General features: G+C 31.6%; 9 protein-coding genes and 1 non-coding gene across 13 annotated transcripts in view; 6 read left to right on the top strand and 4 right to left on the bottom strand.

Annotated features, from left to right (window-relative positions):
* The first annotated feature begins 3267 nt into the window (after positions 1 to 3267).
* On the top strand, positions 3268 to 4971 carry FRU (FER-like regulator of iron uptake). The gene is made up of 4 exons (XM_016314052.3): positions 3268 to 3835; positions 4184 to 4387; positions 4481 to 4654; positions 4762 to 4971. Exons 1-4 carry the CDS (start codon positions 3302 to 3304, stop codon positions 4864 to 4866), a joined length of 1017 nt encoding a protein of 338 aa, XP_016169538.1. The 5' UTR covers positions 3268 to 3301; the 3' UTR covers positions 4867 to 4971.
* Positions 4972 to 5515: 544 nt separating this feature from the next.
* Positions 5516 to 11658, bottom strand: LOC107613183 (uncharacterized). 4 transcript variants are annotated; one of them, XM_016315051.3, is made up of 7 exons: positions 11016 to 11650; positions 7829 to 10726; positions 7578 to 7631; positions 6785 to 7116; positions 6431 to 6528; positions 6232 to 6326; positions 5516 to 5964 (listed from the first exon to the last, which is right to left on the bottom strand). In XM_016315051.3, exons 1-4 carry the CDS (start codon positions 11466 to 11468, stop codon positions 6859 to 6861), a joined length of 3663 nt encoding a protein of 1220 aa, XP_016170537.1. In that variant the 5' UTR covers positions 11469 to 11650; the 3' UTR covers positions 5516 to 5964; positions 6232 to 6326; positions 6431 to 6528; positions 6785 to 6858. The 4 variants fall into 4 exon arrangements, with proteins under 4 accessions (XP_016170537.1, XP_016170539.1, XP_020964315.1 ...); XM_016315053.3 differs by having other exon boundaries at positions 6232 to 6528; positions 7829 to 10422; positions 10507 to 10726; positions 11016 to 11603; XM_021108656.2 differs by having other exon boundaries at positions 5516 to 5953; positions 11016 to 11603.
* Positions 11659 to 12554: 896 nt separating this feature from the next.
* On the top strand, positions 12555 to 14923 carry LOC107614081 (superoxide dismutase [Cu-Zn], chloroplastic). The gene is made up of 8 exons (XM_016316311.3): positions 12555 to 12847; positions 12926 to 12987; positions 13074 to 13113; positions 13477 to 13572; positions 13657 to 13688; positions 13767 to 13842; positions 14134 to 14187; positions 14689 to 14923. Exons 1-8 carry the CDS (start codon positions 12658 to 12660, stop codon positions 14712 to 14714), a joined length of 576 nt encoding a protein of 191 aa, XP_016171797.1. The 5' UTR covers positions 12555 to 12657; the 3' UTR covers positions 14715 to 14923.
* Positions 14924 to 16578: 1655 nt separating this feature from the next.
* Positions 16579 to 18971, bottom strand: LOC107610417 (uncharacterized). Its single transcript, XM_088495268.1, has 4 exons — positions 18953 to 18971; positions 18473 to 18608; positions 18327 to 18378; positions 16579 to 18231 (listed from the first exon to the last, which is right to left on the bottom strand). The coding sequence occupies exons 1-4, from the start codon at positions 18969 to 18971 to the stop codon at positions 16579 to 16581; spliced, it is 1860 nt and encodes a 619-aa protein (XP_088351394.1).
* A 14760-nt stretch (positions 18972 to 33731) lies between these two features.
* Positions 33732 to 36077, bottom strand: LOC148547056 (uncharacterized). The gene has a single exon (XM_088495269.1). The coding sequence runs from the start codon at positions 36075 to 36077 to the stop codon at positions 33732 to 33734; it is 2346 nt and encodes a 781-aa protein (XP_088351395.1).
* Positions 36078 to 40660: 4583 nt separating this feature from the next.
* LOC107614334 (C2H2-type zinc finger family protein) lies at positions 40661 to 41960 on the top strand. The gene has a single exon (XM_016316546.3). It carries the CDS (start codon positions 40883 to 40885, stop codon positions 41783 to 41785), a length of 903 nt encoding a protein of 300 aa, XP_016172032.1. The 5' UTR covers positions 40661 to 40882; the 3' UTR covers positions 41786 to 41960.
* A 4167-nt stretch (positions 41961 to 46127) lies between these two features.
* TRNAV-UAC (transfer RNA valine (anticodon UAC)) lies at positions 46128 to 46200 on the top strand. Its single transcript has one exon. It is a non-coding gene; the product is annotated as a tRNA-Val (tRNA).
* A 12245-nt stretch (positions 46201 to 58445) lies between these two features.
* LOC107614537 (protein SENSITIVE TO PROTON RHIZOTOXICITY 2-like) lies at positions 58446 to 61145 on the top strand. Its single transcript, XM_016316729.3, has 2 exons — positions 58446 to 59795; positions 60776 to 61145. Exons 1-2 carry the CDS (start codon positions 58622 to 58624, stop codon positions 60784 to 60786), a joined length of 1185 nt encoding a protein of 394 aa, XP_016172215.1. The 5' UTR covers positions 58446 to 58621; the 3' UTR covers positions 60787 to 61145.
* Positions 61146 to 67297: 6152 nt separating this feature from the next.
* LOC107614127 (histone H2B) lies at positions 67298 to 67854 on the top strand. The gene has a single exon (XM_016316352.3). The coding sequence runs from the start codon at positions 67358 to 67360 to the stop codon at positions 67772 to 67774; it is 417 nt and encodes a 138-aa protein (XP_016171838.1). The 5' UTR covers positions 67298 to 67357; the 3' UTR covers positions 67775 to 67854.
* Positions 67855 to 69671: 1817 nt separating this feature from the next.
* The window catches only part of LOC107613145 (uncharacterized), a 6991-nt gene continuing 4763 nt past the window's right edge, over positions 69672 to 71899 (bottom strand). The window contains exons 10-18 of the mRNA XM_016315003.3: positions 71753 to 71899; positions 71473 to 71527; positions 71316 to 71372; positions 70963 to 71211; positions 70738 to 70802; positions 70590 to 70646; positions 70400 to 70493; positions 70116 to 70256; positions 69672 to 70035 (exon numbers count right to left, since the gene is read on the bottom strand). The exon at positions 71753 to 71899 is cut by the window's right edge and continues 13 nt beyond it. Of these exons, the coding sequence (XP_016170489.1) occupies positions 69946 to 70035; positions 70116 to 70256; positions 70400 to 70493; positions 70590 to 70646; positions 70738 to 70802; positions 70963 to 71211; positions 71316 to 71372; positions 71473 to 71527; positions 71753 to 71899 (955 nt within the window). The 3' untranslated portion in view covers positions 69672 to 69945. The remainder of the gene's footprint in view (positions 70036 to 70115; positions 70257 to 70399; positions 70494 to 70589; positions 70647 to 70737; positions 70803 to 70962; positions 71212 to 71315; positions 71373 to 71472; positions 71528 to 71752) is intronic.

Consider the following 71899-nt stretch of genomic DNA (forward strand, 5'->3'; position numbering starts at 1 on the left):
TCATGTAACCACCACTAAGTTGAAAGATTGCGGCTGTTTGATCGGCGATTTTATTAACCGCAGCAACATTTGATAAATTAGCTTAATACCTGCTAAAGCCTAAAAGACCATTTTAATTTGGGACTTTTCCAAAACCTGAACATTTGAACTTCTTTCAAACACCCTAATCCACAAATCCTCTTTCTCCCACAAACCCTTACCAATCCGTTGTCTTTCACTGCGGCCTAATTAATTAGCCTAATGAATATGAAGAAGGAGCTTATTTATTGATTTGTAGAAGTAATTAATACATCAATACAAGATTATTTTATTGTTAGTTTAAAAGTGAATATTACTATAACCTCAAATGGATTCATTTTGTACTCAAACATTGTAATTAGATTTTATGATCAATTATTGATGATTATGTTTATCTTCTTATATTAGTTAAGTTCATCGCATGTATATTAATAATATTAAGTGTATTTTCTAATATAAATATCTTAAATTTGATCAATCATTATGTAAAAGGAAATAGGAGTATGACAAGAAAAAGGGTCAAGAGCGTGTAATGTTACCAATTTTTTAATTTCACGGTAGATTGCGGCGGTTTAAACCGCTTATTTTTTTTAACCCGTGTGCTAAATTGCAGCGGTTTTAGAATTGCCGCAAGAATCGCGTCCACTCGAAAACAACTAAAACATAGCGGCGGTTTGGAAACTGCCGGTAAATATGAAGCAAAGTGTGTCAGTCTCATTTAGCGGCGGTTTTCTATTGGTGTGCCGCGGCGTCTATATCCATGGCGGTCCGGTTAATCACTGGCATTTGATTTTGCGACGGTTTAAAATCGCCGCTAATCAAAAAAAAAACCGCTGCCAATTTGTGTCTCCCTTGTAGTGTATCTTTAACATGATGCTTAACTTACTAAAAAAAGGTAAATAGATAATTTAATAAATTTTAAATATCTTATATTTTATTTTTAAAGTAAGTTAGACAATTTAAACATCATAATAAAGACATCATAAAATTCAATATATATATATATATATATATAGAGGTTTCTGATGACTAAGGTTATAATGGTTAAAAATGACTAAGAATGGATTAACTTATAAACACATAAAATATGGAGAGTACATCATAATAAAGACATCATAAAATTCAAAATATATATATATATATATATATATAGAGGTTTCTGATGACTAAGGTTATAATGGTTAAAAATGACTAAGAATGGATTAACTTATAAACACATAAAATATGGAGAGTAGCATGCAGGTTGTTAGTTAGTGAGTTTGATCACGTTATATGTTAGGGATTACCGATTACGTAAAGTAAGAAATGAGTTGACCAAAATTATGTGCATATTGTGTGGGTAACATTAAAAAGTTAAAAATTCATTACAATATTGGATCAATAAAAACTCCTTAATTATTAATCTATTATCTATTATTTATTATATATTTATAATTTTATAATTAAAATATACCACATGTTACTTTCATTGTAATTGAAATTTAATCTTTTCTTTAAAATTAGAGTGTTATCTCCTCCTTTCTTTTTTTTCTTTATTTCTTTCATTTCTTTACTCACTCTATTTCTCTTATATATTATTATCAATGACTAATTACAAATTTGATAATCAAAATGTACAATATCGCATTCTCTAATTATAATTATAATTAAAATTAAAATTGAAATATTGAAATTAAAACATAACTATATTATATTACTAAATTAACAACCAATATATTACATGACATTTTTTCATTAAAATTGAGATAAAATATTTTTTTCAAAAATAATAAACTTCCTTCTTCCATCCTCTTATTTACTTCTCTCTCCTTCTCTATTTCTCTCTATCCTTCCATTCTATATATAACTTATAATATATATTAATAATTTGACAAACTAAAATATGTCACAAGATATTTTTTTATTACAATTAAAATAAAATATTTTTTTCAAAAATTAACAAACTCTCTCTCTCTCTCCTTCTTTTTTATCTTTTTCTCTTTTCTCTCATTCTCTATTTCTATTTTCTCTACATTTGTGTTTTATAAAAAATTAAATTAATAAAATAATATAATTCAAATAAACTCATAAAATTATAAAAAATACATTAAATTTATAATTAAATATAATTAAAAAATAATCCTATAATATTATTTACATAAAAAATATGTTATTATTATTATTATTATTATTATTATTATTATTATTATTATTATTATTATTAGTTTTAAATTTTTACTATTTATCTTTTTAATATATATTTTCGTATTTCTTTCTTTAAATATTTATTATATATAATTTGGAGAGAATACTAATATTGTGATTAATAATTAATTAATTAGAATAAAAATTTAATTATTTAAAAAATTAATTTTGAATTAATTTTATAACTATCAATATAACTATTAATTAATTTTATATCTCTTACTTTAAAAATTATTTTTTTTAAATAATTGAATCTTTGGAGAGGAGATGACGCTTTAATTTTAGAGGGAAATATTGAATTTCAATTGTAATGAGTGACATGTGACATATTTTAGTTGTAAAATTAGTAATATATAATAGATATAATAGATAATAAATAATAAATTAATAATTAAGAAGTTGTAAGAAGTTTTATTTTTTATTGAAAGATACCAATCCGATGGTATCTTTCAATAAGTTGCTATATGGATAAGACAGCATTTAATAGTTTTCAGTATTTAGTGTTACCTACTAAATAATTTTTTTTTTCTTCACATAAAAGCCCCACTACTTTATTCTACAATAATTTCTAACAAATAATGTGATCAAACTTACTAACAACCTGTATACTACTCTCCATATATTATGTATTTATAAGTCGGTCAAATTTTAACCATTCCTAACCATTAACTGCTTCTCTGGATAAGGAGTATCAAAACTGACTTCTACATCTCTAATTGAACATATATTTTATTCTTACAGGTATAGTGCTGATTTGGTACTCTTTGTTTATTACCATTATAACTTATATCTCATTGAATTTCATGCTTAAAATAAAAGTTGTGGTATTAGAAAAATAAAATACAATTAAACCTCCATACATCTCTATAGTTAATTAACATTCCATAATTTAAAAAGTTAGTATCCTTCATTGGCACTCAAATTAAAGAAACCCTGAATCTTATTCCATTCACACACCACAAATTAACATTATAATAATTATATGGTTATGCCAACTTCTATATATATATGTAACAACCTTTAAACCTGGTCATGTACGTACCTCAGCTCAAAGAAATAAACAGATATCATTAGACCCTCTAACTCTCACTTAATTACAATGGATGCTCACCAAGAAACACTGATATTCAACAATGATTATGAGGTGCATGATTTCACTGAGGACCCCAACTTTGATCAGCTCATCAATTTAATTAGAGGGGATAATAATAATGAAGATGATGCTGCTGTGTTCTTTAACTATGGTTCAGACATTATCATCAATGATTGCTTCCTTGATGATAATCAGAATCAGAATGATTTACTTCTTCCATGCCCTACTACTGCCCATAACCCATATGATCAGATTCATCAGAGCCATAACAACAATAGTAGCAATGAAGTGATGATGAATAATGTGTGTGATACTAATCTTATTAGCTCCTTCTCTTGCTTTGATGAAGGGGTGGTTAATAGAGAAAATGAAGGAGAGTATTCTTCTGCAACCACAACTGCAACTGATGAGGCTAATCTTAGTGGTAAACCAAGGGTGAAAGCTGATAGGTCCAAGACTCTCATCTCTGAGAGGAGGAGGAGAAGCAGAATGAAGGAGAAGCTTTATGCACTCCGCTCTTTGGTCCCTAACATAACAAAGGTGTGTCATCATGTCTCAATCTTTTCTTAAGTTATGTTTGGTTATTGTTTTTGTTAGAATATAATTAGAATCAATTAGGATCAAATAGAATTATTTAGTATATCTGAATATTTATTATAAGAGATTACGTCTTTATTATTATGATTCTCTTAGTACCTATAAATACTCTTTTATAGTGTATCATTCTAGACAACTTGAATAGACAACTTGATTACATTCAATAATATACAAATCCTTACTACAGTTTACTCTCTTGTTTCTAACAGTTTTATATGCTTGTTCCTCAACTCAAATGTATTACATTGATTTGGAAATTAATTAAATGCAAACTATACATACATGTGTCAGATGGATAAGGCATCGATCATTGGAGATGCATTATCGTACGTGCATGAGCTTCAAGCACAAGCTAAGAAGCTCAAGGCTGAGGTTGCAGGACTTGAAGCATCTCTGTTTGTGTCAGAGAATTATAAAGCATCCTTTGATGACAATTACATAAAAACTGTTCAAGTCACACACAATAGCCACCCGATCAACAAGAAGATAGTGCAGGTTTATATGATTTGATAATGTTCTTGATCATTTTCCATAAGTTTCTAGTTGGATTTTGCATGTGACTAACATATTATGATGTGTGCTTTGTAGATAGAGATGGTTCAAGTGGAAGAAAGAGGGTATTATGTGAAGATAGTGTGCAACAAAGGAGGAGGAGTTGCTGCATCACTCTACAGGGCTCTCGAGTCTCTTGTGGGTTTCAGTGTTCGGAATTCGAACTTTGAAACTGTTTGTGACACTATACTACTTACATTTACATTGAATGTGGGTTACTCTACTTCAGTCTAATGAATCTTTGTTTTGTTTTAGTGAGTCAAGAATTTGCTTAAGAATAATTAATTTAATCACTACTATGTGTTGTTGGAAAACAGGTTAAAGGCTTTGAACCAGAAGTTAACCTGCCAAACTTGAAGCTATGGGTGACAGGCGCTCTTCTCAACCAAGGCTTTGAATTCATGGGAAATTTTCATTATTGACATTTCACTATAGACGTTTGTTCAAACCATGTTTTTGACTTCTATGATTCCAAATCAAAACAACTTTTCAAATGTAACCCTTTATAGTCATCACTCATTAGTGTAACTGCAAGATTAAGTGGTAGTTTGGATTGGTTTTTTTTTATTAAAAAAGTATTTTTTAAAAAAATAAAATATTTTTATTTAATTTAAAATCTATTTGAATATGTTTTTTTAAAAAATTATTTTTATTAAAAAAAATTATTTACTTTTTCTAAAAATTAACAATATTTTACTTTAAATAAAACAAAAATAAAAGACGTTTTTAATATTTAATTTTTTTTTAAAAAAATCTATCCAAATATAAAATATTCTTTTTCAGTAAAAAAAAATATTTTATTTTTTTAAAAAATACTTTTTCAAAAACCAATCTAAATTGACCCTGATATGATGACTCTTATTACCACTCTACCGTTAGTTGCTTCATAACTTCGTTCTATGTAGTTTTGCAATTTCTACATTAAAAAACAGCAATGCTGTTACTTAGGACAATTAAGTTTTTGGACAGGCTTCAGTTGTCTAAGTAATTATAATGTACCATTTCATTTTCTTTTTTGGCTGTTACAACCTATTATTTCAGAAAAGGTATTATAGAAGGCAGAAGAAGCTATTTAAATTTCAACCCATCGAGTTAGAAATACTGAAATAATTCACGTACAACGGTGTTTCAACATTATCTAAATTGCAATACATTATGTGTAAACTGTAAAGCTTTCACGAAGGGCACCACATGTTCCAGTCAAACTATATTTGTGGCATCCTGATTTTCACAACCTTAAACTAAACCTAAACCAATAAGGAGACACATGAATATAATTATGGCAGTAAATGGCCAACTTCAACGCCTTAATCACCATGAAAATCAACAAACAGCAATGCGCTCTGTATTTTATTGTTGATCTCCATTCTCCAGCTTCATTAATGAAATGAACAAGGATCGAGGTCTCTGATCATTAGTTGCAATGCTTCATGTTGAAGACTTGAAGTACAAGATCTTTGTTGATGATGCCATCAATCGTCGCATCAAGTACAAATTTGAGGGTATCTCCTGCAATCAACCTTCAGCTCTATAATCAGTTTGTAGCAGATGAAGTTCATTACAAGGAATGTTTAGTGGCATTCACATGAACGTAAACACATAGCACGGTTAAAATTGGCATTAATGAGGTCTCTGATAGGCTGAAGCCTCCTATTTACTATTGAAATTTGGGACAATAGTTAGTAAGGAGGTTCAAGAATCAAGAGAATGAAGAGTAAATTACTATTATAACAAATAAATTGAGATATTAAATATATATAAAAGATAAGATTGCATAAAACAAGTACCATTCGATGGACTGTTCTGATTCCCTGCTTATTGATGCTTATACAGACACCCCCAATGATTGAGTACTCATTTTGCGGAGACACCAATATTTGCGCTGTTCATTTGCATTAATCCACGTGAGATTATATAAGAATGGATGAACAAGCTATAAAGCCACCCACAGGGATATAAGCATTCAGTAGGTCCAATTCACAGCACCTAGATGAGAGAGCCTGAATAATGATGTACATACTATGTGAGCAGCTAAGAACTTTCATCCACCTGGACCACACTCATCATCCACAAAGTCTCTTGTCCTGCAAGGACATTTCCATCATAACTTGGTATGCATATCATGTAGCAAGTATATTGTAAAGTATACATGAAATATTAATTCAAGGCGCACCAGAATATAAACAATATCCTGGCAAAGTCACAGACAATAATTTCATTTGAAACAGCAATTAATTTTATCAATGCAAAAACTGCATTAATGGCTTAATATTTGATGCCAAACTCAGTATACTTTGCCCATAAATTTTTCTGTCAGATAAAATGGGAGTTGAACTTCACCTGAGTTTTGGAGAAGCTATGGACATCGTTCCCTTTTCACTCTAGCAATGCCACCCAAAGATTTTAACAAGCTTTTACTGTGTTTGATAGCCCTCATCATTTATCCCCTTGGACAAGATCTGCAGTACTGTACCCTTGGTAATCCAGGCAGTCATTTCTGGTTGTATTTCAAAGGGGTTAAGAGGATGCTTGTTTCCATTATCAAGCTGCACACCATACACAAATGGTAATTTAAGGGTAAGGAAACTCTCTGGTGGTAAGATCACTTGACATCCAAGGCTGAACTGCAATTTCCGTTCACGATCTGGAACTGACATAGGTAGGCATGATGTCTACAAGGAGAATAATATCGAATTTAGCAGAATGTACAACGATCACAACATAATAATAGAAGTCCTATAAAAAATGCTGGGCAAAGAGGTAATGACAATGCACAACTGGATTTAATCAAACACCATCACCTTATTAATCTAACTCCACCAATGCAGCATTTCAGGGATAGTATACTAAAAAGAAACAAGTAACTCTAAAGGTTTTCTGGTCCTCTGCTGACTGAATAATGTTTTGGTGGTTCCTACCAATTGCAAAAATGAGACCATGGAAAATACTACATATATCAAGGCCACTGGAATCTATAACTACACAACAGAAGGTTGTTACCGCCAGTCACTAAACTCATTTCTCGACATATTTCACTCTTATCTACCAAAAGCCTACCATCTAAAATATGCAAAATATTATACAGTTACATTAACGATTTCAAGACATGCATACTGAAACGATAAAGACATACCTCGAATTGTATGTTAGGGCATGTTGCTAGGATCACAGGAAATGGAGGTGTAACCTACAGCAATAACATAGATCAGGATCCTGATTTGTAAAATAAGAATTACACCCAAAAAGAGGCTCAGCATGGAGAGAAATTTATCGGAACCAGCATTGATGTTTAAGTATTAATATGCATTAAATTAAAAGGGGGGAAACAAAAATCAATGATGCTAAGTGAAACTCAAAAATGCTTAAATGAGCAGCAAACCATACCATGAATATTCTCTTAAGCTGTGAGATACCACTGGCAAACTTAACCTTTGGTGTATCTTTCTTATTCCTAGAATTCCTGCAGTGCGGACAGATCATGTAGATAGGCAAGTTGCGGTTCAACATCGAGAATGCAAGATCATCACCATCCATATTAATAGCTTGAAGATCCCTCCCAAATTCTTTTGCATGATTTGGGGCCTTTGCCAACTCAGCCACGGATGCCAAATTGTGTTCATTTGGTGGAATGGAAGTATATATTAGTCCATCTGAAGTCAAATCACCGTTAGCAATCATTTCACTTGATTTGGCCACATCTCTTTCCTTATTTATGAAAGCACCATGAATTTCATTTGAGCGTCGATGCACTTTGCCCCAGGAAGCATTCTTGCTGACTTTAGCATGATAAACCTGATTTCTGCCAGTAGGGTCCATAGAAGAAGATCTGCGAGATTCTTCGGAGAAAGAATATAAAGATCCAAGTTCGGTTAGATGGTCTGCATTTAACAGGAAACGATGCCCATGGGGGCACTCATGCTCAAAGCCAACATACACCATCACATTCTTTGCATAAGAATGTGATTGGCTCCTCTCACCACCGTTCATGTGTACAGGCACCACGTTGCTACCTATCTTTAAGAATGGATCACTACCTCTGTTGCTATTATTGCCATTACTATCAACGGGTCCCTGAGTAAATGATATATCTTGAGATTTTTGAGATAACTGATGATCAGTAGCTGTATTAACTCGTTCTGCGATCTGATTACTGGGATTACTTTGCTTTGTACCCTTCTCTGAACCTGATATAGGCAATTTCTTTTGCTGGAGAGGAGGGAATCCTGAATCAGCAGCCACTGATCCAGCAACAACCTCAGAAAAAGGTTTTCTCATTTTGGGCATAGGAATTCCTCTACCAAAACTTATCTTTTTATCATCAGGCTTTATATTTTCTAACGATGTTTTATGATCTTCTGCTCCATTCAGGACAGCTGGATAGGGTTGTCTGACTCCAGTTTTCTTTGCATCTGCAATATGTTCAACCTTGGGTGGCAGAATTACAGAATCTTGCTTTCCTGTGCTCTCTGTCAAACCATTTGGTCTTTTCTGTTTCTCTAGGTATACTGTCCACTTCAAAAGAAACTTTTGAGTGGCACAAAACCCACTCTGAATTAAGCCTTTAGAAGGTTCATAGTATCTTGCACCCCCAATACGAAGCAAACTCCAAGAAGAAGATTGAATAGGTCCCACAGATTTTACTTCTGGTAGTTTGACTGCAGGAAGTAGCTCATCACAGTCAGAAAAGCAAATAGCATCAGCTGATTCAAAATCAAAGGGATCAGGACGTAACTGTCGAGAACGTCCACAAGCACACGCATGAAGGAAAAAATAGCCACTGGAATGTGGCTTGTGTGAATCTCCTGAATCTAAATTACCAATCTCAACATCATGTCTTTGGTGCATGCATGGTTTGCCTGTCAAACTAACAGCATCACACAATTGCCTTCCGGATTTCCAAATGGAGGTGCACTCCTCTTCCAAATTTTTTGCAAAGTGTTGCACTGCAGGTCCTTTGACCATTGCGTGAAACGCATGTAAAGCCTTCTCTAAATGGGCTTCATGTTGTGAAGTAGGATAACAAGGAGGTAAGTCCTTCAAATAAATCTCCTTTGCAGTTGGAATGGCTTTTTGGCACCATGAAGTCGAAAATTTAGTGTTCAGCCCTCTACCACTTTGCAACCAAGATACTGCAACATCAAAAGTATTTGTGCCCTTCAAAAATCCTTCTGCCGCTGGTAAGGCAGTGTTCCTTGGACGGGGTTTTCTTTTAATCATTTCCAATTCATCCAAGCAACCCCCTTTTGCACAGAGAACTCTGCTCAAAATATGATTACTAGAAGTTAACCAAACTTCAAAATTTGGAAGATCCGGAGTAGTGTATGTTTTCCCTGATGCAGCTGAGGCAGCAGCTGCAGCAGCAGCGACTGCAACCATACCAACACCTGCAGCTGAGCCACTGTTGGTATTGACTGGTCCCCCTCTCCCTCTCAAAATATCAGCTTGCCTGTAAATGAACTCTTTAAGAGATATTAAATCTTCTTTGCTTGAACTTTGCCCATGGGTTTCCAACAGGAGGGAATCGGATGTTGCTTTCCCATTTAACACATCTTCAACAAGTCCACTGGCAAAGTCAAGAGATTCACCTTTTTTATTAGAAAACTGATCTAACAATATAACTGCTCTCGATGCATCAAGTGAGAACAAAGGTGCAGAGACTGGGGTAGCCCCTCTCACACCAGAGTGATTTATTTCAGAACCTGATAAGGTACGGCATTTCTTAATCAGAAAACGAATTTGTGCTTCAAGTGAAGACTGTAGTTTCTTCCTAAATCCACCTTCAGATCGACTTGCGGGGCGTGCCAGCACAACTACTGAACCAGAACCTTTTGCAGGCAAGTTTGTTTTGGCCACTGTATTCAAACTTGAAGACTGACTAAGAGAAGAGGCATCAGAAGTGTCCTCCCCATTTGTGCTTGAATTGGATAAACTAGAGAAATCATCCACAAATACAAACAGTATGACAGGTATGCACTGTCCTGGAAACAAAGAAGGATAAGAACCTAATCCTGACATGAGAGATATGGCCGAAGCATTGCGACTCAAGTTACCACCACCTCTACCTGGAGAAGAAGAACTGTTTCCCGACGTGGAAGGTTGCAAAGGGGATGACATCGAATGTGAGCGGGACGGTAATGGCGGCGTAGTAGCCTGCGATAGTGTAGCTTGGGATCTTACGAACGGAACCATAGCATGCTTGGCTGCTTGTAGTACACGAAAATTCCTCAAAATCTTAGTATTAAAATGTGACCCCTCCTGAATATATACGATAACATGGCAAACCTGCATTTCTAGATTGTTAATTAAAACAACTCTACACAACTTCAAATATTATCATCTAAATCTCATCCGTACAAATTTCTTAAGCTCACAACTCCAATCGATAACAGTATAACTATAATTGAAAAACCCTACTCTAATTCTTCAAGTTTGGAACGCTCAACACCATGGCAAATTCACTTCTTTAAAGTTTTGAAACAACAATAGGATTAGATTAGGAAAACAAAACTCATTAATATTAGTGTTGTAGCATTTGCAAATAAGATACTTGGAGAGAATCAAAATGTCTTACAGAGAACATGAAAAGCGTTCCCTGGAGGTCGCCGAACTCGTGCTCCTCCGCAACAGAATCAAATCCCGGCGCGGGGTCTTCGAATCCATGAATCACGGGGCAGCGCGTGGAGCAGAACTGCAGGAACAGAATCCCGTTATCGCGGTCGCGGAAATAACTGATTCTCCTGCTTTTAAACCACTCCCTGGCGTCGTCATCGTGGAGGAGCAGCGGCTCGTCGAGGCTGCCGGAGCCGAAGACGTTAGAGTCGACGAGGCGGTTGAGGAGTTGGGCGGAGTCATCGTGGCGGCGGGCGATGACGCCGACGACGACGACTCCGTCGGAGCGAGGGGGAGCTGGAGGTTGGTGGTCGGAGGAGGAAGGCGGAGGCAGCGGCGGCGGTGAAGGGGAATGAGGAGGGCGGATGAGAACACGAACTGGAGAGGGAGAAGGGTTCCGTTTTCGCGCGTCCATAGCGTGGTTCTTCAAGATTGGGAGCTTCGGCAATGCTCTTCTTCCTTTAACATCTTCATCTTCATCCCCCTAATTATTTTGTTTTGATTTATAATTTCTTCCTTTTAATGTTGCAGTTCGCTAATCACTATTCACTACTTTTCTTTCTACCCCTTTTGTAACGTGGACTTCTTAGTTCGTGTACGGTCTCAACTCTCAACGATTCAACTCAAAACAAGTTTTATTACTAAAATTGTACTACACTTTAAATTTATTGAAAATTTATAACGTGTATGTTTAAACTTTTGTTGTTCATCAAAATTAAAGTAAACAAAAACTTTTTTCAGAACATCTTAAACCTTTGTTTTTCGTTTTGTAAGATGCAAGCTAAAGTGCTAAATATTAAAAATGCGTTAAAACTTCGAAAGTAATTTGAAATTGATTTTAAAATTAAATACTATATTATTAATATAAAAAAATGTATACTTATCTTATATTATCACATAAATAAAAATTACAAATCTTTTAAATGATTTAAACGAATCTTATTAAAAATATTAAAATTAATCTATTTAGAGTTTTTATTTTGGCGTCATTATTTTGATAAAAAAAGATTAATCAAAAAAGATTTTTTTTTATTTTTTAGTGTATTTGATAAATTTCTAATAATAAAAGTAAAAGCACTAGAAAAATAAAAAAACATCTCTTTTGAGAAGCTGTAATTTACATCTTTTTTTAAAATATCTTTTTTCCTTAAAAAAAGATGTTTTTTATGTAATAAATAAACAAAAAAAATATTTTTATATTATTATACCCAAACATAATTGATAAATAAAAACATCTTTTTACATGAGATACTAAACATAAAATTACTTCTACTTTTCTATAAGATTTTTAAAAAAAGATAACTCAAAAAAATATATTTTTCTAGAAGTTTACCAAACAAGCCCTTAAAATAGTTGTTCAAAAATTATATTATAGTATAGACTAAAAATAAATTATTTTTTATCCATTTAATTTTACATAAATTTTGTAAAAATAAATAAAATAACTTTTAATACAAAGAGAGAAAATGTTTTCAAAATATTTAATTTGATTTTGAAGGAAAAACTGAAAGGAAATGAAGAGCACGTGGAATGTGTGGCATGTGGATTGAAGAAGATAAAGAAACTTCTCCGCCATTGACTCACTCTTCTCCTCCAATCACACAATGCAAGAGGCTGCATTGGCCGCCATGGCCGCCCACACTGTTCTCTCAGCTGCTTCCTCCCCACTCCAGCTTCCTCTCTTTCCTACCAACTCCATCACCGCCATCGCCGCCAACACCAAGAAAGCCGTTGCCGTCCTCAGGGGCACTTCCCCCGTCGAAGGCATTGTCACCCTCACTCAACAATTCAATGGTATTCCTTCCTTTTCTTCTACGCAATCATAATTGATAACAATAAATTCGATGAATCCTGCAACTTCCTTTCTTGTAGGTTCAACAACTGTTAATGTTCGTGTTACTGGCCTTACTCCTGGGCCTCATGGTTTTCACCTAGTGAGCGTTCTCCTTTAGTCTTTAGGGTTTTTGCTTGCAAGTCCTTTAATTGAAGTCATTTTCTTTTGTGCTATTCTTTGTTGCAGCATGAGTATGGTGATACCACCAAAGGTTGTGTATCAACTGGTATTGCCTATAATTATAGCCTTTGTTTTCAAATAAATGACCATTTGTACCCATAAAAAATGAAAACATATGTACCCATACTAAATCGAAACTAAACTTGTACCCACGCAAGATGCCCTCCGTGTGACAAAAGTACCCTATCTTTAGAGAGTTTGAGGGCCAGGTAGGGTACTTCTGTCGCACGGAGGGCATCTTGCGTGGATACAAGTTTAGTTTCGATCTAGTGTGGGTGCATATGTCAGCGTTTTCATCTTTTATAGGTACAAATGGTCATTTATTCCTTTGTTTTCCCCTTCTATCTTTTGCTATGTGGTTCTTATTTGATGAATTTTTAAGTGTTTGCTTCTTCAATGGCATATTTAGGACCACATTTTAATCCTAATAAGATGAAACATGGTGCTCCGGGAGATCAAATTCGCCATGCGGGTGACCTGGGAAACATAGTTGCTAATGCAGATGGTAATCCATCTTTCTCTTATCTTTCATCTTTGGTTGCTTTGGACTGCTTTTTGAACTAATCTGTACATCATGTTTGAAATGCAGGAGTTGCAGAAGCAACAATTGTCGACAATCAGGTGCCTTCTTTCGTTCAGTTTCATTTCCGTGTGTTAATTTGAATTCCCAATCATTTTGTGTTTCTTTTCTCTCTGTAGATACCACTGATTGGCCCCAATTCAGTAGTTGGAAGAGCCTTGGTGGTTCATGAGCTTGAGGATGACCTTGGAAAAGGTTGGCATTTCCTTGTTATACATTTTTATATACATCTCTGCCTTACAACTCTTGCTGCTGCACAAGAAATTTCTTAAAAGCTTCTTCATTGTTGTCTGATCCAAGTAAACAGTAGATGAATGTTCAGAGGAGGGAAATCATGAAAATGGAATTGGCTTATTCTCTTCATGCTAATGTTTTTTATGTTGCCATGTAACTGTGGACTTACATCATGAGTTCCTTGCTTACTCATAACTAGAGCATTATTTACTTTAGTCTAATTTGCATTTTACTTTACTTCTGCTTTTGCAGGTGGGAAGGAACTCAGCTTGAGCACTGGAAATGCTGGTGGAAGATTGGCATGTGGTATGAAGAATTTTATGAACAATAGTAGTTCTATCCTTTTCAAATACATCAATCAATCCATTCCATCTGATTATATATTGTTTGATGCTCTTTTAGCTTTGTTGTTGAAAGATGAAGGATTCTCAATATCTGTGATTAATTGCGTTTCTTTGATAAAATCCCCATTGGTCCATATACATAATCAACTAATCATGTTAAACTAAGTTTCACTTGTAACATAAGATTTTTGAATTCAGGTTTTGCTGACCAGTGTCTCCATTGTTCTAAGAGTACTAGTTAAAGATACTAAAAAGAGTATATTTTCAGAAGTTTTTTCTTTTTTTGCCTTTTTCCAATGCATTGAAAACTTATCTATTTCACATCTCCAACATAAAGCTTCCTTTTTTTTTTTTTGAATCCTTAATCAGTGCTCCTTTAATTTCACAATGTTCACAGTACTTATACTTCAATATATCTGTATCATAAACCTGATGTTTGTGTCTTTTGCTTCCTTGTTTTCAGGGGTTGTTGGTCTGACTCCAGAGTGAATGCAACTCTATGTTAGCATATCAGTTATTAGCGTTGTTGAATTACCCATGTAAACTATGAAACATGAATGCATGATGTCCTTCCAAAACAAGAATACAAGAGACTCCGCATACTATATCCTTCCAAAACAAGAATCCAAGAGACTCCGCATACTATATTATGTAGCTCTTTTTATTAGCCTGCTTGAAATGGATTCTATGCTTAGATAGTCCGTTACTCCCGTATTTATTATAATAGAATTGAATAATATTAGGGAAAATTAATATAAAGGACCATTAATAAAACTTAATTAATAAAAAGGATTATTAATTTTAAAATTATTAAAAAGGACTAATTTATATATTATTAAAAATAAAAATAAAAAATAAAAAATGAAAAGACAATAATATCCAATAATTTTTCTTCTCCTTCCCCTTGTTTTCTTTCCCCATCTTCTTCACCCGTTCTCAAACCCACTCCATACCCAACCTAAGGGAAACGTCGGTGGCGCGCGCTTGAGAAGATTCGCCAAAGGTAGAATCGTCGTATCAGAGGTGGAATCGATGCCGTCTTCGTCGCGTCAAAAGAGATTCGTCTTCATCACCATCCAACAAAGTTGTCAGAGGCAAAATCGTCATCTTCGGACAGAATCGTCTTCTGAAGCTCGTCGCCGGCGGTGAAACTCATTCGTCCCACGTCGACCATCGCTCCTTTGACTCCTCCAATCGCTCTCAGCAGCAAGCCCCACCTGAAGCTCTCCAAAGCCACACGCTTATTTTAGGTTCAAGTCCCTGCCTTAAGCTTTTGAGCTATATTAGTATCCCTGAAATTAAAAATTGTATAGCTTTTAAGGTGAAAACTGCAATACATGATGAAGTTTGAACATTTTCAATTCATGAATAAGATTTTAGTGTGATCTGGAAATGCCTTAATTCAAACCTGATGATGCTATTAGTCACTGTTTTGTTTTACTGATTATGTGATTTTCAATTTTGTTTCTTTCAAGTTATAAGGGCATATGCATTAAACAAAATCTAAGTTACAGTTTTTTTAATGAATATAGTAGTGCATTATTGATGTTAAGAGCGTTATCTTTGGCCCCAGTAAGAACTCTAATAACACTTGTTGTCTATATTGAAAAATACATTAATGAATGAATGAATCTGAATTTGAAGGATTTATATTCAAGGTGTGTTTGGTATGAGGCTGAAAATAAAGATGGATCAGTTTTTGTTTCTAAACTTGTGTTCTAAAACTGTTCATGGACTTTAAACACAATGCTTTGGCGTTGCTTATGATTGTAGCATTTCTTTCTATTTGTCTAATTAGAAGAACCTGATTATATGTCATGACTCTTAATTATGTTTACACAACTCTTAAAGATTGTTTTGTTTAATTATGAGCAGAGTTACACAATTTTAGTGTAAAATTGCAGAGTTTGTGCAGAAAATTACAGAACATTAGTGCAAAATCATAGAAAAAATTAAATTGCAAATTTTTATTTACTAAGTGCAGCAACTTTAATGCAGAATTGCACAATAGAACTACAGCCAAACCTGTTGCATAATTCAAGTGCATATTTGCAGAAACGTTATTAAATCAACGTAAAACTACAAAATTCAAGTGTAAGATTACACAAATTTACTTAAAAATCAAAGTAAAACTATAAAGTTTAAGTGCAGATACAATTAAGAAACTCAGCAGAATCACCTAATATGCATAACTTAAGAAAAACCAATATTGCAATTCTAAATGTGACAATCTATAAAGTTAGAACTACCTGAAAAAAATTCATATTTTTTCTGGATTAGGATTTCTACATTTAGAACGATTATGACCACTCTGATCACATCGGCTACATTTGTAAACATGCACATCTTGAAATTATGACTCTCGGCGCTTCTTGCATGGTCTTCCCGGAGGACGAGTTGTTGTAGGTGGCATAAGAAAAATATTATTCTCCCAGTCTGTTAGGGTCAGGTTGTTGACATCAGGCATGTCATGAGTTTCAATTGGGATCATACTGCTCGCATAAATCTTTTCTTGTGAACTTTTCAGATAGCACTCCTCTACATAGGTGTAGATGTTGCCATGTAATAATTTAATTGCAGCACAAGCATGTGGACATAGAATTCCAGTCATTTGCCATTCAAGACATGTACATTCTTTGCATAGTAGATTCACACATACATCAACATTTGACCCTCTAACCATAACATTATGATCTCCATATCTCACTGCTTTAAGAAACTCACTTCTAACTACATGCTCCATCAATATTTTATCAATCTTTGGCCCAACTTCATTCTTCCATTTAATCATCTCTAACTTTGCAGTATATAACAGATTTGCAAGTTTGTCTCTATGCTCTGTTATTAAAGCACAAATACTATGAGTCCTCTCTTTTCTTATCCATGAATTAAATGATTCAACTACATTGGTAGTTATGAGATCCCATCGTCGATGAGGGAATTGAGACTTTGTCCATTTGTTAATATCTCCTTTAGTCTCTAACCAATTTGCAAGTTCTGGTGAAAATGCACGAAGTTGTTCCACAGCTTCTATAAATTCTGTGCTAAAATGGGTATAACAAACTGCGTCTAGTAATTTTTTTGCATCTTCTTTTACTTCACTGCGTATTCCCCTCTGTAACTTTTTAGTTTCTGCACAAAAATTTTCTTTCACATGTCGATAACAATAAGCATGTCTATCCCTATCATATACTTGCTCCACAACTGCAATAATTGATGGATGCCTATTAGATATTAACGTAACTGGAATTGACCCAGTTAGTTCTTTCAAATTAGATAGGAACCAAAGCCAATTCTCATTATTTTCAGCACTAACAATTGCATACGCAATCGGAAATAAATCATTATTTGCATCGCATGTAAAGGCAGCTAGAAGAGTTCCCTTGTATGGACCACTTAAGTGGCAACCATCAATAAATAATATAGGCCTTGCTCCACGAAGAAAACCTGTCACACAACACCCATATGCAACAAAAAGCTTTTCAAATTGATAACTAGGAGAGCATATCCATTTTGCAACTGTTTGTGGATCAGTTTTCACTAAACGATTACATATCCAAGGAATTAGCATATATGAATCTTTAGGTACGCCATTAATTTCAGCTAATACTTTCTCCTTTGCAGCCCAAGCTTGGTAATATGTTAGTGAAAATCCGTATTCCTTGAAAATATCATTTCGTATGTCATTAGGCAACTTGTCAGGAGTTAATCTCAACTTGTCGACAATAATTGAAGACACCAAATTAGATCTGAAAGAGTGAGTACTCTCCAATACATCTTGAGCTGAGTGCTTATGATTCTTGATAAAATGTGTCACCATGAGGAACGAAGTATTTTTTTCCATAGCATAAGCCGACAATTTCCACGGACAACCTTCAACCTTGCAAACACAAATTATTTTATCCGGACTGTTCTTTAAGAACTTGTATGTAAACTTATGAGCAATACCATATTCAAACAATGCTTTCCTCAGCTTACTTGCATTTTGAAAAATCTGTCCTTCTTCCTTTATAAGATCATTTCACTTAGCAGAGCCATTGATAATCTGAGGTGTAGGGACAAGTTGGGTTGTACATAGAATTGGTGTTAATGGATTTTGACCATCAATATTAGTAACGACGTCGACTCTTGAGTTGAATTACTTGATAGTGTACTAATCATAAAAAAAATTAAATTAATTTCATAACAATTCACTAATCACTAATATAAGAAAATTTATAAAAAGATAACCCAGTTGGAATACATACCTGTCATGAACGTTATCGTCATTGTCCTCATGAGGTGCAATATCATGGTTAGTCTTTTCTACCTCCATGATATATACATGAGCTGTATCATCATTGAATGTGATCAATTGGTTAACACTATCAGTATCAATGAGATCTATGAGTTGAGATTGGTTAAACTTGACTAGGTAATGCGTTTATTCTGCATATTTTCCTTGGTTCGAAGCCATATCTTATGCATTAAATTTGAATGCGTGCATCCTTCTTCAATTAGCTCTCCTATGATTTTTCCTCCATGATAAATAATTTTCTGGTTAGGTACAACTTCAATATTACCTCCAATGTGAAAATAACAAAAAATTTGTCATGTCTATGCAAAAATATAAAACAATAAATAACCAATAATGAGGGGAGAGACATTAAAATCTAAAAACGAGTTTGAAAGAAATATATTACTCAATAGTAATGTTTCTGCAAGGATATACCAGAAAATCAACTTACCTGCCAGGAGTATACTCATAGGTACTCCCAAGTCTTAAGTTTTATGATTGGCAGCAACAAATGTCTCTATGAGTTATAGATGAAGAATAAGGATTTGAGTGTCATAGATAATTAGAAAAAAAATTATGTTAAGAAAAAGAAATAAATGAAAAAAATAATGTAAGGATATATTTGTCTCTTCACAAAAAAGATTTGGTCCTTTTTTTTAAATATTAAAAAATAAGTCTTTCTAAATAATTTTAAAATTAAAGGTCCTTTTTAATAATTAAATCTTCCTAATGGTCCTTTATAATAATTTTTCCATAATATTACTCCATCCTTAGATAGTTAGATTAAAGACTTAGTTTGGTAAAGTTTTTATTTTTTAAAAGTAGTTTATAAAAATTAATTTTAAAAGATGACTTTTTAAAAATTGTAGCATTTATGTTTGGTAAATCAAATTAAAAATAGCTTTCAATAAATACAAATAACAACAATTACGTTTAATAAAATAATTTTTAAAATATAAAAATACTATAATAGACATAAATGTAAGTATTAAATTTGAAAATTAGTTAACATATGAGGTTATATTAGACTTTTAAATTTTGCTTAGGTGCTTTCAAAAGTATTTTGATTTTTTAAAAGCTGCAAGCACATGAACATGATTCTTTTGATTTACCAAATACAAAATGAGGAACTTGAGTTTTTAAAAAGTATAAGCTGTTGTAAAATAAATAAATAAAGAAGATAAATATAAAATAAAGAAGTATAAGAAGAAGACTCTAATATTAATATTCACTAATATTAATATCCTACCATAATAACAATAATTTATATATATTAATATTGTATTTGTAGTGTATGAAGAGAGAAAGAAAATAAGAGATTTATATTGTACCTAGAGAGAGGAAATATTTTTATTGATTGTTGTGTGTTGTATCTCAGGCTATGAAACCTTATTTATATGTGTACAAATTCAACCTTTATTAAAGATTCGTCTTCGTAATAATCTCAAATCTCTCTCCTGAAAACTTCAGCCGCCCATATCATAAATGGGCATCCACCTCATATTCTTATCACAACACTCCCCCTTGGATGACCATTTAGGATTATGCCTTGTTAAAACCTTACTAAAGAAAAACCCAATGGGAAAAAAAAACTTTAGTGAAGGAAAAAGAGTACAAAATCCTTTGTGATGGGGACTGCCTCATTAAAAACCTTGTCAAGAAAAACCTAATGGGAAAAAACCTTATTAAGGAAAAAAGAGTAAGTCTCTCCCTCTTGCCGACATCATTTAATGTCTCGAAATCGGCGCATCCCAATCTCATGTACTAATCTTTTAAAGGAGGATTTTAGGAGTGACTTTGTAAATAAATCTGCCAGATTGTCACTTGAGCGAATCTGTTGGATATCGATTGTCCCTTGATTTTGAAGGTCATAAGTGAAGAAGAATTTGGGAGAAATATGCTTTGTTCTATCACTTTTGATGTATCCGCCTTTAAGTTGAGCAATGCATGCTGTATTATCTTCAAACAGGACAGGTGGGGCTATCTTATGATCAATCAGTCCACATGATGACAGAATATATTGGATCAAACTCTTGAGCCAAAAACACTCGCGACTCGATTCATGTATCACTAGTATTTCAGCATGATTAGAGAATGTTACTGCAATCGTCTGTTTCGTGGACCTCCATGATACAGTTGTACCACCATATGTAAACAGATATCCTTTTTGAGATATTCCTTTGTGTGGATCAGACAAGTATCTAGTATCAGCATAGCCAACTAATTGTGACTTGGATCCATATGGATAAAACAATCCCATATCAACCGCTCCATGAAGATATCGAAAGATTTGTTTGATTTCATCCCAATGTCTTTTGGTTGGAGAGGAACTATACCTTGCAAGTAAATTCACAGTAAATGATATATCAGGTTGTGTATTGTTAGCAAGATACATTAGCACTCAAATGGCACTAAGATATGGTACTTCAGGACCAAGGATATCTTCATTTACCTCTTTAGGACGAAATTGATCTTTTTTCACATCCAAATACCTTACAACTATTGGGGTACTTAATAGATGTGACTTATCCATATAAAATCTCTTCAAGATCTTTTCTGTATATGTTGTTTGATGAATAAATATCCCATTTTTTGTATGCTCGATCTGTAGGCTGAGATAAAATTTAGTCTTTCCAAGATCTTTCATCTCAAAATCTTCCTTTAGAGTTTTTATAATTATTGGAATCTTTTCAGGAGTCCCAATAATATTTAAATTATCAACATATATAGCAATTATAATGAACCCAAGTGCATATTTTTTTATGAAAACACATGAGCATATATCATCATTCTTGAATCCGTTTTTGGTGAGATACTCAGTAAAACGATTATACCACATTCGTCCAAATTGCTTCAGACCATATAAAGATCTTTGCAATTTAATTGAGTATAATCCCTGGGAATATTCATTTGATGGTTTAGATTCTTTAGTCCTTCAGGGACTTTCATATAGATATCACGATCAAATGATCCGTATAAATAAGCTGTTACCACATCCATTAAATGCATATGTAGTTTATGATATGCGGATAAACTGACCAAATAACGCAATGTTATTGCATCCACTACAGGGAAATATGTTTCTTCATAATCTATATCGGGCCTTTGTGAAAAACCTTGTGCTACAAGTCGAGCTTTGTAGTGTATAACTTCATTTTTCTCATTTCGTTTTCTCACAAATACTCATTAGTATCCAACATGTTTTACATCTTCTAGTGTACGGACTACAGGTCCAAAGACTTCACGTTTTGCAAGTGAGTCTAACTCAGCCTTCATGACTTCTTCCCATTTTGGCCAATCATTCCTTTATCGACATTCTTCTACTGATCTTGTCTCAAGATCCTTACTTTCATGTATGATATTCAATGCCACATTATATACAAATATTTCATTGACAATTGTTTTATTTCGGTCCCATTTTTCTTCTGTAAAGACATAATTTATCGAGATCTCATCATTTTCATAATTTTCAGATACCTGAACGTCTTCTGACGTTAAAATCATATCAGAATTTTGGATAACTGCATGTGTCTTTACTATGTTTTTTTCAACAGAAATAGTATTTACCTCTTTTCTTTTTCGAGAATTTTTGTCTTTGGAATCGACAGGCCTGCCATGCTTCTGGCGTGAATTTGTTTCAGTGGCAATTTGTCCAACTGGGACATCAATTCGAATTGGGGCATTTTCCACTGGTATATAAGATTTAGTTATCCTCTTTGTATTGGAAAATATATCAGGCAATTTATTTGCTATTTTTTGCACATATAATCTTTTGAACTTCTAGTTCACATTGCTCTGATCGAGGATCCAAATGCATTAAGGATGGTGCATTCCAATTAAGTTCCTTTTTAAGAAGCTTATTCTCTCCCCCTAATGTTAAAAATTTTGATTCATCAAAATGACAATCCGCAAATCGGACTTTAAATACATTCCCAGTTTGTATCTCAAGATACCTTATTATAGAGGGAGAATCATATCCAACATATATCCCCAATTTTCTTTGGGTCCCATTTTGATGTGAGAAGGTGGTGCAATGAAAACATATATCGCACAACCGAATATTCTTAATTGGGAGACATTTGGCTGCTGGCCAAAAACTAATTGCATAGGAGAGAACTGATGATAAATTGTTGACCTCAAACGAATTAGTGTTGCGGCATGTAAAATAGCATGCCCCAAACTGAGGTTGGAAGATTTGTTCTCATAAGTAAGGGTCTAGCAATTAATTGGAGGCATTTAACAAGTGATTCAGCTAACTCATTTTGTGTGTGAACATGAACTACTGGATATTCAACACTTATTCCATTAGCCATACAATAAGCATCAAAAGCTTGGGAAGTAAATTCACCAGCATTATCACGACGAATTGCTTTGATTAGATTTTCTGAAAATTGTGTTTTTAATCGAATAATTTGAGCAAGTAATCTCGCAAATGCCAGGTTGCGAGAAGACAATAAGCACACATGTGACCATCTCGAAGATGCATCTATTAGGACCATAAAATATCTAAAAGATCCACATGATGGATGAATAGGTCCACATATATTACCTTGAATCCTTTCTAGGAATTCAGGGAACTCAAATCCAATATTTACTGGTGATGGCCTTAAAATTAACTTCCCCTGAGAACATGCAGCACAACAAATTTTACTAGATTTAAGAATCTTCTGATTCTTTAGTGAATGTCCATGGGAGTTTTCAATAATTCTTCGCATCATGGTTGTTCCCCGGATGACCCAATCGGTCGTGCCAAGTTTGAATTCATTTGGGTTAGTAAACTTCTGGTTTACAATGACATGTGATTCAATTGCACTAATTTTGGTATAGTATAACCCAGATGAAAGTGAGGGTAAATTTTTTAATATATCCTTTTTATTTAAACCATGAGTTGTGTAAGGTCCCATATCGGTTGGGGAGGGGAACGAAGCATGCTTTATAAGGGTGTGGATACCTCTCCCTAGCATGACGCATTTTGACGAGTGAGTGTGGTGGGTTTCGGCTATCATCCCTATCGTTAAAGGTAAAACCGTGAGACCTTGTGTGCCAAAGCGGACAATATCGTGCTAGCGGGTGGTCTGGACTGTTACAGATGTTATCAGAGCCGGAGCCCAGATCGATGTGCCAGCGAGGGCGCTGGGCTCCCTTAGGGGAGTGGATTGTAAGGTCCCACATCGGTTGGGGAGGGGAACGAAGCATGCCTTATAAGGGTGTGGATACATCTCCCTAGCATGACGCGTTTTGACGAGTGAGTGTGGGGGGTTTCGGCTATCATCCCTACCGTCAAAGGCAAAATCGTGAGGCCTTGTGTGCCAAAACGGACAATATCGTGCTAGCGGGTGGTCTAGGCTGTTACAAGTTGTGATACATAAGTACTCATGATTTTCCTCATTCATTGTCTCAATATGATATCCATTTCGACGAATATCTTTGAAACTCAACAAATTTCTTAGAGACTTCGTAGATAATAGTGCATTATTTATTATGAATTTTGTTCCTCTGGGAAACAAAATTATAGCTCTTCCGGAGCCTTCTATCACATTGTTTGAGCCAATATAGTATTAACATATTCTTATTTTGGCACAAGATTGGTAAAATATATATCGCTTTTAAGAATAGTGTGCGAACTTGCACTATTCGCAAGGCATACATCTTCATTATATATCCTTATCATTTTCTTTAAAGATAAATAATAATAAAATGAGTAGTAATACATGCGCAGTCAAATTGAATTCTTGATTGGAATGTTTTTTATTAAGAAACACGGTACATAATGCCATATACTATAATTTTATTATTATCACTATTATTATTATTATTTTTAAAATTTGACACATTTAATGATTTTAAAATTCTTAAACATAAACATTAATATTTCATTATTTATATACATCATATTTGAAACTTAAATATATAGAAAATAAATTTTAACAATAAGTTTCTTACATTATTTATTTACATGAATACTTAACAATCTCACATATTAAACTATTCCATCATTGATCAAATAACCAATATTTTCTTCAAGATCTTCAAAGAAATCAGATACATCATAATGAGTGGTGGAATTTTCAGCATCATTTGAAATAAAATTCGACTCTTTTCCTTTGTCGTCCTTTTTCAAAGATACTTGATAAAGATCGACTAGGTGTCTTGAGGTACGACAGGTACGTGACCAATGGCCCTTTCCACCACAACGGAAACACTTATCCTCTGTTGATTTATTTTGCCCAAAGTTTTTTTCTTTATCCCACTTCTGGTGAGATCCTTTCTTGTGAACATAATTCCTTTTCCTTTCATAATTTTTCTTGTTACTAAAATCTTGCCATTTACCTCTTCCTGGGTAATGATTTGCTGCATTTACTTCAGGAAATGGGGCGGCGCGCTTCGTGATTCTTTAAGAGCAACTCATTGTTGCGTTCAGCAACAAGAAGATAAGAAATTAACTCAGAATACTTTTTAAATCATTTTTCTCGATACTGCTGCTGAAAAAGCACATTCGAGGCATGAAAAGTTAAGAAAGTTTTCTCTAACATATCATTATCAGATATCTTTTCCCCACATAATTTCATTCGTGAGGTGATTTAAAACATTGCAGAATTTTATTCATTTATGGATTTAAAATCCTGTAGGCGCAAGTGCGTCCATTCATATCGAGCTTGAGGAAGTATCACCGTCTTTTGATGATTGTCCCTTTCTTCAAGACCTTTCCACAGATCTGCAGGATCTTTTAATATGAGATATTCATTTTTCAATCCTTCGCCAAGATGACGACGAAGGAAAATCATGGCTTTGACTTTATCCTTTTGGGATGCATTATTTTCAGCTTTAATGGTATCTCCAAGATCCATTGAATCAAGATGGATTTCAGCATCTAGTATCCATGATAAATAATTATTTCCAAATATATTAAGAGCATTAAATTTAAGATGAGAGAGATTCGACATAATAAAAATTTGTTACCTGAGTCTTCCTAAAAATTTGATTAGAGTCTCGTGCTAATAACGTGTTGTAAAATAAATAAATAAAGAAGATAAATATAAAATAAAAAAGTATAAGAAGAAGACTCTAATATTAATATTCACTAATATTAATATCTAACCATAATAACAATAATTTATATATATTAATATTGTATTTGTAGTGTATGAAGAGAGAAAGAAAAGAAGAGCTTTATATTGTATGTAGAGAGAGAAAATATTTTTATTAATTGTTGTATGTTGTATCTCAGGCTATGAAGTCTTATTTATATGTGTACAAATTCAACCTTTATTAAAGGTTGGTCTTCGTAATAATCCCAAATCTCTCTTAAAAACTTTAGTCGCCCATATCATAAATAGGTATCCACCTCATATTCTAATCACAGCATAAGCATTTTTTTTAAAAGTTTTACCAAACTAAGCTTAATTGTATTGACTATTAAGGTATAAGCTGGATAGAATTTCGTATCAAGATACATTGATGAATTATGTTATACCAAATATTATTGAAGTAGGATATGAAAGGCCCAACAATGGTAATCAAGAGTGGGTAGAGGAACAACCAGGCCCCAACCAAACTAATAGTTCGCCTAAGCCCTTAAGAAAACAACTTGTTTCTATGTTAGTATCTTATGTGGATTTCTCTTTCAAAAAAAAAAGTATCTTATGTGGATTTGAAAGGTTCAGGTAACTCCTGAAAAAAATAAAAAGTTTTTTTTTTTTTTCCTTTTTTTTGAATTTCATTATTCATATGTATAAGTATACAACTATAAATACAATTGTACAGTAAGTTCAGCATGACAGCAATGCACTATAGAATGATTCATATGAATTTATGGATGAAAATGATTGGAGTAGGGACGAATTTTGGCACTATTCAACTTCATCTTGTCCTATCTTATTTTACTCAACATTCATGGTACTTATCTGCGGTATTGACAACCCGCTCTCGTGCGAGGTAGAACGGATACCCGCGAATTTGGATAGTGTTGCCGATGTATGTAGACACTATATTGTGTAAGACAGGTATCTAACTTTTAAGAAACTCAACTTAGCTAACCCCCTTATCCGTTATCAATAATACATCAAAGCTACTTTCTCAATATGCAACCTGTCTCTAGTTAGAGGTTGGGCTTAGAATGGAAGCAACAACCAACAATTAGGTATTCAACAGAGTGACTACACTCTACCATACTAACCAATTAAAAAAAGGTATAACCATGTCATCACGAATAATTTAAATATTAATTTGTTAAAAGCAACGATAAATATACTTGCATTGAGGTAATTAGATCCTCCAAGTACGAAAGAAACAAACAAGTTCATGTGATAAGGGCCACCCAAAGATGCTAATACACGTGTATGATTCTTAACTAGCTACAGCAACAAAATAAAGTGCACACGTTGCAAATTAATATTAAGCATTTGCATGACGGCATATCTAAGTAGATGGTTAGCATTTGCAGTTAGAGGATGTGGTGGAATTTTGATGCCAAATTCAAACTAGTTTTTTTTTTTTTTTTTTTTGTCACGAGGTTGGCGTGAGAATTGAGATTAAAGGGGTTACTACATTGAAGAAATGTATAGTAGGGAGCATATGTAGTGAAACATGAAATATATATGCATATAGATATAGTTTTGCGGAAGCAGTAAACTTAAGAAAAGGTAGATGAGGCACCAAGTCATTTTAGTTATTTTATTTTGTTTTTTGCTGAGCCGTGACCATACCAACTTTAATTTGTCTCCACTCTCTCCAAACTTCTCCATCCACTCAACTAAGTTAACCATTTAAGTGCCACTCCAACGTATACATCACTAAAGCTAGCTACCATCATCTTATATTATTGTTACTATACTCTTATTATAACCTCCACATTTAATCCAACACTGAATTTACTGAATTTACCAGAGACAACCAGAGTTTCTTCACTAATTTATTTGTTCATGTTATATATATATTTGCTTTAATTGTTAACTGTTGAGCGCCAAACTACCTTAACTGGTTGTGTATGTGACAAAATAAATGAAAAGATCGTATCATATAATTAATGAGTGAATTTTACAATTATGTATTTATTATGAATTTAATTTTGATACACTGTGAGTGCATCTAATTACGTAATATTACACTAGCAAAAATAACTATATTTTATACTGACCGTGTGAATGATTATTTAAAATGTTTTACACTATTAGTCTATCAAAATTAAACTCATTTATTATATATATATATATATAAATCATTATATAAATGTAAAAGGTACTCATGTCAGTTGTGTGTGTGGTGTGTGAATAAACATTTTTTTTTATCATGATGAGTTTTTAAATATATTATTTTTACATTGTAATACACATGAATAAAGGGAAAGGAAATGCAAAGTGCGAAAGCCATAGAAAATCAAGAAACCAAATTAAATATATAAAATAGAAGGATTCTATAATTTATATTATCAACTATATTATAAATACACAAAAATCAGTCATTAATACTGCAGTTGTTTCTGAGAACATAATAAAATAAGGCATTGAAAACAAGACATAAAGGAGAGAGGTACAAAATTTTATGTTCTTATATTCTGTTTGGTGATAAACTAGAATAAATTATGAAAATTCAATTTATTCTTTTTTTTTTTCTTTCAAAAAATTTGAGACGAAAAATATAAATAAAAAATATAATTATAAAAAATTAACAAGAATAATGAAAGAAAAAAATAAAAAATAAGTTGTATCTCTTGTTAGTATTTCTGTGTCATTTCTGTCAGGATTAAAACAAAATACGCTAAATCAGTGTCTTTGGACATATTGTTTCTGTCTATATCTCCTCTGTCAAACACGATTTTGTATTTCTGTGTCCCTATTTCAATGTCATATCTCTGTAAATAAATACAATTTAGGTCATCAATCAATATAAAATATATGTTAAATATAAAATATATATTAAAAATAAATTAATTAATATATATATTTATATATAAATACATCATTAATTTAATAATTGATTTTTTTATGTGGATGTAGATAATATTTTTTATAATTATAAAGTTAACTTCGTTACTTTCATTTAGAAAATCTTTTACTTGTAAATTCACAGGCAACTAAAAGAGGTTATGAAATTTCACAAACCATTTTATTATCAATATATAGAGATTACATGTGTACCTTTTTTTTGGTTCTTTTTATTTGCTTCTAGCTTTATAATATTGTTTTAGGCAGATTATGAGATAATATTCCATGGACATGCGTATGTACATATATAGAATCTTTTTTTTTTTTTAGATAAAGGAAATACAAGTTGTATGTGTTATTAAAGCCACCATATAATATAATGAATTGAATAAAAAAAGACAGAGAAGATATGGTCCTTGATAAACTTATAATGTGAATGGTTCATATGCTTAGTTGCAACAAACAACCTTGTCTTTAGTGTCAGGAGAATTGAGGTGGAGTGAGTATTAGGTTTACCAGTTTTAATTTATTTGCGCCATTCCACATATACATGACTTTGTACATAAGCAATGGTTACACTTGAGAAAGTTTCAACTAGTGCTAGCTTACATAAAATTTTTATTATACTATAGTTTGCACACCTTATTAGTTAACTTATTAACTCCATACACTAGCTTAATTATTAGTATTATTCTTTAATTTCAAAGTTGACTTTCTTTTGTGTGAGAGAGAGAGAGAGAAGTTGACCTTCAATTCTCAAGTATTTCATCCTCATAATGATAATAAAGAGAGACATTAATTTTGGTAGCTTATATTTTCGTATACTACAACAATTTTTTAAGATAGCAATGGTTTTTTTGCGGCGGTTTTGTAAATGCGCCGCAAAAAGACAAACTGCGGCACATATAGCAGCGGTTAGAGGTTAGGGCTGCAATTTTTGTTATATACGTAAGGTCTTTTTTCTCTTGTGTAACATATGTATATGTGCTTATATTTTTTTGGTCATTAGATTGTCTTTGTTTATAACTACGAGATACTAAAATAGAAATACAAAGACATAAAATTATATTTAATGGATAAAATATGAATAAATATTATGTCTAAAAATATTGAATTAGTATATTTTGTATTTTTTTTAATAAAAAAAAACGAAAATATTAACAAGAGATACAATTTATTTTTTATTTTTTATTATTTTTATCAAATTTTTATAATTATATTTTTTATCGTTATATTTTTTTTCAATTCCTAATTCTTTTTTATGAAAAAAATAAAAATAAATTAAATTTTTATAATTTATTTTAATTTATTATCAAACAAATACAAAACCACTAATATTTGTATCTTTATTTTTTGTTCTTGCTCTCAATAATGTTCTATTTTTTTCCTGTTTTGAGAGCTAAATGCAGTCCTAAAAAAGGCAAGAAGGTGGCTTGACTATTATTTTCCCAATTGATAGGAATTTTTTTTCATGAATAATGTTATGAAACAACAATAACTAAAATGAGGAAGAAAAAAAAAAATTACAGATATAAAATTGAAGCATATCATGCGTGAGGGAACAGAATGCTCTCTGAATTACTTCAATAATACCATTCTGCAACTAGCAACAAGCATCTTTCTCGTTATCCCACGGAAAAAAAAAAAAAAAAAAAAAAGAAGAAAAGAAAAAAAGAGAAAACTATATATGCTAGCTAGTGAAGTGGGAATTTCGCTTAACAACAAAAGAAGAATTAAAATTAAATAAAATAAGGTGTCTTGTTTTGGTCCTGTCACTATCTATATCCTTCAATGGCATGCGTTTGCGATGTTAATTAATGCTGTATGGATAATCTGAAATTTACAAATCTTTTTATCATGTACTTTAATTAAAAATAATCGTATAAAATATATGGCCGAATATGAAATATTTTTTAAATATCGAAAATGTTTGTTAACAAAAAAAAAATAGAGAAAAACAGTCATAACTTGTCTTATTTAATATTTATTAATTATTGCGACAATTAATGAATGCTAAATAAGACAAATTCTGGCTGTATTTTTTGTCTTTCTAATATTATCCTTTAAATATATATGTTAATTAATTTTTTGTGTATATACTATATATACTATTTTTTTATTTTTTTATAAATACATAATAACTCTTTATTTTAAAATATACTTAGAGTAAAAACAAACACACTTATTTTATTCGAGTTAAAATGTATTAGTCAATTATAGATTTTACTAATATACAATTGTATCTCGAAATAATAAAGTCTGAGGATATGACTTTTTATAAGTCTAAATTATTTTTTTAATTTTTAATTTTAAATTATCCAAAAAAAAAGAGAGATTTTTTACAATTAAAATATTAATTAATTAAAAATTAATTTTTAATATATATTTTTTTAATATAGTTTATGTGAGGGTGCTTTAGATAGAACCAACACATGCATGTAAGTTTTGTTTTAATGATGATTGATGAGTGGTTCACTAGCTCGTTGGGTAAGGTGACGTGTCAAGAAGTAAGTGTTATAAAGTGGAGTTGGAGTATTAAGTCCACTACTTTCACTCTCTTTATTATATTTTTGTTTTCTGTAATGTTGATTTAGGTTGGAATTGTTTAATAACCAAAAAATTAATAAAAAATAAAAAAATTATTTTATTTAATATTTACTAATTATTATTAAAATTAATAAATATTAAATAAAATAAATTTAGACTATTTTTTATCCTTTTAACATTATCTGCAGATTCACGTAAAGTGTGTAGTGTATCAAGTTAGTATATATATCACTCAATATATAAATAAATAAATACACAAATTCTTATATATGCATATACACTTGTATTCACTCCCCACTTCCGTCTTAGGAGCGTGTTCCACCAACTATATTGTTGTCTATTTTGTCATAAATAAATTAAATAAAATATTGAATAAAACAGTGTCCAAGTACAATTGAGCAGTCCTTGTCATCATCTCATTAGGCAAATAGAAATAGGAGGATATCATGGACACCATGAAAATCATGCATATATACAAGATGGAATTAATTTTGAGCCTCTATATTTGTCTTATTACTTGGTATAAGGTTCTCGATCACATGCATATTGTTAGTGTTGTAAGTAAAATTAGTCTCACATAAAAAAAATTAAGGAAGAGTGAGGAGTTTACAATATGAGAAATTCATTAACTTGACATTTTAAAATTTTGAATTGAATGTGGTGTCTTCTCATCTTATGTTTTCTCACTTGATTCCTCCCCAAAATTTTTCCTGTAGTCGAGAACTTTTCGCCCAACATATATATATATATGTGAAGTAACTTTTAACTATTTTAATTTTGTTAATCCTCTAAACAAATAATGGGTGGTGTGAATTATTTAATTTAATTTGTGCACCACCTAAAATGATTCATGATGACATGAGAAGCTACGTTGAAAAAGTGAAAATAATAATAATGGAGGTGCAGCATGGTCTTGGTTGAAAAAAGCTGCGTAGTCACATTATTTCTCTCATCTCAAGTCTCAAGTTGAGGCCAAAAGGGATAAGGAAGAAGCTAAGGCCATGTTACTTTTTTGAACCATCACCACCTTAGCTTATATACCTTTTTCCTTTCATTCCTGCTCTACTTTTTTTTAACCAAACTTCACAGTACATTGAATTCAACCTTCATCCCCTGCCAAATGCTTGGTACTACTTACAAATGTCTATATCATAAAAAAGGTTCACCAAAAACTTATTTAAAAAAAAAAAAATTTCCTGTACGATAAATATAAAAAAAAATTTACATATACAGTCAATTGTATATTATTATCACGTCAGTAAAACTAACTAATTTTTAAATTTATCTTTTAAAAAATTATCTGAATTACAATGTCATATTAGATTAAGTTAAGTTATATTTTTAATATTAGACTATTATATAAAAAATATGCTAGAATAGGTCATCGAATTTATTATTTTTGGCCATTAATTAATTAGTTATTAATGTTAAAACCTGTAAGCTAAAATATATTGTTAAATTATTAAACTAAAAAAATTAAATTAATGACTAAAAATTGTGATAAAAACAATAAATTTTAAGGCAATTTACTAAAATAAATAATTTAACTTTAATTTTATCAAAATACACATCTTGCAAAATGGATACCAAAATGCATTTTTCTCTACAGCAGATCATGTGCAATTTGACTTCAAACGTAATCCACGAAACTCCTGTAGTGATTTACGTTTATTATTTGTAAACCGTGGGTCTCCTATCGCAGTTTACATAGTTTATGAAAAAAATACATTTTAGTATCTATTTTATAAAATGTGTATTCTGATAAAATTAAAAATCAAATTATTTATTTTGGTAAATTGTCCTAAAATTTAGTGGTGCATTTCGCATATAAAAATTGTCGCAAAATTACTGCCATATATATGTTGGTCAAACTTATACTGTTAGTGTATTATGTCTTGGACAAGACAATTTTTTAAAGATGCACAATTATTTCTATGCTATACTGTCTAATTACATGGACCGATTACCAATTTGGTTGATGTTTGAGCAACTGCTAGTTTATTAATTAGTACTATATATATGATCGCTAAGCTATAAGCATCATAAGATGTTGGTCAACGGTGCATGAACAAGATAATGGACTACTTTAGATCTAAGCCAGCAAAACACAATCCTGTCACCAAATGAATTTAAAGATCCATCATCCATGGTGGGTGGTGACTACTGGCTACTTCTTGTGTGGTAACAATAATGTAAGAGTAGTGAAATGGGTCATCTCCATAAGATCCACCAATAATTTATCATAGTACAAGTGCTATGTGTGTGTATATATATATATAATCGGTGATGTTATATGATCAAATTATTTAATTTTGGTAATTAAGTCTAATAACTAATAAATTAATTTAATCCTTATAAAAATAACGTATTAACCTAGTATTTCTCAAACATAATTATTGACTTAGTTGATGATATAAACAACAAATGTAGTTATTATTTTTTTTTGGTGACTAAATGTAGTTATTATTTGGGTGTATGTAAGCAACGTTGTTGTTTCTTAAATGAAAATTAGTGTTGTTTGTACAACAAAAAAAATAGGCAACATATTAAGGTATTTAACTTATTTGGTAAAATAAAATTTGGTTATTTCGGATTAACAGTTATCTACAGTGACGGATCTAGAAAATTTGTTCAGTGGGGGCAAAATATATATAATATAATAATAATTTTTATAATTAATGTTATAAAATAGGAATATTTTTTAAATTATTTAACCAATAAATTAAAATAAAATAATAATTCAAAATAATAACACATAATTTAGAATTCCATTCTTCTAGGTTTCATATTTTGAAAAGATTGAATAATCTTTTCATTGTCAATACAATCAAATGTCTCTCTTTCTATGTATGTCACTAAACAATCATTTAAAAATTCGTCTCCTATACGGTTCCGAAGTCGACTCTTTATGATGTTCATAGCAGAAAAAGTTCTTTCAACTGATGCAGTTGCTACGGGCAAAACTAAAGCTAACTTCAAAAGAAGAAACACTAATGGATAAACAATATTTTTTCGAGTCTCAACCAACTTCTGAGAAAGAGCACCAATTCCATTTAAGTCTGAGAATTGATCATCAGAACGCACATCTAGTATGAAGTTCTCAAGTTGACTGTCAAGTGCCAAAAGTTGAGTGGAAGAAAATTCTAATGGATAGAATTGAGCTAACTGGATCAACTTCTCCTTATCAAATGCAAAAAATGAGTGTCTTGGATTCAAACAAGCTATGCAAAGAAGCAATTCAGTATTCACCTCTGTAAAACGATTATTGAGTTCTTGAAGTTGTCTATCAACTACTTGATAGAATATCTCAACTTGAAAATGATGCAAATTTGATATCTTTTGAGCTTTGCGTCTTGATCTTCCTTGTGACACAAATATATCATCCATGATTGGAACAGTAATATCATGTTTGTCACAAAACAGTGAGACTTCGTCAAGTAAAAGAGACCAGCCATCATCTCTTATATTTTGCAACCGTTGCTTAGACACTTTGACTAATGCCATAGCATTTACAATGTCTTGATCATTCCTTTGTAACGCTTGAGATAACTCATTAGTAACTCCCAAGATATTTTTCATCAAGTGCAAGTTGAAAATGAATTCAAAGGATTGAATGACATTCAATAAATGACATGCTTCAGCTCTTTGTTCTGAATTATTTCCATCTTCCTCAACATATTCAAGAACATTAACCACAGAAGGAAATAAAGAAATTAATCTAAGTATAGTTCCATAGTGTGAACCCCATCTAGTGTCTCCAGCTCTTTTTAAAGCTGTTTCTTGATTCAAACCACGCCCACTAGAAATTTCTCCACTTTTTAGTGCTTCAATTGTCTTAGTCATTTGACTATCACGAAGCATATCTCTTCGTTTACACGAAGCTCCAACAACATTGCACAAATTAGTTAACAAATTAAAAAGCAAAGCAATTTCAACTTGTTTTTTTGCAACCGTTACAAGAGCTAACTGAAGTTGGTGAGCAAAGCAATGTACATAGAAAGCATAAGAATTTTCTTTCAATATCAAAGTTTTCAAACCATTAAATTCTCCTTGCATGTTACTTGCACCATCATATCCTTGTCCACGTACTCTTGATAAACTTAAATTATATGTTTCTAATAATGACTCCAATGCTAATTTTAGAGATAAAGCATTAGTATTAGAAACATGAACAAGACCAAGAAAATGCTCCCTAACTTGTCCTTCTTTGTTCACATACCTTAAGCAAACTGACATTTGCTCCTTAATAGAAATGTCACGGGCTTCATCAACCAATACAGCAAATAATTCATCCCCAAGATCATCTACAATAACTTTTGTCGTTTCCCTTGCAGCAGCTCTTACAATATCTTTTTGAATTGAGGGTGCTATTAGTTTAAGATTCCCACGAGCATTTTTGAAAGCACGACCAATCTCTTCATTATGTTGCGCAAGAAAGTTTAGAAGTTCCAAAAAATTTCCTTGGTTAACAGAATCATCTGTCTCATCATTACCACGAAAGGCCAATCCTTGTCGCAAAAGAAATCTAATACAATCAATTGTTGCTGTCAAGTGAATTTGATAATTCTTTTTAGCTTGCTCAGATTGTTTTTCAATAGCAGCAGTGATGTGTTGTTTTGGTCTCATAAGTGCTTCACATTTTCTCCAAGCTTGATTATGAGCGCTATCATGAATCCCAACATGAATTTGTAGTCTCTCCTTTTTTTTCCAATTTGAAAAGCCAGTAGTTACAAAAGCATCACCACCTTCAGTCTCAGGTTTCATAAGATAACAACAAAGACAAAAAACAGCATCTTTTGATATACTATACTCTAACCAGTTGCCATAGTCATCAAACCAATTAGGATTAAATCTTCGAAAAGAAGAACCACAAGCAGTTTGCGGAAAATCATGAGTCCTTGGTTGACAAGGACCTTTTTGTAAATATGCACATCTAACTTTGTCTCTGTCATTCGGGTGATAACTTGAAATCTTTGGTCGTTGTCCTGGATCTGCTATAAGATTATCTACTTCGAATTCTAAAAACCTCCTTTTATTAGAAGATGTCGATGAATTGTTTTGGGATCCAATCTCCAATGATGAGGTTCTTTTGAAATATTTCTCCATTACTAATAAGATAAAATTATAAATACAAAATTATAAATACAAGTATAAAATTATAAATACACAATTCTACACAAATTAAAAATTACAATATAAAATTATAAATACAAGTATACAACAAAATAATTTAAATAAAACAACAACAAAATAATATTTAGCCTCTCTTGTCAGCCACTCATTTCTTTGCCTTATCATTGCTTAAAGAGAATTTGCTTTATCATTGCTTAAAGAGAATGCTTGTGATTTGTGAATTCCAACAAAATAATTTAAATAAAACAACAAGAAAATAATTTTCAGTCTCTCTTGTTAGCCACTCATTTCTTTGCCTTATCATTGCTTAAAGAGGATGCTTCATGCTTGTGAATTCCAATCAAGAGGAACGTATTAGGTAATCAAGCTGCTAAGAAAGAATTAAAAATTCCCAATCTGATGCAACAAATAGAATGCTTCATCTTAATCAACAAGACAACAAATATATATCAGATCATTAAAAGGAATCATCAAAAGATTTCTACTTTCGACATCCAAAAATTCAAAATCAATATTAGACTATTAGTTGATTATTGACTGATTTATATTGTTTTCTCGTATTTATACATCAGAACAAATTAAGTCTTCAAAAATAATTAAATCAATGCACAAAAATAATTAACAAATAAATTAATCAAACTAAACTTGCATTACATCAGAACAAAATCAAATATTCAATACAAATTCACAATTAACAACTAAATCAGTTATCAAACAACAATGAAGCAAATAAGTGAATAAGCAGAATTGTAGATCTGTAAATCATGATTCATGACTGTACCAAAAAAAATCCAAGATTGAATCTGAACAGTTGAACTTTAGGAAGCAAAAGTGTAAAACACAGTAAACAGTAGCCAGTGACAGATCTATGCGGCGTTCAGCGGCAGCATGACAAAAGCCAGGCGTTCTCTGCTGAAGCCTGAAGAGTGAAGACTGAAGATTGAAAACCAAAGAGAGAAGAAGATAGCAGATTTGCAGTATTCGAAGAAGAAGGACGAACGGATCGGAACCGATCGATGAAGAAGAAGGCAAAAGGAGACGCGGAGATGTGGAGACACGGCAGTGACTCTGGAGACAGGAGGGCGGAGGCCGGAGAGCCAGAAACGTCAGCCGTGACACTGGATGAGACGCGGAGCGGCGGAGTGGCTCTGATATCTGGAGACAAGAGTGCCGACTGTCGAGTGCGGCTGTGCGGGCTGCGAAGTGCGAAGGTTGGAGGCTGCGAAGCTTGGAGGCTTGGAGCAGATGAAGAAGATTGGGAAAAGAAGGGTTAGGGATTTGATTTGGGGTTGTGGGGTCAAAATAAATTATATAGTGGGGGCATTTAAGACATTTTACTATGAAGTATTAAGTAATTTCTAAAATTCCACTGGGGCAGTTGCCCCCACTACTCAATGAATGCATCCGTCCCTGGTTATCTATATATATTATCTCTTACATATTTTAAAATTGTTCAAATGATGATCCCCAAAACATAAATGTCACTAAATCTAAAGTCAATAAATAAAATAGGTATTTACTACCTACGTACTAATAAAATATAAAGGGATTGTAAATTACAGTGCCAATAATTTCTATAAAATACTTTTATTCCACTTATTATTCAACATGTTACTATACATCAATATAAAAATCAGTAACTCATCATATAGAATATATATTAAAATATAAAATATATAATAATTTGTGAAATAATATATATATAACTTATTTTTTGTTTGCAGATAATATTTTTATTATTCAATATACTTTAATTTTCTTTTTATCGAATTTCTTTAGTTATAAAAATATTTATTTAATTTTTTTTATTTAACAAATAATATTGTTAAAATTTGAATACTATTATTGGTTTGAGTGAAGCAGATGAGATAACCCTATAGAGCTGCCGACCAAGAGCTATTATTCTTTCACTGATAGTGGTCTGTGTTGCATGTTCTGCTTTCGAATGGTATTACTTATTAATGGGTAACATATTGCTCACCTACTAGTGGACCATCTTTTAGTAGAGACAATTATTTCAGTGATTTGAGATCTAATTATAATCAGTAACTAACATTTTTTTATTAATCAAATTCATTCTGGACCACTTCATGCATGAGAAGGAGAAGACTTTCTTCATCTCGATAACTCATATGTACTAATTAATAATGATATCATCAGAACAATATATGTACAATATTCATACCCACTTATCCTCATAATCATATGGATCATAAGTTGCTTAACATAATCCATACAGATTTCATTAGCTATATATTTAATAATGGGAAATTTTTAAACAAATTAATTAAACATTTTTTTCCTTATAAGTTTACATATATTTTGAATATTCAATGATTCACAAAGTATTTTTACCCTGTAATATAATTTGAATAATTTAATTAATTAATATTTTATTATATCCCCAAAATATATATTTCAAATATATTTTTTCGAAGGATCTATATATATACCATATATTCAATCTGAACTGTATAAAAAAATACTTAAAATATATAAAATATATATTAAAAATAAATTAAATTATATATTTATATAAATGTATAATAATTTATTTAGCAGCGAATTTTTTATATTAATATAGTATTTTTTTTTTATGGACACTCTATTATACATATTAAAATTGTATAGAGAGTATAAATTTTTTTTGTAGTTATTTTTTAGAGAAAATAATAAATAGATTCCTGATCTTTTTGTCTTACGGACATTTTTGTTCCTTACTATTAAAAAATACTTTTAAGTCCCTAACCTTCACAAAACTTGGACGGATCAGTCCCTGACGGAGGCATTTGGACGGAGGGACTGATCCGTCCAAATTTTGTGAAGGTCATGAACTTAAAAGTATTTTTCAATGGTCAGGGACGAAAATATTCGCAGGACAAAAGATCAGGACCTATTTGTCCTTTTATCATATTATTATCGTTCAAAATGTAGGTCATAATTTTCTCAAATACTATTTCATTCCATAATATATATATATATATATTATATCTTTACCATATAATTATCCTTTAATTTTCTCATATACCATATAACTGCTGAGATGTTTTCGTTAGATAACTGGAATAAGCATCACATGGCAGTGTGATTTGGTTCACTTTCATTGACATATACATATGAATTAGGCTAATTTTCAGAAGGTTGGGTACAGGTAAAGGGTTTAGTTAGTTGTGGTTTAGGTGTATCTTAGATTTACATGCATGCAGTACGGTGATTTTTTGTTTTTATTTCATTTCTTTAATTTACTATGTAGTATAGCACGCGCTAGCTTTCAAAACTCTACATAATTAATGAGCAATAATATTATTAATCATTAACATTAACATGGTTTAGCAATAATTGGTTATTATGAGAGATTAGCCATCACCTAAAAATACCTTTATGAAGAAGATTAAGTCTAACCACTAAACTAAGCTAATAAGGAAAACAATATTCAAAGCATAGGAAACATCCTAATTAATTAAAGTGCTTATGTCATATACTTGTATGCTACATATACTCTTGTTATTCCATGGTCCTTAACCGAATCCTACACTTAATCACATGCCACTTATGTCCCTTGCTTTTCTTGTTGGGTTGCTGATTACTCTATCTTATATATTTTATAGTATGCACATACCAACAAGAAAAAAGGGTTTGCTTCAAAGCCACCTTATTCTATAATCACTCCAACTGGATTAGTTCTTTTCTTTTGGAACTGAACATATGAATGACGAGATGGCATGCTTTTAACGTGCAATCTTTGCTTTAACAACGCCTTCTTCTTTCGCCTAAACAGTAATAATATACTTATTATTCTATTTTACTTGGCATATAGTATATAGTAAGAGTGTTTACTTGAATACAAGGGACAAAATTAAAAATAAGTTAATATAAATTTTAGAGGAGTGCTAAGGACCAGTAACTTTTGTGATTTGTAACCATCAAGTAGTTATCAATGATGTTTTGAATGGTGTGAGATTTCATCTAATGGTATGGAACTACTCATTTTTCTTTTGCTGGTTACATGTTAGCCAGAATTTAATAAAATTGTTGGCTCCTTAAATTTTCCCTAAATTTTTTATGCAATTAAAAACAGTAAAATTTAAGATTAAAACACAATTAATCTAGGCCACTCACAAGTTAAACGAATCATCCTAACATGTTCCTGCTAGTTAATTCAACATTAAATTTAGGAATACAAAGCATGTTTAATCATTGATGAATCATAATCAGGCATTCCAAGCACTCCATATCCAAAAATACAATGTGCCTACCACAATGTCGCATTTTTTTAATTGAAAAAAAAAATTAAAAATATTCTGTCATAAAAGCAATTCAACACCATAGAGCGTGGGAAGAGAATACTACAAAACAAAGCCACATAAAAAAAGAAAGCAACAGAATGAAGCAGCAGTTAAAAAAAAAGAGCGCGCAAGCAAAAAGCGTGGCCATCATTGAATCGTGTGGTGACGCGCTATGAAAAGCGCGTGAACAAAGCGGAGAGAACTAACTCTCTTATTTTCCTGTGAGTAACAGAAACACACTGCAAGGTTGGAAAAGCAAGGAAGATTTTGGGTGGCAGGGTATTTCACTCCAAATATTAATAATTAAAAATAATTAATAAGAGTAGCATATATATATAACTTGGTCACTCATCACAATGACCAATATAAATACATACATGTGTGTCATCATTCCCCCCTACTGTACCACTTCTTTCTTCTCCTGAGTCCTATCTGCGCTCTTCATAATTCATACACACATACACCTATTCATCCAATTGTTAGTTGTGTGAGATGGAGATGGAATTAGGCATAGGCACGGAAGAGTTTCTTAACGATGCTTCCCACATCGCCAAGGGAAAGCGCACCAAGAGGCACAAACCCTTCTCCCCTTGCGACGTCGCCGCCATCACTTCCAGCTCCTCAAGCGCCAACGACTCTGCTTCCTTCTCTTCCACCACCACCTTTCAAGACGAAGAACAAGACATGGCTAACTGCTTGATTCTCCTTGCTCAAGGAAAAACAGGCGGAGAAGAAACCGATGATGATGAAGAAGATAACAAGATGAGAGAGAAGAGCAGAAGAATATCGGAGGTCACGACAACCGCAACTACAAAAATCGGTTTCTACATCTATGAATGCAAAACGTGCAACCGAACATTCCCTTCTTTTCAAGCTCTTGGAGGCCACAGGGCCAGCCATAAAAAGCCAAAGGTCACATCAGATGATAAAAAGAAACCGCAACCGCAACTACAACCACAACCACAACCAAATACTTTGGCGCTAATCACAAATTGCGACTTTGAAGAAACAAAGCAAGCACGTGTGATGACAACAAGCCCTCCAATTTCCCTTCAATTGGGATATGGTGGTGCTAGCAACAACAATAACGGCAAGCCCAAGATTCATGAGTGTTCAATTTGCGGTTCAGAATTCACATCTGGACAAGCTCTTGGTGGTCACATGAGGAGGCATAGGACAGCTGTCATCACTACTACTAGTCCTCAGCCAACTTGTGACTTACCTGCCACGCTGGAGGTCGTTAAGCGGCCGCGGAATCTTCTGGAATTGGATCTTAACCTTCCGGCGCCGGCCGACGACGACCACCACCACCGGGATTCCCAGTTTCAATTCTCGTCCACACAGAAAACCATGATGCTTTCTGCTGCACCGCCTTTGGTGGATTGTCATTATTAATTAGGAGGCCAGGTTGGGAATTAGTTGAACAAGCTAAGCTAAGGGGGAAAATTATTATTATTATTATTGTTGTTATTATTATTATTATCAGTATTATTGTTTTGATCATGAATTATCGATGATCAATGTGAATTATTAGCTTTATTTTAATTTGCAATACATACACCTTATATTATTACGACTGTCAATTTTATTATTATTATTATTATTGGGGTGATCTACTTGTTGAAATTTTGGGAATACTTTGAGTGAGTAAGTGGTTAATTAGTAGTGTTGATGGTTGCCTTACATTCACGAAAAGTGAGCATCGTCATACAGCATGTTTATTTTATTATATATATCTGCTAGTGGAATGAACATGGCTAGGGTTTGGTTGCATCACCACCACAACCAATAATCATGGACCGGATCGGATTAGGCTTCTTTTCTGTGTATGTGCTTCTTCTTTCTTACTCACTCTCACTCTACCTATCGCTCTCTATTTCCATTTATTGACATGGATAAAATATTTGCAAAATTACCACTTTGCCATTGAGCAACGCACACCCCACCTACCTACATTACATCCATCTATCTGCAACTAATGTTTAAGGGAGTATTATCAGATTTTCACTTTTTCATCTCCACCACCTACTATAACAATAAGCCTAACAGTTTCACCTAATTAACCAACCGCCTTGTCCAATTAATTAAAATTGATTTACTGATTAGAAAATTGATGCTCCCGAGAAAGATACCGCGCGCTGACTCTCACACCACAAAAACAAACGTTTTATTATTGGGATCTGAGTTATACTGTGGTCCACTAGCTACTATTTGGATTGGACCCATATCATCATGCATACCCGTTGCCGTTATCCGTATATATATAGTTTCTAGTTATAAGCCTCCTCTCATCATTTATGTAGTTCACAGAATGAAGATCAGAAAAGGACTGGACCAATTAAAATAACAAAAATAAGAATAGTGGCCGTCTTGGCCTGAGAGGAGGAGGGTAAAGATGTAAACAGCTTATTAGAGTATATTACACTAGCTAGCTAGATTAAGAGAGAGGGAACACTTATGAGTAAGCTAAGAGTGACTTAGAGAAGGCACTAATGTAAAGTAGTTAGTTATGTATGCACGTTTTGGTGAATGCTGCCATGCTGGTAAGCGAAGCATGTGGACACATACATTGCGTGAGGTGTCTGAATGCATATATAAGAAAAATAGAGAGAGAACTACTACTCATTGACATTAGCACGTGTAGGTTGGGAACTTCACTCCATCATGTCCTCTAACCTCCCCATTGCATATTACATGTTTTCTTTGTAGCCTCTTTTTTGCTATAAATTATAATAAGGAGCCTTTCTACACTAATATAATATAAAACATTATTGCCTTTAATTTCATTTGCTTCTTTCTGTTAGGCCTATCCTAATTTCTGCTCGCTTAACTTCTCTATCATAACTCAACATATACAACATATATTTCTTCCATAATCTCACCAATGATGCCATGAACTTCGCCACGGTTTAAGGACAAAGCCCAGTATCTTTTTGTCTACTAACTTAATTTAGTTTTTCACTGCTTTGAGCGCTCTGAAAGTTGGTCTTCTAAATTACTAATCTAGTTACTAGTCACGACCGGATAAGACCATATGACACACTGTATTATTCAATGTCCTTTTAATGCAAAAATAAAAAAGAATAACTAATTAACTCAATAAGGATGCTAATTTTGACAGAGTACAATAATGTAATTGTCACACGTTCCACCACATCGTGACTACTCAAGTACTATATTTAGTGCTCCCACGCTAAAACTTGTAACATTGTCACTCTTTTTTTAAGGTTCGTGATCAAGACACTTATTCTTTATATTCGTATTTTTTTTCTACGTCAACTACTCGTAGAAGTGTTAGGTTCCTAAATCCTAACTAATTAAATTTATAACATGTAGTCGCTCTTAATTTAAAGGTTCTTTTTTAGTCTTTTACAGTATCTTTTTTAAGTTGAGGAATCAAAAATTAATCAATCGCTAATCTAAACTATATGTATAAAGTGATATTCAAATTTTCAACACTTAGCTTAATCAAATTGACTAAGGAACTAACTACTAAACCAAACAAAATTTATTACTTTAAAGGTTAATTATTGTTCGGAGATTCACTCTAAGCTTTTTAGTGTTTTTTTTTTAATTGATCCTTTTATAAGACATTTTAAAAACTTGAACAGTGCTATAGAATTAGTATAATTTATTTTTGCTGAACAGCTGGTCAATAATATTTAAAAGTATGATACTAAGAATACTAAGATACTGAATTATAAATATTAGACTATTGACTAAAAATATTAATCAAAATAAATTAAAATTGATGGCGTTAAGCTTTTCACATTTTTTTTGTGATATTTTACGAACGTTAGATCTCAATGAAAGCATCACTATCATAAACTTAGGCCTAAGGAGGAGCCTAACCCAAATTAAAGACTAATTAGTAATTGCCTTATTTTGTGAAAAAACCGCTACCCTAGACTTAAAACTGCAATGTATTTAGGTAGTATGGCTCTCAAATGCGGCGGCGTTTGCTTAATAATAATAAATCTTGTGATAACGACCCATATTTTCTCCTCTTATGCAAGTTTTTAGTTTTTACCCTAATGCATTAAATCCTAATTTGGAGGAAATACGGTATTTCATATTAATTGTCCTAATAACTAATTATCACAATCTGAGGTAACTTATAAGCATGTAATAGAGTATATGGTATATAATTAAGAATTAAGAATAGTTTTCGTATGTTAAAGTGGCTTGTGGTCGTTCCTTCTGATGAAGAAGCATGCATTGTGTATCTAGTTATGTTCCTTTTTTTTGTTACCACAAGGTGTATGTATGTATTGTATGATAGTTCACGGATTGGAGATAGGGACCAATAAATGCCGCAAATGCATGAGTTGGTTCACTATGTGGTGGCCTATTGTCCCCCGATGACCATAAAAGTGGGTGCTTGCCTGCTTTCACTATTTCAATTTTGTTATTCGTGTTCAACAATTTTTCAATACACCAAAATATTGTTTCGCTAATTGCTTGAATCGTCTATTCACTATTTGACGTTAAATACAAGATTTCTGTACACACAAAAAAAAACAGATCAAAACCATTATTTTATATCTTCATAAAAAATTTAATGTATTTGAAAAATTCTTCTATCTAGATATATTATTTTTTTAAAATATTATTTGTATATAAATATATGTATAATTTAATTTATTTTTAATATATATTTTATATTAATAATTAATTTTAATAATTAACTTTAGTATATATTTAATACGGTTATTATTTTTTTAATAATTTAAAAAAAAAAACGTATTTAAAGAGGAAGGAAGTACATACAATAATTAATTCTAATCGGATTGGTATGCGGCCACGGATATTAATAAAGGTGATATTTTGCGAAAGTAAATTTCAGTATTTTGAATACAAATACTACTTTTTAATTAGGTGGTAGTTCTTACTTATGTGGCTACCTAAGAATAAGATCTACTTCAGCGGTTTGGGTTTGGTTGGTCTTTTCCATTGTAACGTATGGTAGTTACCTAATAAGAATTATGACATCGATGATATAGGATTGTTTTGGAAACATTAGTCCTATTAATTAATGAACTTGAAGATGCCCTTTATTGTAAACCATAATGAGTATGATTAACTAAGTTTTCAACTTGTTGGGGGGTACGTGAGATGCACGCACGTAGCAAAGTGACCATTGTCATTAACGTTTAAGTCGATAACATTTTGAAATGCATATTCGTGGTTGGTTCCGATTGTTACAAGTTACTAAGTTAGATCGCCAAATGTATCTAAATTCTAACTAGTTCTTGTAAAGGTCTAAAGCACTACTATCGGGTGTGGCAATGGTAAAATCCATTTTAGCCTCGGCTCAGTTACGTTGCATCGTACACAGTGTCAGTCATAACTCTTTTTTCATATTTTTTTAGTGAAAAATATAGAGAAATTAATCTTTAGGAAAACATATTCTAACTAAATTATCCCTTTTTCTTATGTTATGTAAATTAATTTTTATGCATTATCAATGTAATTTTATATATGGATCTAATTATATAACGTCACATCAGTAAAATAATTATTTCTTTTATTTTGATTACGTGAATAATTATCTAAAAAAAATAAATATAATTAAGAGAGTAAGAGACTACATAAAATTATTTATATGGTCATTGTATCAAAACTAAATTTATTATAAAAAAATGTCATTATTCTATTTCTTGAAAGTTTGACTTAGTGGAAACTATTATATTTAAATTATTTATATATAGGTATGTAAATAGACCTTACAAACAGAGTTGCTGTGGTGTAGTGGTTATCACGTCAGTCTTACACACTAAAGGTCCCCAGTTCGATCCTGGGCAGCAACAATGTTAATATTTTTGGTTGTTCAATGCAACGCACTTAAAAAGTTCAATTAAGCCAAGAAAAAACCTGACGTTTTAAGGGTAAATAGTTAAATTAATTTTTTTTAAAAGATTTTTTTAATTAAATTTGTCTTTTAAAGATCTGTCATTTTTATTGTTAATGATGTCAAAGTTTATTGATATAACACGTTAAGTGATATATCACAATACACACCTAGTAATTTGAATTGGCAGCTAACATGATAAATTTATGAAATTAAATTAAATCAATTCTAAATTAAGAGATTTTAATGCCAATAGGGTATTAAAACTCCAATGTGTGTGTTGTAGTATCACTTTTAACATGTCACTTTAATAATTTTGATGCTATCAACAAAATAAATGATAGAAGGACTAATGCAATTAATTTTAAATATTTAAAAAATGAATTTAATTAAAAAAAATCTTTTAATCTTTTAAAAACAAATTTGATCATTTATCCTAAAACTCATCAAACATAGTCCACGTTTTTGTTCATGAATATCAGGCCAATACTGAAGAGTGAAGACAGCAATATACTAGTACTTTAGATTAAACATTGTCATAAAAGGTGAATAGAAATTCAGGGAAAGACAAGGGTAATGTTCACAAGATGAAATTGTTTTTTTTTTTTTATTCTAATGTTAGTGTCTCTATCTTTTTTGTATTAAACGGGTAGATCCCTATTTTCAATGGGCCTTGGGCTAATGATAAGATAAATCATCAATTCCGTCCCATTGATTTTGCTTGTAAGTTTCTTTAATATTTTTGTGTTTACTGATTTGTTTGCATTCCTACATAAGCTTGAGGAAGTGTTTCCTTATCTATTGTTGGCAATGTGGCATTACAACAACTGAATGTTTATGGCCTAGTTCATAAAAAGCCGACGCTAAGTTTTTCTTTGTTACCATCAAATATTATTGTTAGAGACACTGTACTTTTGAGTTGTATGTATGGTAGGTGCAGTGGCGGAACTTGAAACAAAATTTTGGGGGGTCAGATAGAAAATAATTGTCAAAATATTTTTGTTATGAATCTTATTTAAGATAAGTTCGTCTAATCTCATTTTTCTGATTTGGGTGATATTGTTAAATTTAAAGCCGTTTTTCAAGATTTCGGTCCCAAAAGTTAAGGTTAAAGTCATCAGATGTAACTTTTTGAACTTTTGAAGGTTATATCTCACTTTCTTCCTAATTCATTAAAGTAAAAGAACTATCTACAGGTGTTGATATTGTAAAAGTTATATGTTCTTCTTCTTAAATATTAGCCTTCCTCTTAAAAAATGTATCAATTCTTTGATTTTTTATTATTATTATTATATATAAAAATTTGAATATATATCCTGTGAAATATGTAAAGAAGAAGTTAGAAGGACAAATATTAAAATTTATAATATTTATTGAATTTTTTTTATCAATTTATACAAATACAATAATATTAATACTTATTGAATATTCTATTATTTTTTATCATATAAAAAATTAAATTAAATAAATAGTAAAATATAAAATAATGTTAAATTAAATAAATAAAAAATATCTAATTTTTTATATTTAAACTTAAAGATAGAGAGAGTGTTGTTTATTGAACTTATTAGATACTTTAAGTCATAGTAAAGTATTTAAGTCAATTGAACTATTTTTTATTTTTTGAAAAAGTACTACTAAATTTTTTATAAAAAATTTGGGGGGCATGACCCCTTGTCTGAACTAAGCTCCGCCACTGTGTAGATGGTCCCTTTCGCTGTGATGTTTGTGGTTTCCGAAGAAATAAAGTCAAAATGAAGGGAATTGAGGTTTCATTTAAATAAATGGGTGCCTCAAGTATATAGTAGAATTTATAGCTACCTACTTTCTTGTTTGTAAAGAGAAAGCACAAGCTCGACTCAGATTCAGACTATTATATATGATGTTGTATGTTTAATTAATTCAACTGTTGATTTACTTTGTTATGTTTCCTACTGCGGTGATTACTCAAACCCAAATTCTTCTGAAAGTTTTCTTGATCATGCTTAATGGGCTGTCCCATCTTATCCTATCCTATAACATCATATAACATAACTTAAAAAGAGGGTTTCTTAAGTAGTGGAAATCCTAGATGGCTTCCTCTTGGTACATTCAATATATTTCTCATGTTATTTACTTTGTAATCATCCAATCAACTCATACACACATCACAGTTTACACAACATTATATGAACAGATAACATTAGGAGTTATCATTCATGGCACCATATATAAGGAGTTATCATTCATGAAACCTTACATGACATCATAATATTATAATATTTTTATATTTGTGTTTATCTTTTTGTCTATACATACTAGATTTGTATTGAGACAAAGATTCATCTTCATTTTCAAGACGTTCTTAGAGTGTCCGTCCTTTAAAATTTTTTCAAATTTTAATTTGGTGAATACTATAGTACCTAAGACATCGTATCTAACTTACTAAAAAAGATAAAAAAATAATATTTAATAAAATTTAAATATTTTACTTTTATTTTATATATTCCTTAAATTTTATATATTTAATAAATTTTAAATATTTAATAACTTATAAATTTTAAATATTTTATAGATTAGTAATAATTTGCGATGATGACTTGTGTATATTCCTTATTATTTGATTTGATGTATATGTTCTAATTTTAATAGGATTTAAAATTTTGATGCAGAAAATTCAGAATCGCACTGTTGTCGGGATTCTATTTGCCATTCGCCAAAAGATCTTGATCTCTTTTTTTGTAATCTTCAATTTGCATTTAATATACAAAATCAAATGAGATTTTTAAGTGATACAACACATGAACTATTCATTTTTTCTTTTTCTCTTCTAAAATTGGATTAATTTTTTTTCCACGGTCCATTCCAGAAAATTGTGGAACAAATTATGGAATACCAACAACATTTCAGCTTTGTTGCTTTCAAATGAAACTTTGAAAATTCTATGTTTATGTTATCTCTACTGCATGATTATGTTTTTCGTTCTGTGCTTAATATTGCGTACATCTTAGTTTAAATTAATGTTACTACAATAAAATATAAAATAGGAGAAAAATTATTAATAGAATACAACTTGAGCAGTCAATGACTTCATAATCTCTGTATATTCACACTTTTCAGCCTCATCTACAGCTATTGTCGTGAGTTCCTTCAATTGTTGTGATGTTTATTGGGTTCAGCCTCTAAATTTTTCGTCTTAAGAGTAAGTTCTTCAACCTAGCCATTATATTTGATTGAATCGGATGCGTGTAAAAAAAAATATGAACATTTATACCATTATTTTAATGGATCAATGAAAGAATGATTAAGTAGAAGGGATTGCATCTTAAAATATTTTGTATGGTTTTATGGATTGGCTATGGAGATTGGGTGGTACATGTTCAACCGTATTATTGTCTGTTCTGATATGGTATTATTAAAATATATTTTGGTTAATGTTTTTATTTTTATATTTTAGAAGATTTTTCATTATTTAGAATTCCCTATCGATCAATTGCATAAGAATAATAAGATATGGGTCTAACTTTGAGGTAAGTGATTAAGAACTTTGATGCCTTAGAATGAACTTATAAACACCCTCTCTGTTTTTTTCCTTCTTTGGTACGGTGTATGAATAAACTTAATGTTTGATTTGTTGTTTCCAATTAATTTTTCTTTGAATTTAAGTTTAGAATTTGAAGTTTATGAAGGTAATTATTTGCTTAATCAAATTAGCTTAATGTTGTGAATTATTTATTATATTCCATTTTAAGAGTTAATTTTTTTAAATTTAATAATGTTCTTATAAAAGTGCAACCATAAATATTTTTTATTTAGAAATTTTTCAGAACCTAAGTTGATTAGGTATAATTTTAAAATTTATTTAATAATATATAATTTTTAGACATTTTTATTTTTTTACGATTTTTTTATATATTTTTTTTTATTGTTAGGTTACAAACTCGATCAAAAACGAAGAGAAAAAACGCAAAACAAATCCTACATTCCAGTCATATCTCCTTCGACATTGCTATTAAAGATAATGATCAAGAATAAGACATCACTACTAATATAAAAAATGTCTGAAATAAAAGAAAATCACACCTAATATAAAGTCTAACACCAAATTAAAAAAAAAGTTCTTCCATTAAATACTAAGACTACAATAACTCTTGCTAAGTTGTTTCTACCTTTTATTGTATTATTCCGTCTCCAATACTGTATATAAGGCCACATCTCTATAATCATTGCCATAGTTACACACGTATATTTTTTTGGTAATTATGCAGCTTCTCATTAGCACCACAAGATTTTATTATTCTCGTTCTATGTATTGAATTTTTTTTTTAATTGTTGATGAATTTAAACTCCTTGTGTGAAGCATATTAAATTTTTATATTATTAAAACTTTAATTTGTAAAAAAAAAATTTACTTTATTTCTTTTAAAAATTCAGCCTTCAATAGTTATCATCACTTTATCTTTTAGCCTATCTCACCAAGAGTGCATCATTGATTTATGAATTACTTATGAATATTTCTAAACTTATTCTTAAATATTTTTAATCTTCTACAAATTTGTTCACAACTTTAATTTATAATTATCTTATAATATATTTATTATAATTGAGTAACAATTTTAATCTTAATTTATATACTCTTGTAATTTTTTTAAAAATAAAATTATATAACTTATAACTTACTATTAATTGGTTTTATTAAATTTACCGATGCACGGGTGCTTTTCTAGTTAACTCGATAACCCATTTAAACTTAGCCATATCTGACAATATATATATATATATATATATATATTGGACCAATGAGATTACTCTTATAAAAATATATCGTGATAGGGTTGGCTAATGCACTAGTACTAATGACTTATCACCAAAAAACAAAATGCACTAATGACTAATGAGATTATTAAAAAGCACATTTTGGACTATATATATATATTGGATTCGGAATCGCGTGTATATAACACACTCCCATTTTTGTTGTTTTTTTTTTTTAATTGTTTGCTTGTGTACTATTAAATTATTAAAAAAATTAATGTATGACAAATTTTTAATAATCAAAATAAGTGTTAGTTTAGAGATACATTGACGATACATTGCTATATAAAAGATAAAAAATAAATTTTAAAAAAAAATAAGTGTTAAGAAAAATAAAATACTTTCATTAAATTTTAAAGATACATCTTTTTAAAAAAATTATTTTTTTTTAAATTGACGATACATTGCTATATAAAAGATATTTTTTTTTAAGTTAATCCAAACTGACTCTAAAAACACTAAAAAAATAAAAAATTATCTTTTAAAAAAGTTATAACTTATACTTTTAAAAAGATTTTTTTATTTAAAAAAATATTTTTTACATAATAAATAAAAAATATTTTTATATTATTATGTTTAAATATAATTAATAAATAAAAAACTTTTAATATAAAATATACAAACATAGAATTAATTTTATCTTTTTAAAAAAACTCAAAAAAAATTCACCCAAACAATTCTTAGAACATGGACTTCTACTCAAGGAAAGTCAAATTATCACATTGTGCAGAAGAATAGGCTACATCCTACGGCTAAAGGATTTTGTGTGTTTTAATTTTTGTGGACAGTTCTATTATATATCTAAATTTTTTTGGCAAATAAGTTTAATTAAGTTAGTTTAAATTAAACAAAAATCATTTTTATTACGCTATGTGTACACATGCATGCTTCATTAACATAAATATATTTTTTTTTGTCTTTGTGTTTATTCTTCTTTTTAAAGTTTTTTCTCATTCTTCTTCGCATTTCTCCTTTTTTATCGCGTGTTTTTTTTCTATCGTCGTTCTTTTATTGCTGCTGTTGTTGCTGCATTTTTTTTTCTTCTTAATAATTTTGCAGCATTGATTATTTTTCTTTTTTTATTTTATTCCTCTTAAGAGAATAAAACAAGAAGAATTAGAATAAAATGAAATAAAAAGAAAACGATGATGAAAAAGATGAAGAAAAAACAGTAGAATATGAAGAGAAAGAAGATGAAGAGTTTTGAATTATGTAAAATTTATCAGAATAAAAATACACCGAAATTTCCTAATAAATACACATAAATTTCTTAGTTTTTACACCAAAATTATGCCACAAAAGTACAAAAATGTCTTCTTTAATGCTGCATTTTTTCTTCTTCTTTTTTCCTTATTTCTTTCTTTTTTTTAGTTGAATGAATGTAGGTTCACCAGCTTCCTAGTAATTTTACAGCATTATGTGTTTCTTCTTTTTTATTTATTTATTTTTTATTTTTATTCTTGTTAATAGAGTAAAAGAATAAGAAAGTTGAGAAGGTAAAACAAGAAGAAAAAGATGAATAAGAAAAAAAAAGATAATGATGAAAAAGAAGAAGAAGAAGAAGCAGAAGATAAGGAGGAAGAAGAGAAAGAGTTTTAAATTATGAAGAACTTATCAGAATAAAAAATTTCTTTTTTTTACACTAAAACTTTGATACAAAAGCACAAAAATCTCTTCTTTAATACTGTATTTTTTTTTTGTTTTTCCTTATTTCTTTCTTTCTTTTAGTTGAATGAATGTAGGTTTATCCTCATCTTATTAATTTTGTAGCATTATATATTTTTTTATTTTTTTTTTTGTTTGTATTCTTGTTAAGAGAGTAAAATAAGAAGAAACTTGAGAAGGTAAAACAAAAAGAAAAAGATGAATAAGAAAAAAAGAAGAAGATGATGATGAAAAAAAAGAAGAAGCAACAGAAGATGTGGAGGAAGAAGAGGAAGAGTTTTGAATTATACAGAATTTATCAAAATAAAAATACACCAAAATTTCTTAACAAATACACATAAATTTTTTAGTTTTTACACCTAAATTTTGCTATAAAAGCACAAATATGTCTTTTTAATGCTGTATTTTTTTCTTTTTTATTTATTTATTTCTTTCTTTTAGTTAAATAAATGTAGATTCATTATTTTTATTCTTGTTAAGAGAGTAAAATAAGAACAAACTTGGGAAGGTAAAATAAGAAAGAAAAGATGAAATAAAAAAAATAATGATGATGATGATGAAAAATAAGAAGAAGAATCAGTTGCAAGACCTAGAGTAATTTATCATGGCCTAACGCAAGTAGCTATGGAATGATTAACACTTTACTACTACGATATCTCATTAGCAAGTTAATGTGTAGGAATAATCGGATAAATTGTGTGCTTTTTAGTCGGATTGTAGATAATATTCTCCCTCACTTTGAAGAAGGAAGGGTTGGGTCCCTCGTCGTTGTGCGTGCTGAGTTTTGAATTATGCAGAACTTATTCGAATAAAAAATACCAAAATTTCTTAACAAATACATATAAATTTCTTGGTTTTTACACCGAAATTATTTAATGATTACGACACACAAACTCAGTTCAAAAATAAGCACACAAACAAGACTGAATCATAAACAAAAACACATCCAAATTAATTTTGGATCAGACAACATCGTTAATATGACAAAAATTCAACGATAACGATAATAATAACGACGATATAACGATAAAGAAGATGACGATAACGATGATGATGATATAACGATAATGAAGATGATGATGGAGAAGGAGAATAAGAAAAACGAATGAAAAGAAAAAATTAAATGAAAAAGAAAAGAGGAGGAGGAGAAGGTAGTCATGGTGGTGGCGACGATGACAACGAAAAAAAAAAAGAGAAAAAAGAATGAGAAGAAAATAGCAACTGAGATGTTAGTAAGAAGAAGAAGAAGAAGAAGAGAAAAAGAAGGAGAAGGAGAAAGAGAATGAGGAGAAGAAGAAGGAGAAGGCATGTGATTTGAAAAGCAGTTATAACAACTTGGTTTGACTTGGTTAAGTATTTTGCTTGAACGTAGAGCTTTATTCTTTGGGATTTTTTATTTTACTCTGAAGTTTTCTTTAGATGAGGTGGTAGCGGATGAAAGGTGAGGAACAAAGAAGCTTCTTAAGACGGAAAGAGACAAAGTAGGAAGGGGATGGAAGCACGGAGGAGATGTGGAAGGAGACGGCAGAAATTATTAGAAGAATAGCAAAAAAAGGTTTCGGTGAATTTAGAGGGATAGAACCAAGAGATAAGGAGTTCTGGTGATGGAATACGAGTGTATAAAAAAAGATAAAGACAAAAAGGGAATGCTTTAAAAAGTGGTATTTGTGCCGCAATGCAAATAATTGAAAAAAATATAAGGCGGCTAAGAAAAAGGCAAAAGTGATTGTAAGTGAAGAAAGAACAAAAGCATATGAGGGTCTCTACCAGTCTTTAGGCACGAAGGAAGGAGAAAAATGTATATATTGAATCGCAGAGAGTCGTGAAAGAAGAACAAGAGACTTGAATCAGGTTAAGTGCATAAATGATAAAGACAGAAAGGTTTTGGCTCAAGATAAGAAAATCAATGAAAGGTGGAAGAGCTATTTCTATGAGTTATTTAATGAAGGACAAAAGACTCTTCCGAGTCTTAGTCGGTTATGCGCGAAAGAAGAAGATAAAAACTTCGACTACTATCAAAGGGTTCGAGACTTCGAGGTAAAAGAGGTTCTAAAGTGGATAAAAAATGGCAGGACAGTAGATCCTGATAATATTCCGATTGAATTTTGGAAGGGCCTTGAAGAGAAAGACATCAGTTGGTTAACTAAAATTTTGTAATGAAATTTTAAGGCCAAAGAAGATGCCAGTTGAGTGGAAAAATAACACCTTGGTACCTATTTACAAGAATAAGGGGGATATACAGAATTGCAAAAACTATAGAGGGATCAAACTCATGAGCCATACCATGAAGTTATGGGGAATGGTGATAGAACAGAGACTGAGACAAGAGATACAAGTAACAGAGAACCAATTTGATTTTATGCCAGACAGATTCATCACTGAAGTTACATACCTGTTAAGAAGGCTAATAGAGAGGTATTGTAGTAATAAAAGGGATCTATATATGGTGTTTATTGTTTTAGAAAAAGCGTACGATAGGGTGTCAAGAGAGGTCTTATGGAAAGTTTTGGAAAGAAAGAGAGTAAGGATCGCATATATTCGTGCAATTAAAGATATGTATGATGATGCTACAACTAGTGTAAAGACTCAATGTGATGTGACAGAAGAATTTTCTGTTGGTATAGGATTACACCAGAGATCATCCTTAAGTCCATACCTTTTCACATTAGTTTTGGAAGTACTCATAGAGCATATCCAAGAGTCTGTGCCATGGTGCATGCTTTTTGCCGATGATATCGTCCTTATGGGAGAGTTAAGGGAAGACCTAAATAAGAAGTTTAATTTATGGAGAGAAGCTCTAGAAGTGTATATGGTTTGCACATAAGTAGTAGCAAGACGAAATATATGGAATGTAAGTTCGACTGCCGAAGGAAAAACCCTAATATAGAGGTGAAGATTAGAGAAAACATCCTACAAAAAGTTAAAAATTTTAAATATCTTGGGTGCGTCATACAGGATGTAAATCATAAGATTCAAGCAGGTTGGTCAAAAATGGCGGAGTGCGTCTGGTTTTATATATATGTAACAAAAAAGTACCTTTAAAATTTAAAGGTAAATTATATCGCACTGCTATCAAACCGACTATGCTTTATGATAGAGAGTGTTGGACGGCCAAAAGGGAGCACGAATATAAGTTAAGCGTGGCAGAGATGAAGATTTTGAGATGGATGGGTGGTCATACGCGATTGGATAGAATAAGGAACAAAAATATAATAGAGAGAGTTGGAGTAGTACCTATTATGAAAAAGATGGTAGAATCGTGTCTCAAGTTGTTTGGACATGTGAGAAAAAGACCGACAGAGCAACCAATTAGAAGGGTGGATGAGATGGAAGATGGATAAGAGGTAGAAGGCAGAAGAAGACTTAGAAAGACCACATGAGATGGTCAAACGAGATTTATATGTAAACAGTCTCTCTGTAAACATGATACATGATAGAGTTCAATGGTGTCATTTGATTTATGTAGTCAACTCTATTTAGTGGAGCAAAACTTTGTTATTGTTGTTGTTTGTTTTAATTTTGAATATATTTTTCTTTTCAAACAAGGAATTAAGAAAATGCAGGTCAATTTAAAAATCTACGTCTCCATGTTCGTTGATTTTGTGTTTAAAGCTTCACTTTTATTTATCCGACTTACTTTTTTTGTTGGAAAAAAAAAAGAATATTATATATATATATATATATATTGTAAAGAAATTGTGGAGCTATCAATCAATATCATAGAAAAATAGAGATGACAATTCCTTTCAACAACTAATTATTCAAGGGACGACAAGAAAATTACCGGAATATTTATTACATAAACCCTACTTAATTACCAATAGGACTATGCATACTTATAGCATGGAGAAGATAGAGATTAAAGATGAGATGACAAAATGTTGACCACGTTATCAAATTATAATTAAGTTCTAAACTTAATTAACCATTGTAGGCTGAGTCACATGATGTACTAATAATCATGCCACATTTGATGTTATAGATTTTCCAAGGCAAATTAAAACAAGTACGAGTTGTTCAAGTGAATTGATTTATTCACTTGTCCATTTATATATTGAGGATTAAATTCTGTTTTGTATATATAATAATTTATTGTTTAATGATAAAATTTTTAAATAAAATTTATAGTAGATTAATCTTTTGCTAATCAAATTAAGAAATATTATAGAAAATAAAAAAATTAAAACCAACATCGCTCATAGATTGACTACACAAACTTTACCTTTGGCAAAAGAATGTCTTAATTATAAGTTATAACTATTATTATATCGAAAATGTTTGATAACTAAAGAAAATTAGCCAAAAACAGTCATAACTTGCCTTATTTAGCATTTATTAATTGTTGCGACAATTATAAATACTAAATAAGACAAGTTCTAGCTGTATTTTTTGTCTACCTAACATTACCCTATTTTAAATTTATAACTTAAATTATAAATATTAAATTTTAAATTACAAATCTAAACCTTAAAATTGACTAATATAATTAACTAAAAATGAATTTTTTACACTTTCTCGGTGCATATAATGAAGATGTTGCTAAAAATATGGAATGCACAAAAGTTTACTGAGTGAAATATAACTAACATATTCTTAAACTTAAGATGATGTAAAATTAAATTTAAGCATCCTTTGTCGACCTAGTAGTAATATAAGAGGGGACGCTTCAATAAAGACGTCTAAAACGTCTTTTTTTAAAGATGTTTTTTAATAATTAATATTTAACACATATAATCGATTAAATTGTGTTACTTTTTATCAAAATTAGACAGATAAATCAATTTGACAAAAAAATAGTTAATCAAATTTTGAATCGGTCTGAATTAATATTATTTTTCATAAAAAATGATTACAATATTCCTATTATAGAAAATGACTAAAATACTTTTATTATATATATTAACTTTAAAAATTCTTAATTTTATCCTTTTTTTTCTTCTGTCGTCATAGGATTAGGATTTAGAGTTTTTAATATATATATAGAGAGAGAGATATTTTAATTAGGGATATTATAGTCATTTTTTATAAAAAAATATTAATTTAGACCGATTTAAATTTTAATTTATTAATTTTTTGGCTAAATTAATTTGTCCAGTCTAATTTTAATAAAAATAACACAATTTAATTAATTATATATATTAAATTTTAATTTTTTAAAAATATCTTTAAAAAAAAGGCGTTTTTAACATCTTTATCTAAGTATCTCCATATAAGAGAGTTAGTTGATATATGTACGTTTATTTGAAAGCCAGATTTTAGAGGATAAGGATTTTTTCTTTCTAGATTTTAATTGATTTTAGAAATGAGTGCTTATGATGAATATGCATGCTGACACTACACTAGCAAATTGTCTTCGAAAACAATCTAACTTTCTTATAATTAATTTCAAAATTTCCCAAATCTTCAAATACTGTATCCATCCAAACATCCTTGGAGATCAGAATCTTACACAAAATGACCTCAAGTGAAAAAAACAAAATGGTTTTAAAATGAATTTTTGTAAGTTGGTAGAGCAAAAGTTTATAATATCCGACATGGCAAGATGTGAAAAATGATTAATATTAATTGTGTGTAGTCCGATAAAGTGATACCCCCATGGGGGCATGCACTAGTTGCAATTTGTTTAAGATCTTGAATGAATTAATGTGGTCCCCACTATTCAATTGGGTTCATGCAAGGGAGGTTGTAAGTGGGGATGAACGTACTTCCACCCTCTTATATCTCTCAGTTGACTTCACTTTCTCTGTCTATCTAGTATCATTATCATAATAATCATGGTACCTAAATTCATCTATCTATGTTTATATGTTTGCTTCTCAGGTTTCATCTAAAAAAGAAACAAAAATTCAGCATCTATGCTTATTATAAGAAGAGAACATATATTCACATAAAGGTTTTTCAAGAATTGAAGAATATATGCAATGATTTCAACAAGTATCGAACGAAATCAAGGGTTGATGATGCAGATGTTCCCTACTCCTCCTCCTCCTCCTGGGAGCGAGGATTTGGTGTCACAACAATCTATGGAAATAGTTAATAACTCTTCTGTTGCTTCTTCTTCTTCATCTACAGCTTCTTCTTCACACTCAAGCTCCCTTCTCTTCAATCTCTCTGTTCTCAAGGACAAGCTTAATCAGGTTCAGACCCTCGTTGGTGTTATTCTCTCCCCAGATCAGAACCTTCAGGACTCAACTACCTCCATGGCTGTTTCAAGCATGAACTCCACAATCCAAGAAATCATAGTTACTGCAACTTCAATGATGTTCACCTGCCAACAGATCGCTCTCGCTTTTCCTCCTCCTCCTCCTCCTCCTCCTCCTCCAGGTACCATTGCTACTACTGTTGCTTTCGCCAACAACCACCATGAATTGCACCAACAACATCAAAGGTTATTGATCAATAATAACAATAATAATATTAGAGGTCATGGCCATGGTTTCTTTTCTAGTACTACTGATTCTGAGGCACTGGATAATTGGCTAGGTGAAAGCTATAACAATACTGGTGTTGATTGTAAGGTTAATAATAATAACGATGATGATGATCCAAGTGTTGAAATTAGTGATACCAAAGAAGGAGCAAAGAAGTTGGATATAATTGAATTGGATGCTGAGGATTTGTTGGCGAAATACACACATTACTGCAGTGTTTGTGGGAAGGGGTTCAAGCGCGATGCGAATTTGAGGATGCACATGAGAGCTCATGGGGATGAATACAAAACGAGTGCCGCATTGAGTAACCCTTTGAAGCAGAACAATAACGAGAATGGTGATTGCTTGCCGAAGAAGTACTCGTGCCCTCAAGAAGGGTGTAGGTGGAACCAGAAGCACGCAAAGTTTCAGCCATTGAAGTCAATGATATGTGCAAAGAATCACTACAAGAGAAGCCATTGTCCGAAGATGTACGTGTGCAAGAGGTGCAACCAGAAGCAGTTCTCGGTGCTGTCTGATCTGAGAACACATGAGAAGCACTGTGGGGATCTCAAATGGCAGTGTTCTTGTGGCACCACTTTCTCCAGGAAAGACAAGCTTATGGGACATGTTGCTTTGTTTGTTGGCCACCGAGCCCTTTCCATTGCCTTCCACCAATACAATAGTAAGTCTAGAATAACGTTATCTTATGCAAAAGTATAGTATAGGTAGAGAATGAAAATATTAAACAATGTGAATAATGGATATATCAGATGTTTAATTTACTAGGTGTTCGAATGTTCAATTCATTAGGTGTGCGGATGATTATTCTAATATTAAGATTTAGGTGAGTAATTTGGAATGTAGTGTGTTTTACTTGAATTGGACCAATTTTAAAACTCATTATTCATATTATTCAAGGAAGTCATTAGTTATATAGCATCACCTTTATCTTATTATTATATAAAAAAATACTAATTACTACTAAATTAGTCATTATGTATTTTTGTATATTCATACGCAATGTTTCATAAATTTTCAATCGACAGGTAAAATGTAAATTTTCAATCGACAGGTAAAAGTGAATATAATTTATTGTTTTGAGTTTTAATACGGTAATTCAATAACATATTTTTAGTTTATATTTTTAAATATTAATGACTAATTTTTTATTTTTTAATATTTTTTGATATATACATATATAATATTAATTTAATGTTTAATTTTCGATGTGTAAATAATATTTTTGTTTTCAGTATATACAAAATATTAGTTTGATGGATAACTTTTAGTTGTTATTATATATACTCTCATATTTTCATGTGATCATCACCCATTTTCCATATTTCTTTTATCAAGATATATATATATTTTGATGCTCACTTAGCTAGTTAGCTTAGTCGTCCCTTGTAACCAAGAGACAAGGAATTTTAAATTTCATTTAGGGTACATATAAAAGTATTCGATGACTAATTTCTTATCTTTAAGTAAACTATTTATGACAAAGAACTTAGTTACATTTATGATGAATAATACACACTAGGGAAGAATGGGATATATATATTCTTCGTGCATGACTTTTATTGCAAAAATGAGTTATACCTTCCGAATAGGGTTGGTTAATTCTTGTATTAATTCAAATTTTCATCACATTAAAAATTTTAGGTGCAGCTTAATGGTTGGAAATATGCATGTGTTATGGAATTTTGGCTCAGTATAGTTTGTGGTGCTGAGAAGTGACATGGCCCTTTGAAAATGAAGTGGGACGCTGCTTTGTTGCACTTCATGAATTGAGATCATCTCTCTGGTTGCTATGATTGAAAACATAGTAGTAAGAAAATAATCTCAATAATCTTCTTTAATTGATTAGCTAGCAGTTAATAATTAGTCAACAAAAGTTTTGTACATTCAAAATCTGTGTTGAAGGAATGTATCAATAATGTTATGTATAGAGATACGTATGTTACGTATAGATATAAGATTCGAATGTTGTGTTGGATCCTAAATTTATCTTTTTCTTTTAATTTTTCAAAAATATTATTTTAGTTTCCAAAATTGTACCCAAAAATCATTTTAGTATCTATTTGGTAAATCAAATGTTAGTATTTTTCCTGTGGAAGAAGTATAGGAATCAATTTTTAAGTAGTTATCATTAATGAACTTTTTTATTGTTAAATTATTTTTTTTAATCATCATATTTTAGAAATTTTAAGGTTTACTTTTAGAATTTTAAATTTTAAATTTAAAATATAAAATTAAATAGATATTAGCCGAAAAGAAAATGGCTAAAAGAAAAATTATCAACAACATACGACATGCAGTTCACAAAGTAGAAATGGTAAAAGCTGAAAATCTAACTAACAATAGTATACCACTTATAAAAACCATCATTCTATTCAAAGTTAATTATTTTTACTAATGGAAACTATTTCTCGTTTGTTTTAAATGCTGTTTTTATTTTTAATAAAAAATATGCTTTTCTTTAAAAAAAAAAGTTGAATAAATAGTCATTTTGATATATGAAGAATTTTGATTTTGTCAAAATGGATTCCAACGTTTTTTTATGACAAAATAAATCTTAAGAAATATGAATCGTTTGACAAAATAATCTCAATGTTAAATCTTCATTTTGGACGTTAACGGAGATGACTAGGTGGCACGTGAAATGCTTACATAGAGAGCTAAAGTGATTTACGTGAGATTAATTTATTTTTTAGCCTAAAAAAATCTTAAGTCCCAACTATTTTCTCCATTTTTTATTTTTTGCTCCACCAACTACTCAATTTGGGACTTAGAATTTTTTTAGGCTAAAAGATAAAGAAAAATGCTAGGGCCAGCAACATTTGGGATTTATAGCTATCAAATAGCCATCAATAAGGCTTTTAATAGTGTGAGATTAATGTGAGATTTTATCCAATGGCTCACTCTTCTTTGATGGTTACATGCTGGCCAGAATTTGATAAAATTGCTGGCCTCCTAGACTTTTCCAAAATTGAATACTCGAGCCAACCATGGGCATTAGTTTTTTCGTTGTTTGAATGAAACTAACGGTTGAGTTAAGAAATTAACTAAATTAATTGATGATAGTAAACATTATTTTATTGGACTAATTACTCAATTAGTGTTGATTATTTTTTATTAAGTGTTGCAGGCTAAAATTTATTGTGGCAGCAGCCCAATATGGAACAAGTTGAATCTATTTTAGTGGACAACAATTTCAAATAAAGCCCAATTACAAATAACAAAGAAATCACATGAGCTGAATGGTAAGTAAATATGATTCAAGCCCAAGGCATTCCTCTCAAGCTGTTCTCTCCAAAGCGTTGCCTCTAAAGTAATGTTCACTTTTTCTCTTCGGTCAGAACTCAGAGAAGAAAGAGAGAGAGTTTCGTTCCTAAGTATTCATCAAAAAAGAAAGAAAGAGAAGGGTTAAGTAAAAAGGTTGAGGTCTAATCACTCACATCAAACCATATCAAGAAAAGTCAAAAGCTAAAGGTGATTCATTTTCTTCTACATGCATTTTATTTTCCTCCCTTCATCTCCAACTTTCTGCCAATCCAATTTGGGATACATGAAAAAGATGATCTCTGATAAACACTGTTGTGAATCAAAGGCCAAGATTGTTTCTTGGGGACCAAGTAGTATCTCAAGGATTCAGATTTGGGTTTACCATTAAAAATATTTTTCTTTGCTGTCCTGAGGCTTTCGGTCAAGGAAAAAGGTCAAAACCAAAGTTTCTAATTTGAGGATTAACTGAAAAAAAATGATGTGGTAAATTCCTTCATATTTTACAAATTGTATTTTTTTTTCAATGTATGAATCTGAGAATGTTGGAAGAGGTTAAAGCATCTATATTGCATAAACTAGAACAAAATAATAGCACCAAATGCTGCAAATATTTATAACTAAATACAAGCAAGTGTGGCAGTAAACTCAAAAAACCAATAGACCATCAAATGCTTATACCTAAATACAATTGTGGCAATAAACTCAAGAAACTAAAAAACTATCAAACAAGACTTGTTCAGTACATAACTAATATATTTCTTGTTGAGCCTTAATTTTAAAATACTAAAAAATCATCAAAAATCATTTGAAACCATAAACAAAAAAAAAACTTGCAGTTCATGTTAGGGTCTTGTCTGGGACTTGAGACTGAGACACTTGGTCCACTTTAGAGCTGAATTGTCAAGTTTGGTGTGGGTATGAATTGCATAAATCTACTTGTTATTGAAAGGCTTACTGTTCCTATAGTTTCAACACTCACACATGGCCTTATGCTTAAAGAGGTAGCCCTATTAACTGTTGTAAAAAGCTTCATCACCAATGCTGGTTCTGGATTCACTGGATTTTGAGGCCTAAATGTGGCAAATTTGGCCCTTATTGTAGTGCAGGTGGTTTGGTTGCTGCTGCAGCTGGTCTAGTTGGTCTTTGTGATGCTCATGGTGGTTTGAATGGTGTTGCAGCAGATGATCTTATCTGATCTGTTGATGTAGTAACTCTCTATGGTGGTACTTGAGGTTGGGTTGGGATGACAAATGACTTTGTTGGAACAGCAACTTTTGTCTTTTTTTGTTGTAATCCTTTCTTACTAGAATTTTCTGCTGACTTAATTTTGTGCCTAAGATAAATTCATATAATTTTGTAAGTCTCTGTTTGAGAAAAAAAAAAAAAACCATTCAGTGATATAATACGTAATGATGGTTCTTACTATAGTAGCTTATTCCTGTATCTGAAGATGCCTTTGTGTCAATGCCTCTTCTTCAACTGATTTTAGCACTTGAAGCTTACTCTAAACAAACATAGATAAAATAAGAGATCACATGCACAAAGCCAACAATATTACATATTTTTGTATTATTTTACAATATTCTACTATCATATGTTTTTTAATTATTTTGTTAGAGTATAATTAGAATCAATTAGATCAATTAGCATTATTTAGCATATATGAATATTTATTATAGGATATTACGTTTTTATTATTTTGATTCTCTTAGCACCTATAATACCCTTCTATATTGTATCATTCTATACAATTAGAATACACACAAATTCTTTCTCTACTGCTCTCTCTCTTACCTTTTCTAACATGGTATCAAAAGCATATGTTTTTTCCAAGAAATCATTCATAGCCCTTTTTTTTTTCTTCCGGTAGTGTTCTTTACCTTCGTTTTTTTGATATTTTTCTGACGCTTTGGTTCGTCACCGCCGACTAAAGGTCGGGTTCTACTTCAGGTTCTCCTCTCTCTAGACGTCATCCAACACCATTGGATCTACACCCAGGATCAACGGCACCAGACAGCGCCATGTGTCGAAGCTTTTGGTTATGTCTGTTTTATTCTTCTTCAACCTCGTGAACATAGCAAACTTGAACCTCGGGCTTGCATGTGTTATTTCCTTAGTCATGACACTAAACACAAGAGTTATCGTTGTTGGGATCCTCTCTCTAGACGTATTCGTATATCTTGTCATGTTGTATTTTGGGAGCATCACATGTTTTCTCGGTTCTCCTCATTTGAGTCCATTCTTCCTACTCAGTCACCCTTTTTCACTAACCCCAATGTTGATCTTTTTTCTAGTGATGATTCTACATGATCTATCTCGAGTCAACTTCTACAGTCTCTTACTCTTCTGCCTTCTCCATCTCCCAGTGATTCTAGACTGGAAGTTACAAGAAGCAACACAAGAGAATAGGAGGATATGACAATAACATTACGTAACAACAGCATAGGACCACATTCACAAAAGCAAACAGAAAATCACAACAATACATAGATTCTCTTTCTCTCTTAGGACCATAATCAGTTAACACTTCCAACAGAGAATAACACAACACAATACAAAAGAAAGCTACAATCAAAATCGCACTAACCTTGCACGAATTTTGGGACTAAGGAGCTCATAGTAGCTCCACGCAAGCTAAGCTACGAATGCAACAACGATGACCAACGATCCCATGTCAATTGGGGTCTTTACCGTGAGTCAGTGGAGGTCAATTGGAATGTGAAGGGGTGAAATAGGAGTTTTAGGTGTAATAATCTACCATCTGAAAAGGGCAATATTATAATCTCACATCTAACCCTTCACGTAAGCATTTAACGTGCCACCTAGACATTTCCATTAACGTCCAGAGTGAGGAGTTAACATCGAGACCATTTTGTCAAACAGTTCATATTTTTTGGGTCTATTTTGTCAAAAACAAACTTTGGAGTCTATTTTGACAAAACCAATATTTTTCGGGTGCCAAAATGACTATTTACTCAAAAAAGTTATATGTTGTGCAAACAATTGACTATATATAGTATAATTTAGAATAAACTACTATTTATAGTTTTATACCCATGAATTTTGTAAACGCTGACAAAAGTATCCATCAAACAAGAAAACTAACGTTGTATCCATAAAAGATGGATTTCGTGTGACAAAAGTACTCAAGCCCTAATTTTTTGTTGACTTTTTTAATAAAAATTCCAAATTACCCCATTCTTTATCTTCTTTCCCGAATTTCAAACTTTCACAACCCTCACCAGTCACCACCACCAGCACCTATCCTAATTACCACTGCCTTTCTTCCCTTCCCCCTCTCCATTGCCCCTATTCACCGTTACCACCACTAAATCCCAATCTCCTTCTTTCCTTCATCAGTTCATTTCTTTCAGAGTCACAAAACCTTTTCTCTTTACATACACGCGCTACCTTTTTCCTGAAATCACCTTTTGTTTTTTCACGCTTATCCACTCCATGTGGCCACCGTGGTTGAGCTTGCGGAGCCGCGTTCGCGTCACGCCGCCACCATCTTCGTCGTCGTCGCATTCCAAAACTTTTGCCACTGCCATCAAATCGATGAATGGCATCTTCATCATCAGCGTCGAGAAAGACAATTACAAATCAGAAAGGGATTTCGGGTGCTTAGTTTGATAAAGATGTTCAAACTTATCTCACTCAATTTGGTATTGATATCAACTCTACCCTCGCTTTCCTTCAAGAAAGATCAATCTCCACTGTTCATCTCTTTTGCTTCAAACCCTAATCACTATTTTCCTAAACCTAACTCACAGTTGATGAAACCCTAGGGAGCGTCGCACTCTTGCGGTGAATGGTGGATGACGGTGAATAAAAAAGAAAGGGATTGAAATTTAGTGGTGGTGACGGTAAATGGTGGCAGTAGAGAGAGGGTGAATGGTTAATGACAGTGAATGAAAAAATGAAAGGAATTTGATTTTAGTGGTGGTGATAGTGAATGGTGGCAATGAATAGGGAGAGGGGAGACAATGATAATAAAAAAGGTGCTGATGGTGGTTAGAATTGTGAAAGTTTAAAATTTGGAAAAGAAGATAAAAGGTTGGGGTAATTTGAGAATTTTATCAAAAGTAAAAAAAAAAGGTCAGATTTGGATATTTTTGTCATACGAAACTCATTTTTTATGGGTACAACGTTAATTTCTTTGTTTAATAGATAATTTTATCAGTGTTCACAAAATTCATGGATACGAATGGTAGTTTATTCGTATAATTTAAATAAAAGAATAAAATCAAGATGGTAAGTAGCTTATTCTTCTTTCAAAAAAGGTATTTTAAAAAAAATTATGCACCAAATTATTTCTAATAATGTTCACAATATATAGTTGATAAAAACATAGCTTATCTGTTTCAATTAATTACTTCTTGATAAAATAAAAGATTCAAATGAAAAACTAACTAGTTTTTAGTCCAAATCTGTTTATTTTTTTTATTTTAAATTATAAATTTTAGACTATAAATTTTAAATTGAAAACAACACATTTTAAATTTTTCAAAAAATATGAATTAAAAAATGATTTTATAACAAAAAGTTGATTTCGATGAATAATTTAAAAATTAATTTCCTATGTTCATTCTAAAATAAAATAAATAATGTTCCTTTTTCTTTTTTATAAAAGAAACAACAAAAAATAAGTTAAAAATTTGAAGAATGAATTGTCCCACCACAAAAGTTTTCAAATAGCGCGCCTTTACCGTATGGCCTATACCCGTGGATTCTATGATTCTATCCATTAGACCAGAAACAAATCCATACCGCCCAAACTCCCAAAACAATATCCAACGGTCCACGTCATCGATCCGTATGCAACCCACCCAACCAATCAAATCGCAGCACACTAACCTATATATACTCCACACTAACCAACGAGTATAATTCATCAAAACACCTTACATTCACAGCTCAAACACCAAATCTCTCTCATTTTGCTTAATCTGTGATCTGATGGCGCCGAAGACAGAGAAGAAGCCAGCGGAGAAGAAGCCGGCGGCAGAGAAGGCACCGGCGGAGAAGAAGCCTCGTGCGGAGAAGAAGATCCCTAAGGAAGGCGGTGCTGACAAGAAGAGGAAGAAGGCGAAGAAGAGCGTTGAAACTTACAAGATCTACATATTCAAGGTGTTGAAGCAGGTTCACCCTGACATCGGGATTTCGAGCAAGGCCATGGGGATTATGAACAGCTTCATCAATGACATCTTCGAGAAGCTCGCTCAAGAAGCTTCTAGACTCGCCCGCTACAACAAGAAGCCTACCATTACTTCACGGGAGATTCAAACCGCCGTCAGATTAGTACTCCCCGGCGAGCTCGCTAAGCATGCTGTTTCTGAGGGAACGAAGGCCGTAACCAAGTTCACTAGCTCTTAGATCTTAAAATGTATGCTGATGTTTTCTAAGTATTACTCTGTAATTTCGTTATGAATGGAAATGAAATCCTTATTTTGCCATTGAGGTATTTGAAACCCTATATATATATATATATATATGTTCGAAAAGTGCTATCCCTATCATCACGTGTATTCATTATTTTCAGACTCGACAACTAGTTTATATTTTTGAACTCAATTTTTAACTGTTTTCAAAATTATAAACTTAAATATTTCGTGCGACGTGTGAGTACATAAAAGTTAGTGGTTTTATTTTGTTTGGTTTCATAGTAAACGACTTCTGTAGCAATAGTGAAGTACCTTGAAAGATCATCATGAGATAAAATATCTTATAGTTGTTTATCTGTAAATGAGTGAGAAAGTTAGTCTAATAAGTATGCATAAAAAACTCCCCCGAAATATAGAGACCTCTGAGTAATTTATTAACTTCATAGTTATTAGAATGGGCTATCATGATTAAATCGTAATCTTCTATATATTTTCTATAGCTTGGTTATTTTATCTTTACTTCTCTATGACTTTTTCAGTTTTTCCTGCAAACATGCAATCTCTCGACGCAAAGAATAAAGCAAATGAAATGAGCAAAACTAGGGATGTTCAAAGGCAGGTCGGGTAGAATTTAATTAGATTCAAGTTTGATCCTAAGATTACTGGGCCAATTTTGAGATGACTCAAAAGCAAGCTGAATAAATAGGGTTAAACCAAACCTAATCTGAAAATAAGACTCGTTAAAAATAACATTCGAATTGATAAAATATGTCTTAGATTTAGGCTAGGTCGGATCTTGAACATTCCTAAGTAAAAACATGCTACACGCTACATATTAGGGAATTTATCTTTTAAAAGGTTTTAAAAGCTGAAATGACCATCAAACTACTTTTGTTATGGTTTATTGATTTAGAGGTTTAACTGGTTCAACTAGAATATTCGAATTTTTTAAAAATAATATATAAAAATATAAATAAACACCCAAAAATATATTAATAATTAAAATTATAACACTAATTAAAGTCTTATAATCTCATTTGAGAAGTATACAAACTAATGGTACAATAGCAAAATTAAGTATGAATATACTCTAATGTAAAAGGAAAAAATACAGAAATTTAAAGTATAATACTAACTAATGTCTCATAATTCTATATAAGTAAAATACAAGAGTTAAATTATAAAGAAAAATAGTCAACTAACAAAAATAAACATCAATATATATATATATATTACATGTAATAAAATATTAAAAATAAACAAAATATTTCAGTATAAATGTATTTTAATTTAAAATGTATTCGATGTCCTTAAATTTTTAATGTATATAATTTAAATTAGATGATTATATTAGTATTCTAAAAATAAATTTAATGTATAATAAAAACAATAAATAAATAAATATTCACAAAGGACAAAAAACAACTCCATGAATATGAGAGAAAAAACTTTTCTTTTGGTGGGCTTCGAAAAGTTTGGCCCAAACACCTATGTCGTACAATGTAACCTTTCTATCAAAAATTAAAAACACGACAATCCAGATAGTAGAAGTAGCAGTCGCATATCTAACAATGTAACCCTAGTGGCAAATGAGAATGCTCCTCTTTCCATAGAAAATAGATGTAGCAGCCGCATATCAAACAGCACCACTGTTCAAAACCTAGGAATAGAACATAAAACCCCCCTTTCTTTTTCTTTTGTTTTTGATCACATACATCAGAAGAGGCTCGAACACGAAACCTCTATACAGGGAGGAGGAAATGTCATCTGAACATGAGGTTATCGGCGAACCCTTTCTAATGTGTGAATGTGGTGTGTGCACTCTCTAGTACTGTAGTGTAAGGCAAGGGGAATGGGATTCAAAACATGCAAAGATTATGACAGCTCAATGGCGAATAATAATAAATGAATATATGAAATGCCAAAATTTTGCAAGATATTAGAAATCCTTTTATCCTAGTTTTCCTCTATTACCTAACCTCCTTTCATATCTTTGCTACCAAAAAAATATAACAGCTAGAGGTGATTGTTTTTCTGTACACCAAAAACGCATATCCCTGTACATAGAGGAGTGCGCTCTCCAACCAGAGAAAAAAACATATGGCCTGTGTAAAATAGGCACCTCCCAAATAAAACTTTACAACAATGTGCACCTAAAAAGTATTAGTTCTGTTCAGGCATAGGAACCGGCTTATGTAGTAATGAAGTCCCTTGAAAGATCATCATGCGATAAAATTTCTTATAGTTGTTTATCTGTAAAATGAGTGTGGAAGTTAGTCTAATAAGTAGCAACCAACAAAATCCTAAAGCAAACAAGACAACTAGTTACAAACCTCCTCTTGTTCTAGTTTTGTAAACCCAAATTTACTTGTCCATATTGATTCGGCTTCTTCAGCAGCGGGCAAAACAAGGTGTTTCACATTCAGAGATGCAAGCAGCCTCTCCATGCAAGAAAATAGGCACTGAAAGTAACCCTATACAGAGAGCAAATTCATCTTCGGTTAGAATGTTTGCTGACATTAACCCAATCACTGATTAACTTAAAAAATCATCATCATATACAATATAAAAACAAACAAGAGAAGGGTATCTTTATCACTGAAGTGAATCAAATTACCTTTCCTTGGAAATCTGCTACTGTTGCCACTAGTGGAAGCTCTGCTACTTCTAGCCCAAAGACACGAAATACGCCAGCAGAGACAACAACTTGGCTGCAAAACAATACCGAGGCAAACAAACACCATAATCAGGCATCTTTCAAGTCAAATATACAATATGGGTAAACAAAATTCCATCCTCATCCTTACTTGACAGTAAGCACCGCACAGTACATTCCACCAAAATCTTGACCCCGGATGTTCCTTCTGTTATAATGAACCATTATAAGGGAAAATTGCTTCAGATTCATATATGCCAAGAAAATCAAGTACACCAGAAGAAACACAAGATGCTTACCCAAATAGCATGGTTGGAATAAAATCACGGCCAGAATTAGAATCGACTATAGGATCAAACCTCTCCTGGAAAACCAAATATTTGAAATTAGAATAAAAATCTCACCCCACAAGCTTGGCACTCTCAAAAAAAAAAAGTAAAAGCAAAAAAAAAAAAGACTGGGTCACAATCCATCCCTAACAACAGATAACTTGACAAAATAGAAGCTACACACAAGATACCCACATGGAAGATGGCAACAGCCTTTGAAAGCAATTTTCTAGTGTCAACAGAAGCAGCACGTTTCCAGTTCAGAAGCCTCCATTTAATATCGAGACCATCCCCAGCATCTAAACCTTTCTCTTCATGTTTCCTTTTAATCAAACTTAAAAGGGAATCTGGGAGGCTATTCTCTCCACTAGCCACCAAATTCACAAGAGCAGAATGAATTTGACCACAACTTGTACCACAAAACCAATTCCCTTCAGGTAATTCCTGGTAAATAACCTCAGTCAACAACTGTATGTAACTTTGTAAAACTCAAGGCATGGACAATTTCATTCAAAAGATTAACACAAAAATAGAGGAAATTAAAATACCTCAAGGTTTTGTATGTTATGTTCCTTCAAGCACCCAACGTGATATTCTTTTTCACACTGAAAGAGCACATCAGATGTTTAAAAATAGGTATCATGACAGGTAAATATAAGCAACTAAAAATAAAGGCTTGGCAATCCATAATTCAATAAGTATTACCTGGTCACAAATGATTACTGTCCGAGGACCAAAACTTTTACTGAAATAGTGGAGTCTGCATATTACAACAAAGCAACTGGAGGTTGAGAATATTGTCCAAGTACTAACATGTAAAAGAAAATCAGACGCAAGATTAAAGATAAATGAAGCATGTTGTAACACACAAGTAATAGCAATAACTGTCTTGCATTTCCACTCCATTAGACCAGAGCAGAAAAGTTTATAAACCACACATATAAATCTAACTCAAATTCCTGAAAGAAATAATTCAGGACCATACCTGCATAAGGCACATCCACCGTGGTCAACCTTGTTAGTTTTGACAACACGTACACATCTTCGGTCTTTTGCTTGCGCATTCACATTATGCTCCCCATAAAGATTCTGACAATATTTACAATACCAAGTACCAGTTGGAATGCATGGA

The sequence above is a fragment of the Arachis ipaensis genome, chromosome B8 (genome assembly GCF_059453495.1).
Source record: "Arachis ipaensis isolate K30076 ecotype BB chromosome B8, ASM5945349v1, whole genome shotgun sequence".
Taxonomy (NCBI): domain Eukaryota; kingdom Viridiplantae; phylum Streptophyta; class Magnoliopsida; order Fabales; family Fabaceae; genus Arachis; species Arachis ipaensis.

Bases quoted from the DNA above. Each gene is read 5' to 3' on its own strand.
- LOC107614537 (XM_016316729.3), top strand. From the start codon at position 58,622: ATGATTTCAACAAGTATCGAACGAAATCAAGGGTTGATGATGCAGATG.
- LOC107610417 (XM_088495268.1), bottom strand. The intron at 18,379-18,472 runs GTATGTATTCCA...TTTTATGATTAG, and splicing joins GACGATAACGTTCATGACAG to TACACTATCAAGTAATTCAA. The intron at 18,232-18,326 runs GTCAAAATCCAT...GATCTTATAAAG, and splicing joins CGTCGTTACTAATATTGATG to GAAGAAGGACAGATTTTTCA.
- LOC107614127 (XM_016316352.3), top strand. From the start codon at position 67,358: ATGGCGCCGAAGACAGAGAAGAAGCCAGCGGAGAAGAAGCCGGCGGCA.
- LOC107614334 (XM_016316546.3), top strand. From the start codon at position 40,883: ATGGAGATGGAATTAGGCATAGGCACGGAAGAGTTTCTTAACGATGCT.
- FRU (XM_016314052.3), top strand. From the start codon at position 3,302: ATGGATGCTCACCAAGAAACACTGATATTCAACAATGATTATGAGGTG. The intron at 4,388-4,480 runs GTTTATATGATT...TGTGCTTTGTAG, and splicing joins TCAACAAGAAGATAGTGCAG to ATAGAGATGGTTCAAGTGGA. The intron at 4,655-4,761 runs GTGGGTTACTCT...GTTGGAAAACAG, and splicing joins TACTTACATTTACATTGAAT to GTTAAAGGCTTTGAACCAGA.
- LOC107614081 (XM_016316311.3), top strand. From the start codon at position 12,658: ATGCAAGAGGCTGCATTGGCCGCCATGGCCGCCCACACTGTTCTCTCA. The intron at 12,988-13,073 runs GTGAGCGTTCTC...TCTTTGTTGCAG, and splicing joins GGCCTCATGGTTTTCACCTA to CATGAGTATGGTGATACCAC. The intron at 13,689-13,766 runs GTGCCTTCTTTC...TTCTCTCTGTAG, and splicing joins CAACAATTGTCGACAATCAG to ATACCACTGATTGGCCCCAA.
- LOC107613183 (XM_016315052.3), bottom strand. From the start codon at position 11,468: ATGGACGCGCGAAAACGGAACCCTTCTCCCTCTCCAGTTCGTGTTCTC. The intron at 10,727-11,015 runs GTAAGACATTTT...CTAGAAATGCAG, and splicing joins GAACGCTTTTCATGTTCTCT to GTTTGCCATGTTATCGTATA. The intron at 7,117-7,577 runs GTATGTCTTTAT...TTCTCCTTGTAG, and splicing joins GCCCTAACATACAATTCGAG to ACATCATGCCTACCTATGTC.
- LOC148547056 (XM_088495269.1), bottom strand. From the start codon at position 36,077: ATGGAGAAATATTTCAAAAGAACCTCATCATTGGAGATTGGATCCCAA.